This window comes from Phyllopteryx taeniolatus, chromosome 1 (assembly GCF_024500385.1).
Source record: "Phyllopteryx taeniolatus isolate TA_2022b chromosome 1, UOR_Ptae_1.2, whole genome shotgun sequence".
In the NCBI taxonomy this organism is placed as follows: Eukaryota; Metazoa; Chordata; class Actinopteri; order Syngnathiformes; family Syngnathidae; genus Phyllopteryx; species Phyllopteryx taeniolatus.
This window is the reverse complement of record NC_084502.1, coordinates 23,186,466-23,258,024: the sequence shown is the minus strand read 5'-3', so window position 1 is coordinate 23,258,024 and position 71,559 is coordinate 23,186,466. Positions and strand designations below refer to the sequence as shown.

The window sequence follows — 71,559 nt, the reverse complement described above, 5'->3', positions numbered from 1 at the left end:
TCTCTTCTTTTGGAGTACAAAGGCAGTGGAATGTTTTATTTCTTTGCTTAGCAGCACAAGTCATGTCACACGTTGCATTATTACGTTTGACACATAATTGATTGCCACAAAATCTGAATATATAGATTCACTTAGAGGCAATTCAACAGGCTGCAAACACAGCGCCGATTGGCATTATCATCATGATGCATATGATGATTGTTCGACAAACATTTAATGTCTATAATTTTGAACTCATTATGGAACATTCACCTATTTGGGTTGACATATTAAGCGATGTAGACTAAATTGTGCACATTTGTCATTAGGTCAACAACGTATGATATAGTGGCTTTCCACATGCGGTATACATATTACAAATTACACAAATTACAAGACTTGTAGACTATAGGTTGAAAAAGGAACACAGGGGCCTTACTGAAATTCTTAGCTGATACTGGCATACAGTCAGCAAAGACACATTTTAACTGTCGTCTGAAAATTTTAATTTCTAAATTTCAATCCCAAAACTTCCGATTAAAAATCTAATAACAGTACAGATGTTACGTTTGGGCATGGCAAATTATTGCAGGTCCTGGATCAGTAATTCTGATTAACTGACCGTGTCATTGGCATCCCTTGGACAAAAAATGCTGAGGCAGATTTTATCCAACAGAAGAAAGTCCTTCAATTGTCAGACTACTCAAATCCCTTCACTTGTTATTTACATGACACAGACACAGGCTTTTGGGGGAAAGGAAAAGTACCTAGCTGGAGATTTTATTCCACCCAAATTTTTGTGATGTGTCTTGAGCACTTCTTATGTATTTACATTTAATAATGTTTTGATTATCACTCTCAAAGCTAATGGTAATATACAAATAATTATGTTAGTATAAAGTTGATAATGGATACTGGGTTGGACAATATTGACGCTATACTGATAATTTATATAATGAAATAACGATCGATGCACTTACAAAATACTGTCTAGATATGGTAGACATGTTTAAGTAAGACTTAAAGTAAGTGGTAGTAGCACAATTAACCAAAATGACTCTCAGAATCCTATTACAATTCTTTGAAAGGTTTCCTCTGACAACAGCTTTTTGACAGATTTCAATTTGACCTCAGAACACATGATAGCTACCACCCGCAAATAAATAATGGGAAGTCAATTAAATTAGGTCCCGTAATTTGTATTCAATTCAATATAGGTTGAACATGATTCGCAAATCATTGTATTCTGTTTTTATTTATGTTTAACAAAACGTCCCAACTTCATTGGAATTGGGGTTGGAATAAAAACCCACAAAGACAATATTGCTTCCTTACTTATTCTGTCAGAAAAAGATTTGCCAAAACAGAATGCTCACTGAGCAGAAGTCTCATTAGATTTATGAAGTTGTGCGTTGTTTTTGGAGGCCTGTTTTCCCAGAAAATGTTGTTTTGACTTCTGAGATTCCATTGCATATGACCTGTCTGTGAATATTGTCATTCATCCTGGCCATTGCATTCTCAGGGCATTGAATTGCTCGCAACTAGACTGTTCGGGTTGTCTCAGAACACATTTCACCTTCCTTCCGAGCAGGCTTCCTCTGTTGCTGCTCAAAGACCAGATAGGAGAGCTCTAGTCTGAGGGGATGGTGTAGGGCACAAGTATTTATCCTCAAAGGTAGAGGCATGCCCCAACCAAGAATGGTTTCGCTCTTTTGGAATGCAAAACAACAGTCATTAAATACAGTGAAGAGAGGCCTCTGCCAGCCAAGGACAGTCATTTGACTCGGATCACGCTCATTAATATTCCTTTCAGTTGTAAGAATGGTCATTGAGCCTGTGTATGACAAAAAATAAGTCATTTTTCCAGATAGTTTTGGTTCGACTTTTGGGATTCCACTTAATATGACAAAAAAAGTATCATAATTGTTGGATCAGTAAGGTTTTGGTACAACAATAGTTCACGTTAAAGTGTTGGTAACTTGCTCATTTAAATCCACATTTACTGTATAATTCAACATGTGTATTAGATCAATGTTTGTTTCTTAAATGTAATCATAACAATTATGCATGCATGTGGTATTACAAGTTCATGTTTAGGCTTACTTACAGACCAATACTGTATCAATGTTGAACTAACAAAAGAATATCTGTGACCATGTGCTTTAAATAATGATAGTGATCCATGGAAGAAATCAACTCGATCAATGCAAAACATGACATGAAAAGAAGCATTGTGAGATACTGCAACAGATGACCTGTTGAAAAAAAAGAACTACATTTCCTGTCTCATCTGGAGTGTGAGGACAAAGTCCTGGCAAACACGTGTGGAGGAAATGGAAACTCAACTAAGGCAGGAGGAGGAGAAGAAGAAGAAGAAGTGTTGTGACTCATTTTTGGTTCTGTTTTATGTTGACATGGTTGTTGTTCTGTTTCCTGTGTTGCCTCTGTCTTTTTGTTTCAGGGCTGGCCGTGGCCAGGTGTGCTGAGCTCCTCACACAGCTGTCCCCCATGACTTATCACCCTGTGCATTTAACTTCCAGTCTCTCTTCTTCTCCTCGCCAGAACGTCCTCGTTACCTGCATGGTATTGGTCAGCTTTGCCTCCCATTAACAGTTGTTCAAATTGCTTGTTTGAGTTTTATTACCTCCCTTAGTTGAATTTTTGGTCTGACTCCTCGTGATTTTCATTGCATTACCTTGTTGGAATTTTGAGATTTTTTTTTTCCCCCCTTGCTTTTTTCCAGTGACTTTTGTTGGGACTGATTGCTTTTTGTTCTTTTTCAGCCCCCCTGTGAAGAGAGCTCAGTCGCTGCCACGCCCGGTTATTTTTATAATTTGTTTCTTTGTTTAATTAAAGATTTTCTACTTTGGGGTCAGTGTCAGCTTTTGGGTCTAATTCCTGCCTCAAATGTTTCAAGAAGAAGAAGAAGAAAGTTCCAGGTAGATTTGCAACCAAATTTAAAGAAGAAAGAAAAAATAATTTTGAAAATTGATACATCATCCTTCGGATCAGTTGAACCATTTGTAGGCTACTTAAAGAAATACAACCCTCACTGCAAACGTAAACAACTACAGTATGTCTGTGTGGCATTACCATGTTCTCACCTTGCTTGTGTGGATTTTTTTTCCAGCAAGATGTTTTCAGTGTAACACATTCATTTTACAACCAAATATTTTGCCGGAAAATTAATTCCGGAGAGTCTGTAGGGTTTTTGTGTTACACCGGTGTTCCCTCTTTTCATTTCCCTGCCTCAGTTCTATTATGCCATGCTCCACCTGAGAAATTGAATCATAAAAGACAGTCAGCCTAAATGAAAAAGGCCATCGTAAAGGCACATTACGCTGGAGTACATTTCTCGGCACCTTCCATTCTTATCAATATCACACTTTGTCCCCTTGTGCCTCCCCTGCCCCCCCCTTCAGGGGTCCTTGAAACATCGCTTAAAAGCTTTAGAAAGAGATGCAATTTGTCATTCGGCTAACGCAAGATAAAATAAAAGTCGTTTAAAGCTAAAGCTGTGCATTGTTTTTCTTTCACCTCTCTTAAGACGCCAGTCTTTTACAGTCTAACATACATTATTTGAAGAAGAGCTTAGTGAGCAGAGTGTAACACAAATAAGTCCATTTCCATACATGCATTTTCTTATTACTGTCAATATGCAAAAATGGTACGCACTATAGCAGGAGAGGCATATTATACGAGAAGCAGGGGCATCAATAACTGAGCTGCACAGGAGCACGCAAAAAGGTAGCGCATGAAGATATGCTATATAAAACATGTACAACACGTTAAACACAAAAACGTCAAAAATATCTAGCTTGCACTTTGCTGGGGAGACAGCTGCTCATTCATCTGTGAGGAGGAGCAAATAAAAAAAGAGCCCATCCCTGAGCTATGTGTATTTCACTTCACTTACAATAGCAAACTTGTAATACCTGCTTACAGACGGACCTTTTCCTCCTGCCAGACCTGCAACACACACACACACTACTTAGCATTGTTTCAAGCAATATGTGTAAAAGTGTCTCTAAAAAACGACTTCAAAATCATTATATCGCCTTCTAATAAGGAGAAGAGAACCTCTGTCATTGCCATGGCAACCCAGGACAACAGCCTTTGCTGGTCTGTAATGTTAGTGGACCAGCCAGGACAATTCTCATTTTGTCTGTGCTGAAGTTACTGTTGTCAGTTCCACAATAACCCGCTCTGACCTCTTCAAGCTTTGATTTTGATACTCCCAGTTACCAGCATTTGAATTTGTATATTATTTAAATATTTATAGTTTCACACAAAACATTTGGGGATTACCAATAGTTAACATTTAGATTCTGATTCATCATTTAGAGTTAATATTTAGAGTATGAAACAACTATTTAACATCTCTAAGCTGACAAATGTTGTAAATTTGACAAAGGGGGCTCTCAAAATTCACAACGTTTTTTTTAATCATTGTTTGGAGCTAAATGTGACAAAATATTGCTGTGAATTTCAGCGTGAGCCGCTTTACAAATGGCCCCCCGTACTGCTTGTCATTCTGAGTTGAGTCTCTCTGAAAAAGATCACTTGGCAGTGTGCATTCACAAAGACAAAAATGCGGAGAGAAAAAAAAAAAAGCTAGAAGATGCTCATGGAGCTGAAGTCTTGTGCAACTTGATGCACAACAGCAGATTCTGTGCAACTTTGAAAAGTGCATCTCCCCAAAAATTGGGATTAATAATTCCAAAAGGTATGTTTTGGTGTAAAAAAAAAAAAAAAAGTAGACATAGTAGTAGTAGTAATAGTAGTCAAAGTTTAGCAGTAGTAAGAGTTTAGCCCACTGGCACACCACATAACACATCTTCCTCCCTGCTGGCAGCCTGGGAGAGCAGAGGAGGTCGAGTAGATTTGTGGTGAGGTGTTCTGTTGCTTCTGTTACATTTTCTCCCACTGATTTGACATTCAAGATTGCTCAATTATGTATGAACGCCAAGCAATATCCTTTACCATCAGGCCCAAATGTAACATATTTCATTTTCAAGGGCTGCACAGCACAGTCCTTTGCGTAATGATGACTTATTAAAAAGTAAAATTATCAGTGGATCTGTGGACTTGTGTCCGTGTCCAGATAGAGGCGTGTATTCGTGACATCGCTTTCTTTAGAAAACAGGAAAGATCCCTTTTGTTCGACTATCACATTGTATTTAGGGGGCGGGGAGGAGGGGGGTAATAATGGCCATCTTTAGACTTGAATGCTTATCTTTTTTAAGCACAAGCCACGTTTTTTTTCTCGCACCTTCGTCTATCCACTTATCCAATCTCAATACAGTCCATTTCCATAACCTGTTAAGCTGGAGTCTGTCCCAGCTGACTTCGGCCAAAAGACGGAATACACCTTTTTAAGCAACTTTCAGGAATAATCATCAAGACTTGTTACAATACACTTTAAGCACTTTTGTGACTAGTTTTTGCTCCCAACACACAGTCTCATAATGAGAAAACACAGTTCAACAGAGAAAAGACATCTCAAACAACATGTTTACCCTTCACACAACATGGTGGAATTAAAAATGGATGAGCACTCCATCCATTATTTCAGCCTCCAAATGGCAAAATCTGTATAAATCTCTGAGTATCCGTCTGGGTAAAAATAAATAAATCACACATGCACTTCAGCTTTTCCTGCTCTTTTTCTGCGCGGGATATGGTGTCGTGTTTGTGGAAGAGGCGTCCTGCTCCTGAAAACACAAGCAGCTTCCTTAACATATATAAATAAACCAAGAGTTTTCAATTAATGTTCACGTCTTTTCTGTTAATTCAAATGATTTTGTCACATTTGCAGGGCACTGCATATAATATTTAGTCCACTTTCAGACCTCCAAGTGCCAGAATTCCCAGATGAATTTTCCATATCTGAAGTATTTTAATTTATGAACACTGTGGTGTCAGAAACAATTTTGCTGTAAACTCAGTAATTATATGCAACATCAATGCGTTATGGAGGAGAAAACGTTAAAAATTTAGCATCACAAGACAAATGGAAGAAATGCGTGCTGAAACAAGGAAAAGGAGCACTAACATTTGCAGCTTTTCCATGAATAATGCATGACTTTCCCTCCTTCGCCAGGACACTCTCAGACGGGCGCCGGTGTCACTCGTGTTTTTATCCCAAATATGTGTTTATGACTTTCAACATGCGCCACTGCTGTTTGCATCCGCTCATTAAAGGAACTGTTGACTGCACACGGCAATGTTCAGTGAGCTGATTTCATTAGCATTGTGCGTGTACATTGCTGGGAAAACAAGTAGAGGCACAAAAATAAGTCACAATTGAGCAAGAGCATATTTTGTATGATTACAAATGTAAAAAATCTACCTTCCCTTTTTATGTCACCCTCAGTAATAAAATAAGTATCCTTCCAGTCGAATTGACCCATTTTTAAACTCTAAATACATGAAACTTTTGCTAGACATAATACGTGTAATCAACACATACCATTTATTCAACATACTGTATTTGAAAGTTGTGTTAATAAGGATATACAATCCATTTTTACTAGGATAATTAATCATCTCCTGGGTCAAATTGACCCAAGAACATTATTGCTGCTCCTGAGAAACACATCACAGGGGGATCAAACGAAGAGTGGACAGAATTTTTATTTATCATACTGTTCATTGTTCACTGTAACATCTGTTGCTTGTACAGTAGTGCCTTGAGATACAAATTCAATTCGTTCCGTGACCATGCTGGTCACTCAAAATTCTCAAATTGCAAATCAACTTTGCCCATTGAAATGAATCGAAAGGCCATTGATCCCTTTCCAGCCTCCCCAGAAAACAAAACAAAAATGTTTGGCATGTGTTTTTAACACAAAAATAGCACTCTATAGTAGTCTACTTTATAGAAACATGAATTAATATAATAATTAAATAGAATGTAAAGAATTATACTGTTAGTGCTTTACGAGTAATTCATTGCAGCTCCTTCTGGTGTGTATGACTTGACCTCCGGGGGAGCAGTAATAATGCAGACACAAACCAAGAAAAATTTCACAACTCAGTAATGTTGCAGTTATATTGGTCGTTCTTCACCTTTTGTGTTCAAATATCAATTGCTTAAAGATGCACCAAAGAGGCCAAACACAAAGGTTTCGCAAATTTGACACACCACAGCGAAGAGTGTTATTACAAAGCCTGCCGAATTTGAATGAATAATTGAAAAAAAAAACTTGTATGTAAATAAGGCTCTGAAATCATGAAAAATGAGGCTTGCCCTCGAGCTGCAGGGATGCCCAAATAACATAAAACACCTCATGAAGATGCAGTTTTCGTTTTTTGTAGGCAGAGCTTAATGGCTAACTTCACTATGGAGTGGTGCTAGAAATATGCCAAGCTATTATTATTACTAGGTAACTCGCAATTCCGGCTAATTGCCATAGACGGCACTCGTTAGCTTAATAAGTAGCCTCGCCCAAAAACTCAACATCTGAGATGGTGACAAACAGTTTTAAGCTACTATATTTCAACAATTCAGTACTAACTTGTTCTAAGTCTTTGCACAAGTTTTTAGTACTTATCTTCAAACATATTTAACGTATTTCCAAACAAAACACAAATAAGACTTTAGTACCTCTTTAAAGTGTTGTAACATGGCCACCAAGTGTCGGGAAGATTACTTTGGAAAGGTAGTTGGTTACAATTACAATTTACCCTGTTGAAAATGTAACAGGCAAGGCAAATTTGTTCACAATTCAGACACAAGGTAAATCAATGTGCTTTACATGATTAAAAGCGTTTAAATCAAAGAGCAAACGACACTGAACAACAAAGTACAGAAATAAAAGACATCTTACTAAAATCAATGAAATAACATACAGTACTTTGCAAGAAAATTATATTTTTAAATGACTTTAAAATGCTTTAAAAGAGCTCAATTGTAAGCATGACCAAAAAAAATAATAGTTTTTAACCTGGATTTAAAAACACTTGGGGCTGACTTCACTTTTGTTGGCAACTTATTCCATTTGTGTGCAGCATAACAGCTAAATGCTGCTTCACCATGTTTGCTTTGGACTCTCCGCTATCTGACCTGAGTGTGTAGATGTCAGAGCCGTACTGGGTTTTTATCCATCCATCCATTTTCTGAGCCGCTTATCCTCACAAGGGTCGCGGGAGTGTTAGAGCCTATCCCAGCTATCTTCGGGCAGGAGGCGGGGTACACCCTGAACTGGTTGCCAGCCAATCACAGCTGGCTTTTTATGTCATTAGCATTTCTTTAATGTATTTAGTACTAAGTCATTCGGTGATTTATAGACAGTAGAGCAGTAGCAGAACTTTAAAGTATTTTCTATAGCTGACTGGGAGCCAGTGCAGAGACTTAAGAATTGGAGCAATATGCTCTGATCTCTTAGTTCTGGTCGGAACCCGAGCTGCAGCATTGTGAAGGAGCGGCAGCTGTGGAGGGGTCCAGTCAGAAGGCCATTACAATAGTCATGCTCTTTGAGATAAAAACAGCCATTAGCTTCTCCTGGTCTGCTTGGCACATGCAAAGCCTTCCCTCTGGATATGTTCTGCAGCTGGTAGAAGGCTGTTTTAGTGATTGATTCGATATAACTGTTGAAAGTCTGCGGCACGGTGGACGACTGGTTAGAGCGTCAGCCTCACAGTTCTGAGGACCCGGGTTCAATCCCCGGCCCCGCCTGTGTGGAGTTTGCATGTTCTCCCCGTGCCTGCATGGGTTTTCTCCGGGCACTCCGGTTTCCTCCCACATCCCAAAAACATGCATTAATTGGGGACTCTAAATTGCCCGTAGGCATGACTGTGAGTGCGAATGGTTGTTTGTTTCTATGTGCCCTGCGATTGGCTGGCAACCAGTTCAGGGTGTACCCCGCCTCCTGCCCGATGACAGCTGGGATAGGCTCCAGCACGCCCGCGACCCTAGTGAGGAGAAGCGGCTCAGAAAATGGATGGATGGATGGATGTTGAAAGTCTATCAGCACACCAAGGTTTCGGACTTAGTCCATGGTTTTTAAAGAGAGTGACTCCAAGTATTTACTCCCAGCAATCCTCTTTTCTTTTTTGACCAAAAATAATAGTTTAATTATTTCAATTTATTTTTCTAATTAATAAACTAATTACATTTGACTACATTTTGATTACTTTTCTTAATTTCGAGTGAACGCATCAACACGACCCTTGGATGTTTCCTTTAAAAAAAATGGAAACCTTATATTTTTGTTTTGGAATTAACCACATTTTTGTTCTTTATTCAAATAATAAACTGCTAACATAACATGATGAAATGTAAATACATAGTAAAACGTGTTTGGATTTTATTATGGATATATATATATATATATATATATATATATATATATATATATATATATATATATATATATATATATACACACTACAGGAAGTCTTCGATTTAATGTAACGATTTACAAACGAGTTACGTTCCTACGCTGGCGACGTAACACGAATTTCCGCGTAAGTCGGATATCACCGTTAAAGTCGAAATTTACGGCGAAATACTTCTGTTACGGGTATTGTCCCACGTGATTGTGACAACAAGCTCAGTGTGTGTGGGCGTGTGCGTCAATGTGCGAGTGAGACGGGACTGCGCAGGCGCCGTCCGGCAGGACTGTGAAGGAGGAAGGAGTGCGCGCCGGTGCGAGGGTGTACAGTGGCAAGCGTAGTGACAGCGACCGGGGAAGAGTAGCGATTAGCGCAGGACCCGTTGACGTTGAATGTGCAGAGGAGCTAATAAAGCCATTAAAGCAGCAAATCGGTGCTTCGTGCCTTTATTCTTGCCGCCACCAAGCTCAGCTGTGCAACGAGAGAAGGGAGTTAACCCCTGCGTCTCCAAACCACGGCCAGGTGATCGTAGCGGGAAAGGTTAACACTTCGTATAAAGAAACTAAAATACATTAAAATAAAAAAATAAGATGCTGTACTTACCATTACTGCTGAGAGTGTGAAAAAAGGAGGGCTAAAAAGGCAAAGATACTCCTGCCACACAAACAGACAAGCACTATGCACTCGCTAAGCAGAAACACTATGGTGCTGGGGACAAAATGGCGGACGAGGCACGGGCGTCGTAAAGTCTAAACGTCGTAGGTCGAGTGCGTCGTAACTTGAGGACGTCCTGTATATAGAGCATGTTGAAAAGATACCATGTTGCCCTAATGATAAATGTGCGCAAATTATACAATATTCTTTGATATGACTGCCCAGATAAGTGGTTGATCCATAAAAGAGTTCAAATGAAGATGAAACTGTTCAAAAGTCGATGTTCTTTTCTGTGTTAAAAAAGTGTGAGTGTAACCTAAACAAACGAATAGATTTCACCCATAGGTGGCGCTTCAAGGTCATATTTGGAAAACTGTCATGTTTGAGACGAGCAGAATGGGACAATTAGAAGCGTCGGCTTGAGAAGGAGGAAGTGAAATGAAAAAAAATCTGAGCTTTACCTAAAATTAGAATCATGTAGGTTTCCAAAAGCAACTGTAATGTAATTACACATTTTCTCCCAGCAATGTAATGGATTATGGTACATACATTTTGTAATTAAATTACATATTCTCGTTACATGTAATTAGTTACTCCCCAACACTAACTGCCACACAGATGCCATTTGTTAGTCCGTTTTTGGCATTTCCCATTATGTGTTAGCATTATGTTAGCAGACTTTAAGCTAAGTTATGTGGTTGTTTTAAATACACGTGTAATTCTCTTGTTTTATGTTTAGTTAGATAGCCAACTTCAAGTGGCATTAAAAAAGCTTGAAGCGTTGTTCACTATCTGCCAAACTGCTTCTTCTTGAGAAAGTGAGTTGAGTTCACTGCCACCATACAGTGTTCGTGTCAAAGCAAAAAATCAGCTGAAAGACAGCTTGTATCTTAAAAAAACTCATTAGTCGGGACACCCGTAGCTCAAGTCACCTCTGTATTTAGAAAAATCTCTTATTAGCTTTATTCATGTTTTTAATTTGTTTACCTAGATCTCAATATTCATTGTTTTTTATTTACTATGACCATTTAATATAGTTATACATTTTTTTATAGAATAGCTTTACTAAACATTGTTAGAAAATAAACGCAACCTGTAGTTTCACGGGCTTGCCAAATGGCAGCTATCACACACTTCCTGTATTAATGTGCAAAGGAGGTTGATAAACTTGGGAGCATCAAGTTGACAGCCACCAACATGACCCACCCTCCTCACTCTGTTAACCAAGACTGACACACTAGGTCATCACCTCCCCAACAAACAAGTTTGCTTCTTTTCCGAGCGATTCTTTATGGCTCCTTTTAAACTGTAATTGTGTTCCTAATCATTAGGTGTTGTAAAGTCTATTGAACCCTGGTAAACCTACATTTACCAACCTGGAACAGTTCATGAAATTGTCTTTTAATTAGCTCTCCTGTTGAAGGTGAGGCTGAAACTGAAGCGGTCCCGGATATGTTTTGGCTTTGTGGTTGACTGAAGGGTGCACATCCAGTGTTGTGAGGTAAAACTGAAATCTCTTAATTAAGACAAACCCCACCCATCCATGTCAGGAACTGTGCCTGCAATATAGTAATAATAACCACAATACAAATATGTATCTGAGTACAGAATATATATAGTAGTTGTAGTTTAAGCTTGACTGATTGAAAGTGGTCCTAGTACTTTATAACTGCAGAGGGGGTGAAGAGGTGAAGGTGTGTGTATGTGTGTGTGGGTGTATCTGGGTGTGTGTGTCTGTGTGAGTGTGTGCACGCTCATGTGTGTGTGTGGAGGCGGTGTTCTCGTACTGTATAATGTAGTCTTTGCCAGGCTCTCTCTTTGTATTAGAAACATTGGTACGTAAATGTGCACCAAGTTAAAAATGCTCATATGAAAAAACACGGAATGTATTAAATTAATGGTCTCTTTTGCCTCAGGGCAGTAATGAAAAGGGACCCCCAATGAGCACGGCTTTGGTTATGCATTCAACACTCTAATTGAATTTCAATGTAAGTTTTACAAAGTCTTTATTACCCTGACGCTTGATGTAAATTACATGTGATATATCGTGGGACTTTCAGCCATTAAGTAATTTAATTGTGACACGCACTTACCACACACCTTGTGCTTTTATGCAGATTCCTCGTCGTCTAAAGTGTCACTTTCTTCTATGGGAAGAAACAGAGTTGCACTATGAGGACTGAGGACAGTAGAAAAGATGAGCTCCGAAAAATGAATAATAATTGCTCTTGGAGGTGGGGGAGGCGGGGAGGGTGGAAGGATACAGTGTTTTCCTAGAGCATAGACACAACGATGTTTGCAAATGATAACACTGAGCATAAATGGATTTAACAGATTAATCCTTTGAAGAAGCAACTCACATATCTTCCAGCAAATATAATGTCAAAAGCAAGCCTTTGCACAAATTACAGCAGAAGAATGGGGGACTTGGATGACCCGTAAATAACACAAACTACTCTCATACAAGATGTGAGATGAGTCCATTTTCTGTCTCCATCTCATGTTTCTGTTTCACACATCCTGAGAATAAACACAAAAGCATCACTTCCCTTTTCCTTTAACATTAAGGCCACTTGAAGAACAAAAAGGTCTTTAAAAAACACACACAGTAAAGACATAAATCTCCATTTCTGACTAATACAATAAGTGTGTATGGAAAAAAGCTGTTTGAATGGTAAGGCTGATTTGACCTGATCATTAGCGAGGGGAAGGAGGCTTGACCTGATATTTCCTCTGTTGTTTGGTCAGGAAAACGGGGCGTTGTGGTAAAAGGGCCGTTAAGATAAATAACCCCGCTGTTTCCATGGCAAAGACACAAACACTGACCGCTGAAGACAAAAGAGCTGAAGACAATAAATCCAAAACTGTCACTTTTGTTTGGTTTTTTGAGTGTCTTTTTTTTTAGGGGAGTATGCCTGCAAAACAAGAGGTCATTTTTCCACTGAACATGAAATGTGAGCTTTTTGTCTTTCTGGACAGGACATGTTACTTATTATTTTCCAGTGCCCGCCGTGATAATAGGAATAACTGACACCACATTTTGCCTTAGGATCAGGAAACTCCTTGTACAGCTGTATACATGTTTTTATAGCCTCCCAAAGAAAGGCTATTGTCTTTAAATTCCAAAGAATGTTTTGTCCGGCCTTGAAATTTAAGTGAAAATCCATCCCAGTCTCTTTTTTTTCCAGGCTGCACAATTGAAGCGAACATGTCCTTTACCTTATTCATGAGGTCACCAAAGGTTCAGCTCATTACAACAACTCTGGGTACAAAATGTCATTAAGATTTAATACCATACATGTGTACATTAACATAAAAAGGAAATCAGGATGAATTAAATGTAAGGAAAAAAAAGCTTCAGGTTTTCATCAGTGTGAGAAATGTGTCCCTCCAACCCTGCTGCTGCATGTTCTCCTCGTCAGTGGAGACGAGCCTCATCAGCGACGAGGATGAGGAGCGGCCTTATCATCGGCGTACAAGAGCAAACATGGGAGTCTTTACAGTGCCTCATCTAAGCCACCCAGATTACTGGAGTTTAGGAAGCCTGAAGACACCGCCAATCCCAAGTAGCGCTTTAGCTTGACAGTTTGCACCACTTTGTTTGCCTTTTCTGTGAAGCCGGACAATGAAAGAGTCGCCCCTGCGAGTTGTGTGTTATTACCATCCAGTTGTTCATATTCACTGGGTCTTTGCGTTTACTTCTTTTTGCCAGCTTCTGTGTGGAGAGGCCACATAGAGAGGCCTAAGGAGTCTCTCCTTGCTGCTAGAGTGTTTCCACTGAAGTACAAGTTAGCACAGAGCTCGTTGACATCATCATCATCATCATCAACATCAACAACAACAACATCAACAAACAGGAATTGATGGCGAGGGTTTATTATAGAGTTTAATTGCTCCTCTTCTAGAGTATCTGACAGTTGCGGTTAATGAGAGAAGGAAAGGAGGCACATGCTGTTGGCAGCCACTTTCACAGCACAAGACAGAACTCTGTGCGTGTGCGTGTGTGTGTGTGATAAATTCAGTATTGTGTATGCCAGGTATTCTGCACTATTTATTTTGTCCATTTTCTTATCATTTTGATTTGTCTAGGATATGACCAACAATCATAAGCCAAAGCATACCATATTACCTCTCAATCTGTCTGCCTCTCTTTACTGAATCTGTCTTTCTGCTTGTCTGCCTTTCTATCCACCTATATTACAGATTTTCTAAAGGTAGCGCTGCACAATTATGGCCCGAAAAATGATCATGATTATTTTGATCAATATGGTAATCACGATTATTAATCACAATTATTCCTCATGTTAGGTAAAAATATTTATTTTTAATGCAGTACTTTTGAACAAAAGCTGTGAAGCTGGCTGCCAAGAGCACATAACACAATCGGCGCAGCTGTAGATGACTAAAGGGCCACAAGTTCAATTCCCTGGGCCTGCAGCATACTGTATTAAGATCTGTGGACTGTTGTCATTGCAGTTCAGTTGTACACACTACAACCAGATTAATAAACATACTATTACTAGCCAGCAGTGTCAAACAATCTCTGCCAGGACATCATATTGGATACAGTTCCTGGATTGGTTGTCATGAGAATGTGCATGTTGGTGCATGTACAAAATAGTGTCTGCAACTGCCAGAAACTTTTTCTTTGTCTCTTTAATACTTGATTATTAATTGTCAACAAATTGGACATCTGCATTAAACCCATCCCAGTAGCAGCAACTGGGGTGTAGGATGTACCAGGTAATTGCCCCTAGTGCCCCACCCGTGAGTGTGGTTTCACATGGAAACACGCAATGACAGGCCATGTACAGTTGTCCAAAGTCAAGCAAAGACAGGATAACAGGACAGGATCCTTAATTTTATTTTTTCATGTGGACTGCAGCAGGCCTGGCTCAGGTCCAACCAGAGACCTCCCTGACATTTTCACACACACACACACACACACACATCCAAGGTTTAGCAGGGGAAAACTGGGCGCAGGAGGACTTTTGTGGAGATGGTTTAGTGGGACAGACAGCAGGAAAAAAAGCAAAATTGTTCATGATGATATTGTTTTTTCAGTAATAGTCCTCAAGTCCAGAATCACACATAAACGTGCATCGAAACACACACCACCACAACCACCATCAGACGCTTGCTGCCCCATTCATAAATTTCTCCAGGGGTATTTCTGAAATGGAGGCCCCACCCGCCCCTTTTACTACTCTGGCTCAGCGGGCCCATGTGGGAACAATTAGGCTTGGAGGCAAGTTTGGCAAAGGACCGTAGCAACAGCTGCAGATGTTTTTATTTACCTTTTGCTCTGCTGCTGGATAATGTCATGAGCACATCTGCTACTGTGCAACGTAACTGCGGTTACATGCGTGGTTGACCCATAATTCTGTAATTACCCACCAAGCGAGATGAAGAGGCCCAGCAACCACTCAAAGCCACACGGAGCCTTCCTCATCGTGGCCCTCCAGTGGAGTGAAGTGCTGTCTGCTGTGCCAAAAGCCCGGCACTGAGAGATATGTGCGCGAGAGCAGAGGAGGCTGGAGATGCCGAAACTTGTCCTCAACACCAGTTGACTGCATTTTGTTGTTGTTAGGTGTCAGTACCTGCTTAACTGCATATACAATCAATTGGCTTTGATTTGGAATGAGCTGGGATAATAAGTTATCCGATTATATTCAGTGTTTGTAGTTGCAATGAGCTGTCCGAAGGTTTGCAGGGGAATTTAAGTTAAAGAATATAGTAAATAAGTCAATTTATAGAGCACTTTAAAAAGAAACAATCACAGCTGAAACAAAGGGAAAACAAAATTGAAAGTAAAACAAAAAGCAATAACAAAATAATAATAATGAATAAATTATCCATCTTCTATACCATTTATCCTCACTCGGGTGGCAGGCGTGCTGGAGCCTATCCCAGCTGACTCCGGGCGAGAGGCGGGCTACACCCTGAACTGGTCGCCAGCCAATCGCAGGCCACATATAAACAAACAACCATTCACACCTACGTGGAATTTAGAGTCTTCAATTTACCTATTATGCATTTTTTGGGATGTGGGAGGAAACAGGAGTACCCGGAGAAAACCCATGCAGGCGTGGGGAGGACATGCAAACTCCTCACAGGCGAGGCCAGATTTGAACCCGGGTCCTCAGAACTGTGAGGCAGATTTCCTCACCAGTCAGCCACATGCACCACGTAGCCATTATTTTTTAAATAAAAATAGACCTCTTTAAAAACATTAAACCAGTCAGTGACACGTAACCCCTCCAGCGCCTCCCCTTGTGTCTTTAGACCAAACTGTCACAGTGCTTATGTTGGTTGCCTGCTGTTCCGCCAGCAGCCTTTTGGTTGTCTAATAGTGTATAGAGTGGATTCCCCAGAGGAAAAGGGAACCAATTTTATTCCTGCTCGTTGCATGCTCTACATTTTGTGCAAAGTTTTGAGTAGATGAGCAAGAAGAACATGGTTGAAGTTTCCACTGAGCAGTATAAGGGCACCAAGTCATATATGATGTCACATAAGAAGATGCATGAAGTTGTGTTTGAGATATTAATTAATCTGCAGTTTTCACTTTTTTTTTTTTTTTTTTTTACATTTTGAAAATTATTAATATACCTGATCTTATCTCTCTTTTTTTGCAACAGTATTCCAATCAACTATACATTTAAAAGATTGGATTCTCCAGAATTGAGTACGGGTATTCCTCATTTTGGACAAAATGAAAAAACGAAAATTTATTTTTTTTCCTAAATAAAATTGCAAAGTGTGCGTGTGTGTGAGTGTCCACGCGCGCGTGTTCGTACGCGCGTGCGTGTGTGTGAATGTGATGGAAATGCTGATAGTTTGCGCTGTTAAAGCATCCTTCTAAAGCAAACCTCAAAGCAGACAACGAAAAAAGGAGTTGTTTGTAATAATGATGAGTAATTATCAGCATTGACAATGAAGACCATACATGGATCACTTCACAGGAGCAGTGTGTGTGTGTGTGTGTGTGTGTGTGTGTGTGTGTGTGTTCACCACGCTTAGCATCTCCCAGATGTGCAAACCATATGTTGTGACTGAAATTAAAACAAAATAGGAACACTGGAACATGAAAGGGATTTTTAACTTTGTAAAGAAAGTTAACAGTCACTGCAGATAGGGTGATGGCCGAGAAGACGCCACATGAAAGAGGCTCGGATGTTGCCGTGCTTTTTGAACCTCTTATTCCTGTTTCCTGCTCATAAGTTCACCGAGCAGATGGGGAACAAAGACACAAGGAAGTTTAGATTTTCTGCCCCACGGCTCATTGTATATGATGCATGTAAGTACGTAACACTGCAGTGTTATCATTTACAGATGCTTGAGTGCACACCAGGAGGTCACAACAACAATGGGGGAAAAGGGCCTCACAAGGATGGAGCTTCCGCCATTCCGGCATTAATTCCTGACATTTCGTGGATAATACCTTTATTTATCAAGAGAAAAGAAGAAAAAAACCTCACTGGTTGCAAGAAAGCAAATATTCCTCTCTACCGCATTTGTGCCTTCCAAGGTAGACTACATGGCTAATCATGAAATGTGAGTTGATTATAAGCGAGTGAGTGACGTATTTAAAGAGAATACGTGTTAAACTGGTAAAGTGGGTTCCAACAAATTGTGGCGGAATGCTGCCGACCAATCCAGGTTGCTCAAAACAAATACAATAGTGCCCTCTGTTGTTGTTTTAGTATATTGCAGGGATCTTTCACTGTGCTGTGCTTCCACCAAACCGCTGTCATTTGCTTGCTGTAAATCTCTCAAAAATAAACTTACTGTCTTTATTCAGCTCTAAATCTTATAAGACACGTGTATTGGCCCGTCTCGGGCAACTATTTTTTTTATGTCTTTGTTTTATTGTAGGCGGCACGGTGGACGACTGGTTAGAGCGTCTGCCTCACAGTTCTGAGGACCGGGGTTCAATCCCCGGCCCCGCCTGTGTGGAGTTTGCATGTTCTCCCCGTGCCTGCGTGGGTTTTCTCCAGGTACTACGGTTTCCTCCCACATCCCCAAAACATGCATGGTAGGTTAATTGAAGACTCTAAATTGCTCGTAGGTGTGAATGTGAGTGCGGATGGTTGTTTGTTTGTATGTGCCCTGTGATTGGCTGGCGACCAGTTCAGGGTGCACGAGCACCTTACAGTGATTCATATACCGTCAAAATAAACAAATAACATCAACAAAATCATTTTGGAAACCCCCCTCAGTCATTGTTGAAACATCCTCAGATGTAGAGAAAGAAAAATTATATATTTTTGGCCTTCCCATGGCCTGCAAAGAAGCTGAATGATGCAACTGCTTGTGGGGCATGTAATGTAAAATATTCCTCATTTTGTTAGAGGCGGTCAAAGGTGGGTAGTATCGTGCTACATTTACTCCATTACATTTACTCAAGTAACATTTTTGATCAATTGTACTTGTCAGAGTAGTTTGAATCTTCTTCTTTTCCTTTCGGCTTGTCCCGTTAGGGGTCGCCACAGCGCGTCATCCTTTTCCATGAGAGCCTATCTCCTGCATCCTCCTCTCGAACACCAACTGCCATCATGTCTTCCCTCACGACATCCATCAACCTTCTCTTTGGTCTTCCTCTAGCTCTCTTGCCTGGCAGCTCCATCCTCATCATCCTTCTACCAATATACTCACTATTTCTCCTCTGGACGTGTCCAAACCATTGAAGTCTGCTCTCTCTAACTTTGTCTCCAAAACATCGAACCTTGGCTGTCCCTCTGATGAGCTCATTTCTAATTTTATCCAACCTGGTCACTCCGAGAGCGAACCTCAACATCTTCATTTCCGCCACCTCCAGCTCTGCTTCCTGTTTTCTCTTCAGTGCCACTGTCTCTAATCCATACATCATGGCTGGCCTCACCACTGTTTTATAAACTTTGCCCTTCATCCTAGCAGAGACTCTTCTGTCACATAACACACCTGACACCTTCCTCCACCCGTTCCAACCTGCTTGGACCCGTTTCTTCACTTCCTGACCACACTCAACATTGCTCTGGACGGTTGACCCCAAGTATTTAAAGTCCTCTACCCTTGCCATCTCTTCTCCCTGTAGCCTCATTCTTCCCCCACCACCCCTCTCATTCATGCACATATATTCTGTTTTACTTCGGCTAATCTTCATTCCTCTTCTTTCCAGTGCATGCCTCCATCTTTCTAACTGTCCCTCCAGCTGCTCCCTGCTTTCACTGCAGATCACAATGTCATCTGCAAACATCATGGTCCACGGGGATTCCAGTCTAACATCATCTGTCAGCCTATCCATCACCACTGCAAAAAGGAAGGGGCTCAGGGCTGATCCCTGATGCAGTCCCACGTCCACCTTAAATTCTTCTGTCACACCGACAGCACACCTCACCGCTGTTGTGCTACCCTCGTACATGTCCTGTATTATTCTAACATACTTCTCTGCCACTCCAGACTTCCGCATGCAGTACCACAGTTCCTCTCTGGGTACTCTGTCATAGGCTTTCTCTAGATCTACAAAGACACAATGTAGCTCCTTCTGACCTTCTCTGTACTTTTCCATCAACATCCTCAAGGCAAATAATGCATCTGTGGTACTCTTTCTAGGCATGAAACCATACTGTTGCTCGCAAATACTCACTTCTGTCCTGAGTCTAGCCTCCACTACTCTTTCCCATAACTTCATTGTGTGGCTCATCAACTTTATTCCTCTATAGTTGCCACAGCTCTGCACATCACCTTTGTTCTTAAAAATGGGCACCAGTACACTTTTCCTCCATTCCTCAGGCATCTTCTCACGCACTAGAATTCTATTGAACAAGCTGGTCAAAAACTCCACAGCCACCTCTCCTAGATGCTTCCATACCTCCACAGGAATGTCATCAGGACCAACTGCCTTTCCATTTTTCATTCTCTTTAATGCCTTTCTAACTTCCCCCTTACTAATCATTGCCACTTCCTGGTCCACCACACTTGCCTCTTCTACTCTCCCTTCTCTATCATTTTCCTCATTCATCAACTCCTCGAAGTATTCTTTCCATCTACCTAGCACACTGCTGGCACCAGTCAACATATTTCCATCTGTATCTTTAATCACCCTAACCTGCTGCACATCCTTCCCATCTCTATCCCTCTGTCTGGCCAGCCTGTATAGATCCTTTTCTCCTTCTTTAGTGTCCAACCTGCCATACATGTCATCATATGCCTCTTGTTTTGCCTTTGCCACCTCTACCTTTGCCCTGTGTCGCATCTCAATGTATTCCTTTCGCCTCTCCTCGGTCCTCTCAGTGTCCCACTTCTTCTTAGCTAACCGTTTTCCTTGTATGATTTCCTGTACTGTGAGGTTCCACCACCAAGTCTCCTTCTCTCCTTTCCTGCCAGAAGATACACCAAGTACTCTCCTGCCTGCTTCTCTGATCACCTTGGCTGCAGTGGTCCAGTCTTCTGGAAGCTCTTCCCGTCCACCGAGAGCCTGTATCACCTCTTCCCGAAAAGCTGCACAACACTCGTCCTGTCTCAGCTTCCACCACATGGTTCTCTTCTCTGCCTTTGTCTTCCTAATTTTCCTCCCCACCACCAGAGTCATCTTACACACCACCATCCTATGCTGTCTAGCCACACTCTCCCCTACCACTACCTTACAGTTGGTAACCTCCTTCAGATTACATCGTCTGCACAAGATGTAATCCACCTGTGTGCTTCTACCTCCGCTCTTGTAGGTCACCCTATGTTCGTGCCTCTTCTGGAAAAAAGTGTTCACTACAGCCATTTGCATCCTTGTTGCAAAGTCTACCACCATCTGTCCCTCCAAGTTCCTTTCCTGGATACCGTACTTACCCATCACTTCTTCATCACCCTTATTACCTTCACCAACATGTCCATTACAATCTGCACCAATTACGACTCTCTCTCTGTCTGGGATGCTCAGAACTACATCATCTAGCTCCTTCCAGAATTTCTCTTTCACCTCTAGGTCACATCCTACCTGTGGGGCATAGCCACTAATCACATTACACATAACACCCTCAATTTCAAATTTCAGCCTCATCACTCGATCTGATACTCTTTTCACCTCCAAGACATTCTTAGCCAACTCTTCTTTTAAAATAACCCCGACTCCATTTCTCTTCCCATCTACACCATGGTAAAATAATTTAAACCCTGCCCCTAAACTTCTAGCCTTACTGCCTTTCCACCTGGTCTCCTGGACACACAATATATCAACCTTTCTCCTAATCATCATGTCAACCAACTCCCGAGATTTTCCTGTCATAGTCCCAACATTCAAAGTCCCCACATTCAGTTCTAGGCTCTGTGTTTTCCTCTTCTCTTTCTGCCAAAGAACCCGCTTTCCACCTCTTCTTCTTCTTCTTCTTCTTTGACTTCGACTTCGACCCACAGTAGCTGAATTTCCAACAGCGCCCTGCAGGTTGACGGCGCCGGTGGCGGACGTTGTTAACCCGGGCCACGACCGATCCGGTATGGAATTCTTTGGATGAACGCTCATATTTGTTTGGCAAGGTTTTAAGCCGGATGCCCTTCCTGACGCAACCCTCTGCATTTATCCGGGCTTGGGACCGGCCTACAGTTTGCACTGACTTGTGCCCCCCATAGGGCTGCATTCAGAGTAGTTTGAATGCACCATACTTTTTACTTTTACTTGAGTATTTAAGTTAAGAATCAATACTTTTACTCAATAATGATTTCAATGATCAACATGCCCCTCTATTCATTGATCCATTATTGTGTGCATGATTTATTTTTAGACTTCATCTTCGACTTCCGCATAAGGCGCCGGCCGCTGTGCCAATCCAACGTGATGACGAGTGTCATCTGACTTCAATTCCCCAATCGGATGGCACGGACGCTTCAGCTGCCCCCTGCTCCAGTGTGTTCCACTAACACGTGTATGTGTTCACTGTGATGGGTAAAATGCAGAGAACAAATTTCGTGTGCATGATTCTTCTTCTTCTTCGGCTTCTTCAAGGCAGTCACATAACCGCACACAAAGCCTTCGCAGGCCAATCAAAGTGACTTATTTTTTGGGGGGGTAAAAAAAAAACAGCCATGCAATGTTTGCTTTACAGACTCTGAAAATCTACAGCTTTATGATACTTGTGTAGTCTTGCATATGTTCAAACATGCATATTTCAGCCCACTTCTAACTTGAAAAAACACCTTGCAGTCAGTTGCAGATTTGTTTCGATTGTTGTTTTGGCAGTGCATCTGGCAACATTAGCCCTATTTTATGGTCATAAAATAATGAGAAAATGGGACGTCACATTGTCATTTAAAAGATGAATTGCTCTGTTGGCCACTTTGCTGCACTTTTTTTTAAATCGTATTGATCTTTTTTTTTTTTTTTTTTTATTGACTTGCTCATGCAATCACCAGCGAGCACTTTCTCATTTTTTTCAGTCTAATTAAGAGCAACAAAAAAAATCAACAACGATACAGTGCCTACCTTGCATGACGCACATTCAATGACAGTTGCACAAGTGCTTCCTAACAAGTTTCCCTTTTTGTCTTGGGTGCCATTTATCACTTTTTTTAGAAAATAAAAAGTTAAAAAAATGATATATATATATATATATATATTTTCTGAGCCGCTTCTCCTCACTTGGGTCGCGGGCGTGCTGGAGCCTATCCCAGCTGTCATCGGGCAGGAGGCGGGGTACACCCTGAACTGGTTGCCATCCAATCGCAGGGCACATAGAAACAAACAACCATCCGCACTCACATTCACACCTACGGGCAATTTAGAGTCTCCAATTAATGCATGTTTTTGGGATGTGGGAGGAAACCGGAGTGCCCGGAAAAAACCCACGCAGGCACGGGGAGAACATGCAAACTCCACACAGGCGGGGCCGGGAATAGAACAGGCCACCGTGCCGCCTATATATATATATATGAGTGTGTGTGCGTGCTTATTTGAGTTCACTCACAAGTGTGGCAAGAAAAACGCAGGCCAACTCAGAATTTGTAGATTCATTACCAGAGGGGTACCAACAATTTTATCCACGTGTGTATTACAAGTATATGTGCCCGCCGACTGGTTGGCGACCAGTTCAGAGTATAGTCCGCCTTTCGCCCGAAGGCAGCTGGGATAGGCTCCAGTGTGCCGCTACCCTGAACAGGATAAGTGGCATTGAAAATGGATGGATAGATGAATAAATAAAATTATTCATTTATTTCAAAACTTGGGATTTATTAAACCAACAAAACTTTCCCTACCGCTTATCCTCACTATCCCAGCTATCTTCGGTCGGGAGGCGGGGTACTCCCTGAACTGGTCGCCAGCCAATTGCAGGGCACATAGAAACAAACAACCATTCGCACAGTCTCACAGTCTCAAATTCACACCTACGGGATTTAGAGTCTTCAATTTACCTACCATGCATGTTTTTTGGGAGGTGGGAGGAAACCGGAGTACCCGGAGAAAACCCACGCAGGCACGGGGAGAACATGCAAACTCCACACAGGCGAGCCCGCATTTGAACCCGGGTCCTCAGAACTGTGAGGCAGATATGCTAACCAGTCATACACCGTGCCGCCACCAACATAGCTCATCTTTAAATATTAAGAAAGTAAATTAAAAGTATAATAATAATATATTAAAATAATAGAACTTGAAAAAACAAACAATAAATAAAAATAAATACAGTCCATTCATGGCTGAAAACGTGTCAACGCTTTTAGACATGACTGTCTTGTCTTTGTCTATTTTAGTTGTCTAAAAAAAATACTCTCATTATTCCAGGATTCAGCAAGTAGAAATAATTTTGGTAGTCCTAATAGACCTAAAACAGGATGATTAAATGTCACAGTCAGGAAAAAAGCGTGTCTTTTTATACAGTCAAAGACTGTATCTGCTGTTCCTACTGTGTGCGCCTTGACCTCGTAGGACCACTGTGTTGCGATGCATGCATGGAGCTACTTTAATTTAAGCCAACAAAAGAGTAGAAGAAGAAAGTCGCGATATAACGTTAATATTAGGAAGAATATATTCCCGATAGTATTGTTATATTAGCTGTCTGTATGTGTTACTATGGCGTTTGTGTGTGAATATTAGTTATTTGACAGTAAATCCCTTCCGTGACCAAATGCTAATATTAGCTAGCCCGTCAATAGGGTTTTCCATTGAATGTTAGGATCAAGCTGACGATTTCTAAAGCGATGTGTCATGAATTTAAATATAAAATGAGGGTAATTATCTGTGTTATGTGCTTAGTTTTACAGTAAACCTCAACTTGTGTGTCAGTAAACAGCTTGAAGCACGCTCAGGGAGGACAGAATAACATTCTCCAGGTAGCAAAGTACGAGCTGCTGTATGAAGTAAGCGGCGTTAGCTTCGGCTCGGCTATCGTCTTGAGGCTAACCCGAATGCGTGCCCGTTTAACCAGTCAGGCGGTGCTGCTCACGGTTTCTCCTTGCATCAATCACAACACCCTGTCTTGGACGGGATGTTTTGGTGATAAAAGAATTTCAGATTGACACTGAAAATGCGGTTTTAGGCCATTTTCAGTGGGCAAAAATTTACGGTGACTTAGAAATTTGTATTGGCCCGAGAGGGCCAGTGTCTATCCGTTAGGTGGTAGCCTGACACAGCGGCGTAGTGACCCCGAGCCATCGTTAATGTCGGACCCTGTTATACAGTATATAATGTATGTGTGTGTGAGTATTTTATATATATATATATATATATATATATATATATATATACACACACACACACACACACACACACACACACAGTGCATCCGGAAAGTATTCACACCATTTCAATTTTTCACATTTTGTTATGTTACAGCCTCATCCCAAAATTGAATAAATTCATTTTTTTCTTCAAAATTCTACACACAAGTCCCCATAATGACGATTAAAAAAAAAATTGGGGGAAATTGTTGCTCATTATTAAAAATAAAAAACTGAGATAAGTATTCGCAGCCTTTGCTCAATACTTTGTTGATGCACCTTTGGCAGTAATTACAGCCTCAAGTCTTTGTGAATATGATCCCACACCCTTGGCACACCTATATTTTGGCAGTTTCTTGAGTTTGACACGTTACATTACAAACATGGGTCAGTAAAGTTTTGCTGTGATACAATATCTTCCCTACTCAAATTGACATGTAATGTGTATTATTATTATTATTTATTTTGGAAAGATGCTAGTCTTCTTCCTGATGACTGTCTAGGTGCCTTTGTGCCGACCCCACTCACTTCGTGTTGTGGGGAATTTTTTGGGGGTGCACTACTCGTCAAATATATGTAAAGCAATTAACTTTTAACCAGGCCTACTGTGATTCTGTTTTTATTCGCCGTGGAACAAATCATTTCAGCATAAGTTAATATTGCAGATAAACGACACAGTTGATCTCTGCTGTCATTGGAGACAGACAGACTTGCTAGAAAAGCTTTCTCTTCTGACTGCTTCCTCAGCCCGAAGAAACCTATATCGTTTGAAAATATTAGGTAAGCAACTAACAAAAATCAGAGTAGTTGATTTGAAAAGACTATCAATTAAAGGTAGAGTATGCAGTTTTCAAACTGCTAGGAAGATTTGAATGTAGCCGCAATTCAATCCCTGCTCCCGCCCCCTTACGTCTGTCCAAAGAAAGGCCCTCAGCTCCCTATGTTACCGTGCACGGCAGCTACTTTGCTAGCATGACTCAATCGTGATGGCATATCGCCAAACATGAAATTTTACCATTTTGATGTTGTAATTTTTGGAATGTGGAATAAATTAAAAATATAAGATGTGATCAACTTACCTGACAACCCGGTGAGAATGGTGACGTGACATTTGCGGTGGTTTTTCAAGCCTAGTCACATGTAGCCGTCCACATATAGCACACCACCGTTATATATGTTTACCCTTGATTTGTCTCGCAAGCTCTCCAACTCATTCTTTTCTAACTTTTGTTGCTAACAGGAGTGACATAATCCAGCCAAGGAACTATAATATTAATAGTGTCCCTCTGAGGCCGTGTGCGTGGTGGTGCACGTGAGCAAATGATTGACACACTCGTTTGTCATGCCTTCTATCTCTGCAGTCTCTCATTAGCTATTCTTGTCGTGCCATGATGAGTTCCAAATTAAAAATTAGAATTAAATTACAAGCATAAAATGGGCCAGAGAGGGACGTTTTTTCCAAATATAATTTTAATAATATCCTATTTTCAGGTTGTGAATTCACCCGCAGGCATGACAAACAAGTTTTCTAGGAACTGGTTTAATGAAGCCATCCAGTCGCCATCATACCATGAAAACTAAATAAAGTACAAACAGCAAAATTGTGTTATGATGAACCAATACAATATAGAGCCATTGTTTAGCACTAAAGTCCTCCATACAAATCGAATAAACTGCCAACAGAAGTGAAGTCAGCTCCAAGATTGAATGTTTTTAAGTCCAGGTAATTTTTTTCCCCCTCATTCGTATGATTGAGCACTTTAGAGCATTGCCAATGTTTCAATGATCTTTCTTGCACTGAACGTTTTAGTAATTTTAGTAAGCTGTCATATTTTCACTACTTTATTTTTAAGTCTTTTGCTCTTTGTTTGTAAATGCTTTAAAATATTGTAAATCACATTGAGTTACCTTGTTTATAAAATGCGCTATATAAAAATTTGCCTTGCCTTGCCTAATACCATGAGAGCTCACTTTGAGTGCAAAAACGATGGGTACATCTTCAAGCAGTTAAAAAAAAAAAGAGGGATCGTCGAATTTGCCACATCTAATATGGCGTCGCCGCCGCCGCCGCACATATTAACCCATAAGGCGGAATTTACAAATACAAATCTATGTTACCCCTGTAAAATTCCAGCGTTCTCATTGGGATGACGTCAATCCTGAATGTGAGCAGCCATTTTGTTAGCTAACTGGAGGTAGCCGCTGGCGCGTGTCGTTGCTAATTGCGTGCGTTGTGCGTAGCACAGCTCGGACTTTCCATTTCACCGTCGTATTTCGAAATTTTACTTGTACCTTTCGCACAACCATTCGGCCGTAAGACCGTAGGTAAGAAGACGGCGTTTGTATTTGTTAACTGCGAGTCCACAGCGAAAGTGGATGCTCATTCATTTCTCAAACGCTCTTCCGTTTGCTAGCTAGCTAGCTAACTTGTTTGCCGTCGACAAAGGAGCTAAGTGACGCATTTCGTGCACCCCCCACCGCAATAAAATCAAACGTTCGAGCATTCACACTCGTAAGGGTGTCGACGTTTCGGAATTTTTGCATTTCAATTTGCTTTAGGGGGAGCAAATAAGAGTTGCGTGTGTAGCTCCCTCGTAGTGAGGTAGCACCCAGAGGCTTCAAGCTGGCTACCGGCCTTTCAGAGAACATGTCCGAGTTGTACGTTCGGGTGGCCGAGGACGAGAGCGAGGAGCCGATGGAGATTCCATCGGAAGACGACGGCACCGTTCTGCTTTCGTCGGTGGCGGCCCAGTTTCCAGGGGCGTGCGGGCTCCGCTACAGAAACCCCGAGTCCCAGTGCATGCGCGGAGTCCGGCTTGTGGAGGGCGTCCTGCATGCGCCAGAGAGCGACTGGGGAAACCTGGTTTACGTGGTCAACTACCCCAAAGGTGAGGCCACTGCAATTACTTAAGAGTATTGGCTTTAGTTTAAAAACAATAAATGGCAATTTCCAAGCCATTTCCTGAAAAACTAACCTATTTGCTGCTCTCATTCACACACAGACGCTAACCTATTTGGGTAATGGTCATGTAAAACAAGGTATTTAACCTCTAATCTGATGAGTAAACAGGTTTGATCTTAATTTATTTGCTATAGGTAAGTATTATTGCTGTCTTTGTGCTCAGGCCAAAGCCATGACTAATGTAAAAATATTGCTTTGCTGCCAAGTAACTATGTCGACCCGAGAGGAGGATCTATAGATAAAGACGAGATACGCCAGCGCGCGGTAGCTGCCCGGCTAACCGACGTGCCTACATAGTGGCCATACTTGGGAGGTTGATGTTCCCATCACAGGCAATGGACATTGAAATTAAGCCGTACCGTGCTCTGTTCTCAACCGATTTTCACGGTTTACTTTTTCATCAAAGGCAAAGCGCGTGTTATCGATACATATTTGCGTAACCCCCCCCCCCCCCCCAAAAAAATACATTTTTACCCGTGAAGGGTTACTCCCACTTCCCTTGTCGTAATTGTCCGGCATTGTACACTACAGTATGGAGCGTAATGTTCCGGCATCCTTGGTCGTTTGGGTTTCTTTCTCTCCACACACATGGAAGCCGCTGACGACTATTACCCTTTAGAGTAGCCGTAAGCATGCAGCTCAAAAGGGGTGTGTCATATCTACCGATTCATATCTGTGGGAGGAGCTTCATTTAGCCTTGCCTAGCCTTGTCTAATGGAATACAAAAAAGGGCTTCACTGTCATCTTGGAGTATTTTTAAGCAATTGAAAATCTCTGTGAGTGTGTGTCAATTACTAGCAGATTTCTCAGTTCCTATCCTATTCCTATTAATAAATATATTAATATATAATACCGATGGTAACAGGTTACAAGGGGGATAGTATACTCGGTTAATTGTATCTTCTGCCATCCAGTGGAAGAGCATTTAATTGTTCTGCCTTTCACTATACATCACTGCCATAGATGAGCAAAGATACAATATTTGTAGTGAATACTTTTCGGACCAAGTAAAATTGGATAATTTTTCACGGCACACCTGAGGATCCCCCATGACACACTGTGCTGCAGCACAGTGGTTGGGAATCACTGGTCGATATACAGCCACAGCATCAGTGCACCTGTCGTAAGGTGTCTACAGTGGGGCAAAAAAGTATTTAGTCACCCACCAATTGCGCAAGTTCTCCCACTTAAAAAGGAGAGAGGCCTGTAATTTTCATCATAGGTATACCTCACCTATGAGAGACAAAATGAATGGGGCGATCTCTTTGGGGAAAGTCCCTTACACCTATGTTATGTCGGAACTTTATATGGTCCAGTGGCCTACTGAATACAAAATAAATTTACAAATAAATTTACTGCTCCACACCACACAACCACTGCAAACAGTACATTTTGTTACATTAATACCTCTGACAGCTACAACAAACTGAGCATTATCTCCATCAACGCAAAATTGGTGATACACGTCATGTACTATATATTGCAGGTTTGGCTAATGTAATGTAATTTATGGGTCCACCAAGCAGAACTTTTTATTTTTTTTTCTCCATCCTCAAAGTGACATATCTTCTGCAGATAACAAAAGAAAGATGGAGGAAATCGACGCTGCCTCAGCTGTGAAAGTCAAAAGGGGTTATCAGAAGACGTCAGACCTTATTGTCCTTGGTCTGCCCTGGAAAACCACAGAACAAGACCTGAAAGATTATTTCACCACCTTTGGTGAGGTCATCATGGTACAGGTAGAGGAGCCCTTCCTATTTTATGCAGTACATACAGCGCTGTGCAAAAGTCTTAAGTCACTACTAGTATTTGGTGGTGTCATGATGCTTTGCCCCTTAACAAAAAAACAACAAAAAGAAAAGAAAAAAATATATAAATAAATTTAAAAAAATCGGAATAGGTGTATCCCATACGTGCAAATCAGTCTCCTTTCGTTGAAATTCGCCATTTTTGAACACAAACTTACGTAAATTGTATAGATCTGAAGAGTTTTTCCTGGGGGGGCGTCGCCGTCACTGAGGTCAGAGGCTATTTTGTACTCTTTGAACATGGGCCGCTAGAGCCATTCCACACACCCAACATCAACACACAGATGTAATTGTGAATTTTACTCCGGCGGCGGACTAATATGCGGCCTGAGGTTCCGCCTGTGCGCTCGGAGTCACAGGAGTTGACCCGCCGCTTCTGCTGTTAATAAGTCACAGTACTTTTACTCCGTTACGATGATCTAAAAGTTGCTCGTTACTTTTATTTATCAAGTATTGCTTATTTATCAATTATTTCGTGCGCAAGACTACGACTTCGACTCCCGTATTGGGCACTGTTTGCGTCATCCAATTTAAGCGCTAGTGACATTTAAGTCTAGTTCACCGATCAAATGACACAAGAAAGTCACATGACCTCACACAACATCTTCCATTAGGCTTCCCAGACATAGGTAGTCACACTAGGTAAGCCTGCCCCGCTGATTGTCGGGCGTACGTGGCAGTCATGTTGGGAAGGTTGTCGTTACCCTGAAGGCAACGGCGTGCTACTCGTTTACATTTAGACGAACAAAAACAGCTTTCATGTATTCTAGTATTTGTCTGGCACAGTCTGCCCAAACGTGGATATTTCAGATCACTTATAACTTGAGAAAACACTGTGCAGTAAATTGCAGGTTTTTTTTTTTGTAGTTTTGACTGTGCATACACACACAGCAACATATTTACTCAGTACTTGAGTAATAATTTCAGTGTGTAATTTTTGCTCTTAAGTAAATTTTTGGAGGACTATTTACTTTTGCTTGAGTCACATTATTGTCAAGTAACAGTACTCTTACTTGAGGACAATCTTTGGCTACTCTACCCACCTCTGGAGCGGACATCCTCTATTGCTACTCTTACCTTTTAAGCTCATCAGATCATTTTTGCTCATCAGATCAGCCAGTGTCGTATTTGTTGCGCTGGTCTTTTGTATTTTCGCGTCGAGGTGCTTTGGGTCGGGGCCCTGGTTGTGGTCCCAAGTGGAACCGCAAAGCACATGTAACATCGGTAACGAGCTGATCCGCTAGTACATTTTGTATTAATTAGGAAACGTGGCTACAATTATCAAATTATTTTACTGATGTTAATGTTAAACGTATTAAGCGACGGAGTGCTGTTAAGAATTATGTCGCAACACAGAATGAACTAACTTCAAATTCAGAAATGGCCAATAAAAACAGAAAAATATTGTAATTCATATTTTGCTGGAGGATACATTTGGGATTAGCCTTTGAAGTTGGTAATAGTGAAAAATGAAGTGAAACAGATGATGATTTTAGTCAATTATTTTCCAGAATGAGAGTGCTTAAAGAGAAGGATGCTATTCATGTGGCACAGCTTGAAGCAGGCATCAGGTGCAGGTGGAGATGGGACTGGCTCAAGTTGGAGGCCAGAACAAAAAAGCAAAGAAATGAGGCAAATTTTATTTTAATCTTACATTTGTACATCAATATGTACTTGAGCGGTGTAAATAAGGTTTTCTGCGTGAATAATTTTTTAATTTTTTTGGCCTTATTGTACTCTTTAAGAGTCTTCCAGATTTCTTAATTTATGTTAAAATCAAAGAAATTATCTGCGGGGGCTCTGGGGATCCCCCCCAGACCCCTCCATAAAATGTTTTTTGGGGTCACCTTTTTCATGCCTTTGGTGTTTGCATGTCTGGTATCCTCTGGTGCCAAACTGCAAATATGGGAGGGTCCACTGTAGTAACCCAGGCTGCGGTCCAAGGAAGAGCACATTTACATTTCGGCAAAAGGAGCGGACACAGGAATGTGTTTTTACCATTGGAGTCATTATGGCAATATTGGAACGGTCCATCTCTTAGCATCATAATGGCCCCTATCTTATGGTTGTTATCCTCCACAAACCAGGAAGTCAGTTGCCTGCTAACAGACACACCTAAATATGCCATTCCCCAATTTTAAGTGACAAACAAGTGGGCACCCCAAGACCTTTGCTCTGTAATGTACTATTATTTTGGCAGATTGTGAATTCTGGTTGAAACAAATCATTACCAATCAGCAATTGTTTTTCCCCCCCTAGATCAAGAGGGATGCAAACACAGGCAACTCCAAAGGATTTGGCTTTGTACGCTTCACTGAATATGAAACCCAGGTTAAAGTCATTTCTCAGAGACACATGATAGACGGACGATGGTGCGACTGCAAGCTCCCCAACTCAAAGGTATCTTTACTTGATTTGGTGTAACACTTAAAAGAAAGCACTAACAATAGTAACTTTTACACCGATTGTCTGGATGTAATGTGAATGGACACAGTTATCATCCGATCAGCCAGTGTATTTGAATGGCCAGGCAGGTGTTTTCGTGCCGTATCTCTGTGAAACGACGGGTAGTTGTTGAGATTGTGTGTGAGAATGATCAGATGTGATCATATTGTAATTAAGTGGACGGACAGGTGTTTACCTTGTGTACACAGTGGCGGGGAAAAGTATGTGAACCCTTTGGAATTTCATACATTTCCACATGTATCATACATCTAAATCATGAGAATAAATGGTCTGGTTAAACTAATACCACGCAAACTATTGTTTTCCATATTTTTATAGAGCATAACATGTCAACATTCACAGGACAAGGATTAAAAAGTGAACCCTTGGATTTAATAACTGGTTGTTTCATTTGGCAGTAATAACCTCAAACGTTTCCTGTAGTCGCAGCTCAGATATGCACAACAATTAAGATGAATTTTGGACCGTTCCTCTTGACAAAGCTGTAGCAGTTCGGCAAGATTCCTGGGCTGTCTGGTGTGAATAACTCTATTGAGGTCAGACCACAGCATCTCAATTGGGTCGAGGTCAGGACTTTGACTCGGCCACGCCAAAACACCTTTTTTTCTTCTGAAGCCATGGTTGTTGATTGACGTCTTTGTTTTGGATCATTGTCCTTTTGCGCCGCGTATCCTTTTAAGCGTCAACTGTTGGACAGATGGCCTCGGAAAGCACGCCCATACCATGATGCTTCCTTGACTGTGCTTCACATTTGGAATAAGGTTTCAATGTTGGTGTGCTGTGCCATTGTTTTCCTCCACACTTGGTGCTGTGTGTTCCTCCTAAGAAATGTATGACTAATTTATGCATAAGTGTAAGAAATTGTAAAAGGTTCACATTCTTTTTCCACCTACTGTATGTGAATGGGCACATGGTTGTTTACATTGTGTACAAGTGTGGGAATAGACAGGTGTCCATGTTGCATGAATGGACAGAAGGGTATTTACATTGTGTATGCAATTGGAGCACATGACTGATGTAGCGTTTGTGGATTTTCCTGGTCAGGCATTCCCCGATGAGCCCATGCGGAGTCGCAAAATCTTCGTGGGCCGCTGCACAGAGGACATGACCCCCGATGAGCTGCGACAGTACTTCATGCAGTACGGAGAAGTCACAGATGTCTTCATCCCAAAACCCTTCCGGGCGTTCGCATTCGTCACATTCGCCGACGACCAGGTATAACCTTCCGACCGTCCCGCCCGAGTGAGCTTTTTCCGAAAGCCGGCCGTGACTTGATTTGCTGTCTTCAGGTGGCCCAGGCCCTGTGCGGAGAGGACCTGATCATCAAGGGCGTCAGTGTGCACATCTCCAACGCCGAGCCCAAACACAACAATAGTAGGCAAATGATGGAGAGAGGGCGCTTTGGGGCGGGCGGCTTCGGTCAGGCGTACGGCACTAGTCGCGGCGGGCTGGGCACGGGCGGGGGGGGGAAGGGCGGGGTCAACTTTAGCGCCCTGGGCCTTAATCCGGCAATGGTGGCGGCCGCCCAGGCGGCGCTGCAGAGCAGCTGGGGCATGATGGGCATGCTGGCCAACCAGCAGGGGATGACCACGGCGGCGGGGGGCACGGCCGCCACCACCCGGGATCAGTCGTACAGCTCCACCAGCACCAGTTACAGCAGCCCCACCACGGCCAGTCTGGGCTGGCCCGCGGGCACTAACTCGGCCTCTGGCAGCGGCTTCAGCTCGGGCTTTGGCGCCTCCATGGAGACCAAGTCTTCCAACTGGGGCATGTAGATAAGTAGGCGGCAGTTCAGTTGAGATCCTCGGCCAGGGCTCGGGTCCCACTGTTAAATTAGTTAAGTGTTAAGTTAAGTGTTCAAAAAAGCCCAAAGCATTAGTTGGATGTTTTCATCAGTTTAGCGTGGCCCTCAGAGACTACACAAATGTCCAAGTTCCCCAGCCCTGGTCTAGGCTAATCTGGTAAGTACTATTAAAAAAAAAAAAAAAAAACACACACCAAAAAAACAAAAAACACTGCCTTTTTTTCTGTTAACAAGGAAGTTGAAATATGTGTGACAGTAGTCATGAGTGGGTTTAGTTAGCTGCTTTTCAGAAAGTGACGTGCATGCAGCGTTGTTTGTAAACGTGCGTGAGTACCACCAGACCGCCAGTTCCTCTCAGTGGGCTTGAGATCGTTGTGTTGTGTATGCAGTGCATTTCTATTTCATTTCCCCCCCCCCTTCTGACCTGATCTGATGGAAACGCCTTGCCAACCATCTCTCCTACAGTTAACCAACTGTTTCGCTCGCTCCCGGGAGGAAGCGCCTCACTGGCAGCAATGTTCTACAGATCTCAGTATCACGTGTAAACGCTTTGCCATCAGCACCACACAAGCTTCACTCTGCATTTACTGTGCTCCACGGTGGGTGTCACCTTCTAATTCCTCTCCCTTTGTCGTGGACTACATGTCTGAGATCGATGAGTGGGATTTGGTGTGGAGCGAGCGAACGAGTGCAACATGAACGAAAGCACGAGTGAGCAGAGACTGCTTGGTTTTTGTTGGCTTTTTTTTTCTTTTTGGGACGGGACAAATGACAAATGCCTGCGAGAGTTGGAAGACGCTGTGGCTTTGTGCGAGTGTGCGTGTGTCATCCCGAGGACATCATTTCCCAGCCCAAGTAGTTGTTTTAGAACACGGTGAAAGCGCTAAGACTATTTGTATCCTTCCAAAGCTTTCCTCTTGATGTCCAATTCAATGTGAATTGTGTGTCTGTGTGCTTTTCTTTTCTTTTCTTTTCTCTGTGTTACCTAGCACCCTCCATGTGTGGAAATTAGACTGCTGCTGTTTGAGAGTTTGGAAGTGTGCTGACATGACAAATGTTTGTCCAATTGAAAGTTTGAGTTTTGAATGAGGGTCCCCCCTATGTTTTGTGAATTGAAACTGAAATAAAAGGAGAATTTGACTAGGTATGATGCACTCTTCACGGTGACTTCTTTTCCCCGGTCCATTAATTGAAATGCCAACGCTTTAATTCACATGTATAGGGGGCCGCGGACAAGGAACACCGCAACCAGGAGTCACTCACGGGGGGAGTTGAAGACCGCGGGAGAGCCCAAAATGGAATTTCTACACGAATGCCTTAAATTCAGAAATGGATCATCTTCATCCTGCCCGTGAGGAACCTTGGACCTTCCCATGTTTAGTGTGCCCCAAATCAATGACATCTTGGAAAACCTGTCTGCTCCATTCTAATGACAGGTTGTCTGTTTCTCTCTGTTTCATTATAAAGTACATTTTTGTTCACACAAGCTGAGCGTGTGAAGAGATAATATGGACAACTGACATAATTTAGTCTTGTGGCAAAATAAAAGCTTTGAGTTATTCACCTGTTGTCTGTCATTGGAGATGAAAATCAGATTTGAACACTTGCAAAATTTATTCTGAGCAAGTTTGTCCTCTTCCATTGTTATTTTGATATCTGTCTACTTTTATTTGCTAGTGATGCTTGTGTGTGTTAGGTGAGCTTTAGTCTGCTTGATGCTGACTGCATTGTAAACTTTTTTGTTTTTTTTAAACAGATTGCTTGATGTTTGTGAAAATTTAAGTTTCAAAATGGAAATGTTCCCTTTCAGGAGATTAAAATTCAAACCGATAATACTTGCTTTTTTCATCATTTGGCGTCCACCTTAAAGGTATCGCATCCCTACATTAAAATGGGAATGGGTTGTAGATTACTACTATTTCGATGGCTGTAACGCTTACTTTTGACGTCTTAATTGCAATCGTTCTCTTCAAAAAGAGCAGTGAACAAGCTTGGGGGCAGAAAACGACGGCATTACGACACCCAATGGACAATCATGAGACTTGCACCTGTTTTAAATGCGCAGTTTTATGAGCCGGCAAATATGGCGTGATGTATATTTGAAGAAAAACGTTAAATTACTCAAAACTTTTGAAGTCAGACTTGTACCTAATGAAGTGTGGGTTTTTAAACACCAACTGCTGCTGCTTATTGTATAGTGCAGTAGCAAAGTGTGAAATGTGGCCACCCTTTATTGACATTATCAAGAGCCCTGTATTGTATTAGTTTAGCAGCTTTCATCCATCCATTTTCCGTAGCGCTTCTCCTCACTAGGGTCGCGGGCGGGCTGGAGCCTATCCCAGCTGACTTCGGGCGGGAGGCGGGGTACACCCTGAAATGGTCACCAGCCAATCGCAGGGCACATAGAAACAAACAACCATTCACACCTACGGGCAATTTAGTCTTAAATTAACCTATCGTGCATGTTTTTGGGATGTGGCAGGAAACCGGAGTGCCCTGAGAATTGTGAGGTAGATGTGCTAACATGTTGTCCACCTTGTTGCGAGTTTAGCCTGTCCCCCCCTCCCCCTGAAATTAGTTAAAATGTAATATTCTAAATTATTAAATGAGGTTAGTTGGTTCATTGTAATTTAAATGGTAAAACTCATTTTTACTCATTATAAATATACATTGAATGATTAAAATATCTCCATATTTGGAAAACCAGCAATTGTACACATTTAGTTTTTCACCTCATCTAAATGAACTTGTCCTTCTGTCTTAAAAGTCAAAGTGGTCATTAAAGACAGAAGTTTGCTCACCCACACCGTACACTATAGCCAAATCTATCTTGAGCAGCCATGATAGCAATGTGCTAAAAAAAAAAAAAAAAAAAATGGAGGCCATTTCTTGAATTAGTAAGCATTTCATAGTCCCGCTTGGTCACTGCAGTCTGCTGACTGCCTTTTACTATGTCCCTCAAATAAGATTAATTAACAAGCATGAGACAGTTTTCAAATGCAGTTAAAAACACATTTGCATTCCAGCGAGACTTTTTTCCCCTTGAATTAACCTTATGCTTGAAACTGTACTTTAACCACGTAAAGCACTTTGTGAGTCCACCCAGAGAGAAGTGCAGGAGGTCATTTGCAATAGAGGAGCATTCTGTTAGTCGTCACCTAATTTAGAACTACACACAAACACTCGTGAATCCGGTGAGTGAGGAGCATACAAGCTAATTATAAAGGGATTGAAATCTTTATTTAGCCTAGTACAGTACAGTGCAACACTTCAGCTTAAATCCAGTGTTAACACTGTGGACCCTGGCATTAACCAAAACAGTGTAAGGACACAAATTATACAATTCTACGGTTGTAAAATGTGCCACCACACATTGTTGATTTTAGCTAAAATGCTGCGGTTATAGTGGCGGAATGTGTAATATCCTCTTTTGCACTCGTGTGTATGCTGTGTTTTTGTTTGAAGCGTACGCCGCCGTACTCCTCGTTACGCGTTGTAGGAGGAAGACGAGACGTTTCCACCGTGGCCTGTCCAGTTGGTGTGGACAAAGCGGCCCGGCTGGGACAGCAGCTCGTATGTGTGAGCCCCGAAGTAATCTCTCTGAGCCTGAACACAACAACAACAACAACAACACTGAGACAGGACACAGATGGACACAGAGGCTTTTCAACTCTAAAGCATCCATGCATCCATCCTTTCATTTTCTGTAGGATTTGGCCTCATTAGGGTCATGGGTGAAAAAATTCCACCTACAAAGCTTCAACAATTAGTCTCCTCAGTTCCCAAACGTTTATTGAATATTGTTAAACGAAAAGGCGATGTAACACAGTGGCAAACCTGACCCTGTCCCAGCTTTTTTGGAACATGTTGCAGCCATAAAATTCTAAGTTAATGATTATTTGCTAAAAACAATGACGTTGATCAGTTTGAACATTAAATATCTTGTATTTGTAGTGTTCAATTAAATATAGGTTGCACGTGATTTGCAAATCACTGTATTCTGTTTTTATTTATGTTTGACACAACGTCCCAACTTCATTGGAATTGGGGTTGTAGATTAAAATGGAAGTTGATAAATAATCCATGAACAATGTTAACTGGTATTTTTCTTTTACAATTTTTGGATAATTAAACCAGCCCCAGGTCAAACTGACCCATGGAAAATTACTGCCGTTCTTCAGAAATGAATGCAATAGTATGGTTAAAAAAGGGGAGGAATTAGAACACAGCAACTGTGTGGAGTTTGTATGTGCTTGTCTAGGTTTTTTTCCCCCCCAGATACTCCAGTTCCCTCCCACATTCAAAACACATGCATGTAAACATGCATGGTTTATTGAAGACACTAAATTGTCCATAGTTGTGAATGTGTGTTACTCTAAACTGTGTGTACCCTGAAAACTGACTGACCAGTCTAGTCAATTGGGGTAGACTCCAGCTCACCCATGACAGTAATGAGAATAAGTGAGAATATTGAAAGGATCAGTTGTTGTTGTTTTTAAGTTGCGCAGTAGAGGTGTTACCTGGAGGAGGTTGGCAGGCAGCATCTTGTGCCTGTAGCCGTCGTAGAAGGACAGGGCGGTGGTGAAGCACGGCATGGGGATGCCGTGCTGTACGCCTGTGCTGACTGCTCGACGCCACGACTCCTTTATAAAAATAAAAGAAATCTCTGTGTGATTGATTATGGACTCAGACCTGAATTTAAAAGTTGTGACCAAGTCTGCTCATCACAACCTGAAGAACATCTCTACAATCAAATATCTTCAGAACGTTCTCGTGCAGAGAGGTTTCTTGTCTCAAGAGAAGGAAATAGTTCCAAGAGGATAGTCTCGTCCCGAGATAAGGTTTTCGTTTTTGCCGAAGAGATTTCAGTACCGAGAGAAGATGCTAGTTCCCAGAAACTGTTCTAGTCTTGACAGAAGGTTGTAGTTCCAAAAGAAAGCTTAGCACGAGAGTTTTAGTCACAAGAGAAGGTTTAAGTCTACAGCTCGTAAAGGTGAAAAGTAAAATAATGAATAGAGTATACAATATGGTATATAACATTTCTATTCCACTGGGTAAAATAATGCTATGTTGCGGTCATCTCATGTATAAAAATCTAATGTAATGCATCTACAAAGCCAATTCCAATGAAGTCGGGACGTTGTCCATCCATCCATCCATCTATTTTCTGAGCCGCTTCTCCTCACTAGGGTCGCAGGCGTGCTGGAGCCTATCCCAGCTATCATCGGGCAGGAGGCGGGGTACACCCTGAACTGGTTGCCAGCCAATCGCAGGGCACATACAAACAAACAACCATTCACACCTACGGGCAATTTAGAGTCTCCAATTAACGCATGTTTTTGGGATGTGGGAGGAAACCGGAGTGTCCGAAGAAAACCCACGCAGGCACGGGGAGAACATGCAAACTCCACACAGGCGGGACCGGGGATTGAACCCGGGTCCTCAGAACTGTGAGGCTGACTCTCTAATCAGTCGTCCACCGTGCCGCCGTCGGGACGTTGTGTTAAACATAAATAAAAACAGAATACAATGATTTGCAAATCATGTTCAACCTATATTTAATTGGATACACTAGAAAGACAAGATATTTAATGTTCAAACTGATGAACTTGATTGTTTTTAGAAAATAATCATTAACTTGGAATTTTATGGCTGCAACACGTTCCCAAAAAGCTGGGACAGATGGTAAAAAAAGACTAAGAAAGTTGAGGAATGCTCATCAAACACCTGTTTGAAAGCAAAGATGGGGCGAGGTTCACCTCTTTGTGAACAAGTGCGTGAGAAAATAGTCGAACAGTTTAAGGACAATGTTCCTCAACGTACAATTGCAAGGAATTTAGGGATTTCATCATCTACGGTCCATAATATCATCAAAAGGTTCAGAGAATCTGGACAAATCACTGCATGTGAGCGGCAAGGCCGAAAACCAACATTGAATGCCCGTGACCTTTGATCCCTCAGGCGGCACTGCATCAAAAACCAACATCAATGTGTAAAAAATATCACCACATGGGCTCAGGAACACTTCAGAAAACCAATGTCAGTAAATACAGTTCGGCACTACATCTGTAAGTGCAACTTGAAACTCTACTATGCAAAGCAAAAGCCATTTATCAACAACACCCAGAAACGCCGCCGGTTTCTCTGGGCCCGAGCTCATCTAAGATGGACTGATACAAAGTGGAAAGGTGTTCCGTGGTCCGACAAGTCCACATTTCAAATTGTTTTTGGAAATTGTGGACGTCGTGTCCTCCGGGCCAAAGAGGAAAAAAAACATCCGGACTGTTATGGACGCATAGTTCAAAAGCCAGCATCTGTGATGGTATGGGGCTGTGTTAGTGCCAATGGCATGGGTAACTTACACATCTGTGAAGGCACCATTAATGCTGAAAGGTACATACAGGTTTTGGAGAAACATATGCTGCCATCCAAGCAACGTCTTTTTCATGGACGACCCTGCTTATTTCAGCAAGACAATGCCAAACCACATTCTGCACGTGTTACAACAGCGTGGCTTCGTAGTAAAAGAGTGCGGGTACTGGACTGGCCTGCCTGCAGTCCAGACCTGTCTCCCATTGAAAATGTGTGGCGCATTATGAAGCGTAAAATACGACAACGGAGACCCCGGACTGTTGAACAGCTGAAGCTGTACCTCAAGCAAGAATGGGAAAGAATCCCAACTACAAAGCTTCAACAATTAGTGTCCTCACTTCCCAAACGTTTATTGAATGTTGTGAAAAGAAAAGGTGATGTAACGCAGTGGTAAATATGACCCTGTGTCAGCTTTTTTGGAACGTGTTACAGCCATAAAATTCTAAGTTAATGATTATTTTATCATTTTTATTATTTTTATCAGTTTGAACATTAAATATCTTGTCTTTGTAGTGTATTCAATTAAATATAGGTTAAACATGATTTGCAAATAATTGTATTCCGTTGTTATTTATGTTTAACACAATGTCCTAACGTCATTGGAATTGGGTTTGTAATATGCTCCAATGGACGCTAAAACCTACTTACGAACTGTGGCGCTAAGTTCACAATGCCATCAACAGGGTGGGCCAGAATTCAAAACTCACTTGTGATTCATATTTCTGAATATGCTTATTTGATTGCTATTAGAATATATTTTTTAATATGCTTATATCCTATTTTAGTTATTTTTTCCCCCAGATTAGCATGATTAGCTATGGGACATCATGGTTTGCTAACCTTGAAGAGATGTATTCAGTGCCGGGCATTGTTTGCTAAAACAGACGTCACGGACATTTGCAGAGTAATAGGTGCATTTTGTCTTGACAACTACCTACAGTAAGTGTGAGTCATGAATTCCAGCCCAGGTTTGAATAGGCTTTTAGATTATTGATTTGGTAAGATCGTAACAGCAAATAGAGCCAGAACGCCAGAGTTGCTTCACTACGGAACTTTTCGTAACCAAGGAAATTGCTGTAGTGCCGAGTGAGTCTTTGTCAATGCAGCTATTGCGGCGTGTCGCTTCCTCCTACTTGACACTTCTGCACAGCGTCGCTGAAGAATGAGTCCAACAACAAGCTCTGCAGCTCCGAGTCCCTGTCGAACGCCTCCTTGATTTTGCCCAGGAACACACTGGAGGGAAGGAAACTGGTCAAGCACGTTGGTCATCACCACTATTCTTGTGGGGAGCGGGCGGGCAACATGTACCTGCGGATGATGCAGCCTCCTCGCCACATCAGAGCGATGGCGCCATAGTTGAGGGACCAGCCGAACTCTTTGGCGGCCTGGCGAAGCAGCATGAAGCCCTGCGCGTAGGAGATGATCTTGGAGGCATACAGAGCCTGGGAATACATGACTTTGGTTAATAATAGATTAGTTCATATCTTTGTATACACACATTATGATTGATGTATTAGACCAGTAATACCACAGCCGATTACAGTTTCATGAGAGCTCATTAGGTGTACCGTGAGAAATTATCCAATTTTACTGAACTGGTTTGAAAAGTACCATTTATTGATGACAAAAAAAAAAAATCTTTGTTGAGCAAGCAACACAAGCAGAACAATTAAATGCTCTTTCACTAGATGGCAAAATGTACAATTAATCTGGGTGCACCTGTTGCCATTCATACAACTAAATTATCATTACCAATTACTATTTCAGGCGGCACGGTGGGCGACTGGTTAGGACATTTTCCCCAAGAGTTCTGAGGACCTGGGTTCAAATTCGGCCTCGTCTGTGTGGAGTTTGCATGTTCTCCCTGTACCTGCGTGGGTTTTTTCCGGGTCCTCCGGTTTCCTCCCACATCCCAAGAACTTGCATGGTAGGTTAATTAAAGACTCTAAATTGCCCGTAGGTGTAAATGTGAGTGTGAATGTTTGTCTGTTTCTAGGCTTAGTAATAAATTAGTAATCTAGTTCGTTTCGTGGGGTGCACTGATAGAACAGTGTGTGCTTTGTAGGGTTGGGCATCAAGAATCGAATGGAACCAGGACAAGCGTTCCGGTTCTCCCGGAATCGTTCAAATGTAAAAAATGTGGTTCCCAGTTTGGATGCCGAGTCCGCCGACGCCAAAGAAAAAGTGGCGAAAACCAATGAAGTCGAAGACGAAGCACAAAGACGTGCTTGTGCCCAAAACGGCTGCGAACAAGTACGTCATAACTTTGTTAAAATGAATGACCAGTCACCTCAGTGCAACACTTGGAATAAGATTATATTGTGCAAAGGAGGCTTTCACAAGTCTGATGCGCTGCAAGCCTCAGCCTACACCACGCGGAGCTTCAGTGAAAACTGGTTGAGTTAAACAATAAAATACGTCAATGCCAATATTGAGAAAGCTAACAAGGTAAACGGTTGGTTGCACTTGTGCACTGATGGTTTTCAGCGTTTATTTTAGTCTTGAAATCAACGTAAGAGCCAATGACAGAAGAAAAAAAAAAAGGTTAACATTGAGCTAAAACTTTACTGTAGCAACTTCACATCACAATGAAATGGGACAAAATTCATATAAACGTCTCACAGTATCACAAAGACTAATTTTGTGCCTCATCGCCATTCCTTTCCTTACCCACATAAGGAAAGGAATCAACGTTTTATAGCATTTGGTTCCATCCATTAAAAATGAAAAAAAACAGGCGCCGTGTGAAGTTACTTTTCGTGCCAAAATGCTGAGTTCCGCTGCGTAGCCTTCAATATAAAAATGCTACAATCGTAAAACAGGAAGTCAAGTTAAAACTTGCACATATAAATCATTTGATGTGATTAAACTGCCCCAAATAACGATTTTTACAGTGCTACATTTAACTTTTAGTTGAAACATTAATTAATAAATATATAATATATTAAGTCAATTGGATTAGTTCCACACACATTGCCTTTTAGTTCATAGGTTTGATGTTGATACTGGTTGTAAAGAACCCTGAGTCAAATGACCATTTTAGTCTATGCTGCGGGCTGCTAAGAAAATGGATGTTCATAATTTGGACACCCTTTATTTAAACCATGCGAACTTTTTTGACCCAACAGAATCGAGAATCGTTTGAAACCAGAATCGAAAAGAGGAAAATGAATCGGGACCGGAATCGCTCAAATTCAAACGATGCCCAACCATAGTGCTTTGTGCTTGGTTGTACCTTCCTAATGTCCTCCAGGAAGGCAGCCTTGTCACCACTGAACGTGACTCCTGCTGGCCCCGTCAGGCTGCGGCTGGCCTCCACCCTCTCGGCTTTTAGGGAGGACAGACATCGGGCAAAGACAGCCTCTCCTGAGAAGATCGGAATATAAGACAGTTGGGTCTGTATACATAACACAGCACACACAAGGAGAGTCAATCAGTCAATAACCTGTTTCACAAGTTGACAATTTCTCGTCAACGTGAAACAGGTTATTGAGGAAGCAGGATATGGAGGAAGAAAGTGTGCCGTAACAGCATTGTTGACATCAATTTCAAATCACTTCTGTCTAACAGAAAGCGGTTGAAGTAGCTTTAATGCTTAAAGAACAAATAAAAAAATTAAAAATAAAAAAACAGCACCCTCCTCCCCTCTGGTAGGTAAGCAGGACTTGCTAAAAAGTGCACAGCCAGCAGGTGTGGACACAGAATGTGGCCATGTCCAGACAAAAGGCCCAAAATGATTCTTATCCGAGACAAATTATCCAGTTAAAGGGTATTTGTATTTGAAGAAAGGGTATCTTATAGTTGCAAATGATAAAAAGTGACATTTATAAAGCATAAATTAAAAATGTGTCCTTTTCATTGTTATAAATTTTGAAAAGGATTCATACACCTGATCTTGTTAGTCACTTTTGAGGAAATGCAGTCTTTGCACCATTTTAAAGGATCCTAGTAACACAATGTGGTGCAGTGATTCTCAAAGTATGCGACGAGTACCACTTGTGTTATGCAAGAGAATCACTGCCGAAGTACAGTTCAGTGATATTTCATTTTTAAATTCAAAACATTTGCATTTAATCTTAAAGAATTTGTTTATATTACTATGGTTAAGTGCAGTGATGATGTTAAAACCGCATGTTACAGTCGCTTAATAAAACCTGTCTAGTTTTTGATGAACACTTTATTGTAATGTACTACTGTATTTTAATGTTAGTCATTTTGGTGGTAGACTGAGAGCCAAGTGTTTTTTGGGTTGTTTTTTTTTTAGGTGGTACATGGTGTAAAATGTTTCCGAACAACAAGTATTCTCATAAACTACAATATACTTTTACAATACTGTATAAACAGCTACCTATTGTACCCTTGTATTGCGAAAGGGTATGAATAATATTTTCAAAATGTGACCAATGAAAATGGAAATGATTACATTAATACTTTTGTGTGTCAAAACTTTGACAAGGGGACGAATAATGTTAGGATCAATTTAAAAAATTTGTTATGGATCTTTGTTCACACACAAGCTAGAACTAAAAACAGACGTTTGGGGGAGGGGGGGGGGGGCAACTCTGGCTAGGGTGAAGACATTATAGAACTACAGATTTTGCGCCATTTAAAACAAAAAATGTATCTGTTGATCAAATTGATAGTAAGGGGAAAACCCTCCTATCTGCTAGATTTCACTTTGGTTAATCAACAGCAAGCAATAGTAACAAGGAAGCCTGCCCATATGCTGTACAGTTAACACATAATAGAAAAACAGACCAAAAACTATATTAGATCTAGGCTTTCAGACAGGAGGTGACACTGAGGAGTAACTCAACTATGACTCCATAGACAGCCCGCAAATGCATTTAAAGGAGCTATGGGGGTCTTCATGGTCCATATTTCAAAGTTGATTTTATGTATTTTCCGCTGAAGAAAATGAAACTTCAACGTAATTCCGATAATATCGAATCATTCTGAATGTAGTCTACGTACACTGTGTAGTCCCTGGACACCAGTGGGGCAAAAAGCCACCCGTGCACACTGGCCAGCAGCTCAGCTCTCACACAGTAAGACATTGTTGTACTGCTGCTGCTAAATCAAACAGGGATGTGTATGGCTGAATGTCAAGCGACAGTGTTGCTTTTGTAGTACGGTACGCCCTGAAATTGTCGATAGTGAAAGGAAACTGAATGTTTTTCTCTCAACAAACCTGTTGGGACACACTCATCAACATAACCCCAATTCCAATGAAGTTGGGACGTTGTGTCAAACATAAATAAAAACAGAATACAATGATTTGCAAATCACGTGCAACCTATATTTAATTGAATACACTACAAAGACAAGATATTTAATGTTAAAACTGATAAACTTGATTGTTTTTAGTAAATAATCATTAACTTAGAATTTTATGGCTGCAACACGTTCCAAAAAAGCTGGGACAAGTGGCAAAAAAGTTGAGGAATGCTCATCAAACACCTGTTTGGAACAGGTAGGTGCCATGATTGGGTATAAAAGGAGCTTCCCTGAATTGCTCAGTCATTCACAAGCAAAGATGGGGCAAGGTTCACCGACCGCTTTGTGAACAAGTGCGTGAGAAAATAGTCGAACAATTTAAGGACAATGTTCTTCAACGTGCAATTGCAAGGAATTTAGGGATTTCATCATCTACGGTCCATATCATCATCAAAAGGTTCAGAGAATCTTGATAAATCACTGCATGTAAGCGGCAAGGCCGAAAACCAACATTGAATGCCCGTGACCTTCGATCCCTCAGGCGGCACTGCATCAAAAACCAACATCAATGTGTAAAAAATATCACCACATGGGCTCAGGAACACTTCAGAAAACCAATGTCAGTAAATACAGTTCGGCGCTACATCCGTAAGTGCAACTTGAAACTCTACTATGCAAAGCAAAAGCCATTTATCAACAACACCCAGAAACGCCACCGGCTTCTTTGGGCCCGAGCTCATGTAAGATGGACTGATGCAAAGTTGAAAAGTGTTCGATGGTCCGACGAGTACACATTTAAAATTGTTTTTGGAAATTGTGGACGTTGTGTCCTCCGGGCCAAAGAAGAAAAGAACCATCTGGACTGTTAGGACGCAAAGTTCAAAAGCCAGCATCTGTGATGGTATGGGACTGTGTTTGTGCCAATGGCATGGGTAACTTAGACATTTGTGAAGGCACCATTAATGCTGAAAGGTACATACAGGTTTTGGAGAAAGATATGCTGCCATCCAAGCAACGTCTTTTTCATGGACGCCCCTGCTTATTTCAGCAAGACAATGCCAAACCACATTCTGCACGTGTTACAACAGCGGCACTTCGTAGTAAAAGAGTGCGGGTACTAGACTGGCCTGCCTGCAGTCCAGACCTGTGTCACATTGAAAATGTGTGGCGCATTAGGAAGCGTAAAATACGACAGCAGAGACCCCAGACTGTTGAACAGCTGAAGCTGTACATCAAGCAAGAATGGGAAAGAATTCCACCTACAAGGCTTCAACAATTAGTGTCCTTAGTTCCCAAACATTTATTGACTGTGGTTAAAAGAAAAGGTGATGCAACAGTGGTAAACATGACACTGTCCCAGGTTTTTTGGAACGTGTTGCAACCATAAAATTCTAAGTTAATGATTATTTGCTAAAAACAATCAAGTTTATCAGTTTGAACATTAAATATATTGTCTCTGTAGTGTATTCAATTAAATATAGGTTGAACATGATTTTCAAATCATTGTATTCTGTTTTTATTTATGTTTAACACAACGTCCCAACTTCTTTGGAATTGGGGTTGTACATTAATATACATACATAAACAAACATACATACATAACACATAAATCCTCAACACCTCAATCCTTCTGCTTCCTGACCTCCACGTATAACCTTGGCCGTTTATGAAAGACACCATGAGTCACATGGATGGCCGACAAATCCCCCTTATGTCACCTGGGATGAGCAGACTGCTAGAGAAGCCTTCAATCTTCTTAAGGGCAGACACAAATCAAGCACGTTCCCTGGAAATGGCTCAATAACCTCCTCTAAAGCCAGGTGCACACAGAACTACATGACCGACCGCCACTGCGGGTTTCTGCGGCCCGGGTAATCCACTTTTTCCTTGACAATTGCCCTATGTCGTTTGTGTTTGAATAAAAAAAAATATATAGGCGCCGCATCAAAATGAGGGGTTGCATTATTTTTGTTGCAGTCGGTAGGGTTCGAGGGTCAGTCACCCCCTGTAATTTTTCTGCGATTGTCCAGTTCAGTCTAGTTACGTCACTCGATGTGCGGATGGCTTAACCTTCCCCCTTCCTGATTTTTTTTTGGGCTACATGTTGAAACAGGTGTGACATGACACATTTGGCAATGACTCAACAGCAAGATGAATAAGGAAAGAAACGACTTCCTTACCGATTAAAGTCACAGGAGTGCCGTATTCCAAGGCTGAAATAGCAGTCCACTTCCCCGTGCCTTTCTGTCCTGCACTGTCGCGGATCTTGGGCAACAGATGTATACCGTCGGTGTCTCGGTACTTAAGGATGTTGGCGGTGATCTCAATTAGAAATGAGTCTAGCTCTGTCTTGTTCCAGTTGTCAAAAGCCTGAGGGGTTCAAACGCAAAACGGGTGGCTAAGGGCGACCGGTGATGACAAAAAGCACTGCCATAATATGAGAAAGCTCACCTCGGCCATCTCGTCATGGTCCATCCCGAGCACATCCTTCATCAGGTGATAAGCCTCACAAATCAGCTGCATGTCGCCGTATTCGATGCCATTGTGAACCATTTTGACAAAATGACCCGCGCCCTCATCTCCTACCTGCACGGGGAAGAACAGTCAAATCACGGCAAAGGTAGCCACACACACACGCCACATCCCAAAAGTCAAGTGAAGAGACTCACCCAATCAGAGCACGGCTCTCCTGTTCCCACCTTGGCAGCGATGCTCTGGAAGATGTCTTTGATGTGAGGCCTTTGAAATGGAACGGCAGCGAGTGAGGATGGAACGGGTGCGAATGGATTGCAACTCACAAGATATCGTCAGGTGTTCCGTTGCAATGCAGTATTCAAATACTTTTTGACCTCGAATTAGACTTTTTGTTCCTCACTGGCACCTTTCTATCAAGTTTCTATTCCGCTTGTCCTCAGAGTGAGCTACAGTTTATCCCAGCTGAGTTTGGATGAGAGATTGGGTACACCCTGGACTGGTCACCAGCCAATTTGGTTGGACAAACAACCATTCGCATTCACAGCTTTGGACAATTTAGTCTTCAAACCGCTCAATGCGGAACGCCACATGACCAAACCCAGAAAACGGGATCGCTGACTTGTAGTGTATGCTACGCTAATGAGCATGACTACGGTCTGACTACATGACCGTTTGAAGCTGAACTTGCAAACATTTTTGTTTCTTGTTTTCCACTGTTCTGCTGTACTCTGTTGAAGTAGAAAACCAAAAGCTCGAAGCAGAGGCAAGTAGCGTGTGTGTGTGCGGTGGGAAAAAGGCATCCATTTGCGGAAGTGGGTGAACGCAAAATCCCAAAGAATCCGTTGCCCCTGTTCTTAACGGACAATTAAAAATGTTAAAAACTGCCACCAGCATCGTGCACGTAAAGCAAAGCATTCCAGTCGTACCGATAACCCAAGGACCCTCTGTCTCCAGTGGAATCCATTCAATGTATGTCTCACCAGGCCTCTGGATGTCCTCCCGGCATGAGTGAGGGTCCATAGCGTGCCCCCTCCTCGCCACCGCTGACGCCGCTGCCCACAAACAGCAAGTTCTTCTCTTTTAGACTCTTACAGCGCCGCTGTGTGACACAAAAGCAAAGAGGCGCTTGGAGAAAGTCCTCAACAGAAGGTGCACGACAACGCTGTGTCTGCCTCCTTACTGTCGTGTCACTGTATTCAGAGTTGCCACCGTCAATGATGATATCTCCAGCCTCAAGGAGGGGAACCTGAGGCAAGACAAACATATGATGAAATCAACAATAAGCGGAGTTCAGACACCATTAAAATATTGCAGACACCAACCAGCTTGTCGATAAAGTCATCCACCGCCTGTCCGGCCTTGACCAACAGGATGATTCTCCTGGGCTTCTTTAGCTTAGAAACCATGTCCTCAAGTGACTCAGCGCCAATCACCTTGGAACCCTTTGCCTCGTTCTGCAAGAAGTCGTGCACCTTGGACACAGTGCGGTTGTAGGCACACACCTATTCAACAGACATCAGGAGCCATTATTTCCAGTTGTGGGGAAGTATTCATTACTGTACATTAGTTGATTTTTCATATAGCTTTACTTTACTTGAGTATTTATGTTTCTAAAGTCGTCTTATGTTGAGTCCCGACATTATCCTTAACACAGATATCTATACATTCTTCTCCTTATTTGTCCGAATAGGCTTGTTACTTTTTTTTTTTAACCTTTGCTGATCAAGACACGACATAAAAAAGTCAGAGAGGTAAAGTCATCCACATTTGAGATCTTGATTGAGATCATGTGGGCTAATAAGGTAAAAAAAAAAAAACAGAGACATAAGCGACTTGGAATTAACAGCAATGTCGCAACAGATTCAATGATGCAAGATATCCCGTGTCCACACCCTTACTTAAGAAAATGGTTTGCTTTTGTCAGCTCCAAAAATGATAACTAGCCAAATCGCTGAAAAAAACAAAAACATAATCTTCTGCCATTCAAAAATTCTCTAATCTAAAAAAAACACAGTTTTCACTAATTTTGCATTTTTAGTTCATCAGTTCACAAGGTTAGCAAAGCTATGGCAACGTGTTGAAAACCTCCTGAGCTAATAATACTCCTGAGCTTTTTCATTCTTCTCAGTATGAGCATGGCGGCATTTTCCCATTGTGCTTTTTACATTTGTACTTAAGCACATTTCAGTATTTGCACCTTTTAATTTTACTTTAGTAAAAGGAGTTGAATTGGAACTTCTACTTTTACCAGAGCCTTTATTTAGTATCTGTACTTCTATTTAAGTAGAGTGTGAATACTTTTGCCCTCTCTAATGATTTCATTTTAAGTAGTAGGCATTTCCTGTATGTTGAGAAACACTTGACAATGACAACTCACAACAAAGCCATGGTCATTCATGTTCATGATGAGGTTCTGGCCCATGACAGCCAAACCGATGAGTGCGATGTCTGCTCTGTGAGAATAAAAACAATCACATGCACAATACATTAAACTTTTTTTAAAAATCATTTATTGTCAGACTCGCACCACAACAACTACTCTGTATATATATATATATATATATATATATATATATATATATATACACACAAATGAAATGCAAGGTGTGAGCTCCTAAATGAATTTTAAGGAAGTGAATTTCCGAACTCTCATCTCACATGTACTCCGACACTGACTAGCAGACAAGCTAACAGTCCCCTTTCGAGCTTCATTATTTAAAGTTAAACCAGAAAAGCCTTGAAAGTCACTGAAAATATAGATCAGTACAGCATGACTAGTTTTCTATTGAATGGTGAAAGGACAGTAGAGAACTTACTCAGGCATTGTGGTCAGTCGCGATGTTACCGTGAGATTTCCAAATGACAGACGCTCTTCTTCCTCGTTCTCCGCTCTGCTAGGTTGCTCCTCCCTACCCAGACTATCAGCCAATCAAAGCCCCTCAAACCGCTCCTGTGAGCGGAGACGATAATTATCATTGGTACAAAATACTGAGCAGAGGTATCCGTTTTGCTATTGGCCAATTCAGCCGTCACTCATTACGTAACTGGACATGGGAGGAAACCCGCGTCCTTGGATATAACCTACGCAGGCACGGGGAGAACATGCATGCAAACTCCACTCACGCGACGCCGGATTTGAACCCGGGACCTCAGAACTGCGAGGCAGATGTGGCAACCAGTCACTCACCGTGCCGCCTTTTTTTTATTTCAAGGTAGTCATATTTTTTTAGTTTTGATTGAGGCGGGGGGTATTTTTAAGCCATTGTGTTAGGTAATTTCAAAAGCAAATCGATACGCAAAAAAAAAAACTTTCTTCAGAACTATAAGAACTTTCGCGATGTAATACGGCATCAACATCACAATGCTGTATTTCAATAGTGTACACATTGTCTATCTCTCTTTAAGCCTTGAGTTACTTTAATTACTTTGTCCCACACAATTCCATAACATTTCCACTAAATAGTAATCTTGTTCCACAAGAAGAAAAAGAAACAGTTTGGATGGTCGATGCAACCCATGACTGTACTTTAGGGCCCAAATTGTCTGGAGGTCAGTGTTCCTCGCGTTACGAAAACTTTAAGGGTTGTGTTAAGTGTTTTGAACGTGTAAAGAATGCTTGAACTAGTCCGACTCCAGTCTTTCTATTTTGTCACAAATTAAAGTACAGTATATTCTACTTAGAACAGGCAGCATTTGTGAACGCAACCGTGTGCAAGCCTAAATGCCAAGGGATTTTTTTTCAATAAATCTAAATATTCATGACTTGTTTAATAGGAACTTAACCACATTAAATTGTTTTAAATCCTATTTGTATCCATCGTCACTAGCTGTTGTGTCGTGAACTGCTTCCACTAATAAGACTGTGAACAGAGAGGAGGTACTTCACAAAAGCAGTTACATTGTTGCCAGCTTTTCCAACCACTCTAGCGATTTAAAAAAAAAAAAAAAAATCGACCAGCAAATTCAATTCCAATCTGTTTCAATTAAGAAACAGACAACATGAGCAGAACCATTTTCATATTGGGTTTAATAGGAGGAGCTTGGTAGAAGGCAATCATGGAGTCAAGACAAACAGGCATGACCAGTTTGCACTTTTATTGTTTCCTCATTCACTAGACAGACCAATGGTGCAGGGTTACCGTACAGTTATTAGAATATCTGCATGACACATCTATGCTATACAGCGAATGGATTATAATTATTACAAATACAGTAAACATATTTACATTTTTATTCAAGCTCCATACAACACAGATATTTACAAAGTAAGTATGGAAACAAAAACAAATGTACAGTGTCAATGTTTGCTTTTTCTATTTGGAACTTTTGGTGAATCCAAAGGGTTAACTGATAATTGTCAGAGGGGAAGCTTGTTCTGTTTAAAAGGCATCGACGGAAACATGTTTAGGTGAAGACAGAAGCACAACCAATAACGTATTAGTCATCTTAGATATAATTAGCTACTTCATATTATAATCCCTGATATAAGAAAAAATGAAACTCTAACATGGTTAGAATTCACATGGCTGGCTAGTATGAGTAGTGCGTGGATATGCTTGCTATCACAGGCAGACTTTCACTCTCATCACTTTCTAACGGAAAAAAAAAAAAAAAAAGAAAGCAGCTACGCAACCAACTGTCCCCAACAAGGAACAATGAAATTATTGTGGTTCTATTTGTCCCTTATAAGTGACCTGGAAACACATCCATCTTCACGGTACATTCCACTGCCACGCCACATCATTTGGTTTAAGAGCAACTAAACTGTGCAGATTTTGATCAGTTAATTGAAGGTTTTCATTAATATGTGCAAAGAGCTGCAAACTAATATGTACTTTGCAAACAATAAATACACACTCCAAAGTTAGAGAACTCAGCAAATTAGCCACACAGGTGGAAAATAGCTACCCTGGCATTAAATATAGGGAACACAAAAACATCTCTCTAAGAAGTGACAGAGAATGCATAAAAATCACAAAAGTCATCAGACTTAATTTGTTGACTAGCAGGTTGGCTGACCTGAGGAATAAAAAAACATTTCTGATGATGTGCGAGATTTCTTCAGTCTATTGAAAATAAATAAAAGCAGTATCGGTGCCTCCGTTCACCTTCATTTCTTACCAATGTATTGATATTGTACAAAGGGACACTACTGGTTGGTTGGCCAGAGTTTAAAATCACCTATCTGTACCAATCCCACCATACTCACATGTCAAGACAGAGGCGGCAAAATGAGTTGAGCAGGAGCTCAACGTAGCCAATAATGCACAGATCAATTATTTTCCGACAACAATCGCATGATTAAAGTATTAAAGTATATTTTGCCCCTTGAATATATCTTCTTTTTAAAGAACCCTTTTGTGTAACAGCAGTCCGAGTGTCGCCTTGATATGTGCATTTTGGCCCTTGTCTTGTTATAGTGTACACGTGCAAAAACAAACAAACAAACAAACAAAAAATGGTTAAATCACAAAATGCAGCTGGTTCAAGAACAGAAACAATGCCCTGTCATATAAAACACCCTTATTAAATTATTAAAACCAGAAAACAAAAAATGTTAATAGCAACTGAAAATAGCAAATACTAGACTGTGAAGAGAAAATGAATGGAACACATGGTGTTGACACAGTGACGTCGAGTGGATGTGTTAATGCAAGCAGCTTACACGCAGCTTCATCTATTTAATGCCGACTCTTTCTTTGTTTGACAAACGTGGGGAGCCAAAAGTGCTCCAGTCTGTGTGTGGGTGCGTGTATCAGGAGTGGGGAACCATTGTCCAATCAGGAGCCATTTTGAGTGTAAATAACGAAACATGGCGGCACGGTGGACGACTGGTTAGAGCGTCTGCCTCACAGTTCTGAGGACTTGGGCTCAATCCCCGGCCCCGCCTGTGTGGAGTTTGCAAGTTCTCCCCGTGCCTGCGTGGGTTTTCTCCGGGCAATCCGGTTTCCTCCCACATCCCAAAAACATGCATTAATTGGAGACTCTAAATTGCCCGTAGGTGTGAATGTGAGTGTGAATGGTTGTTTGTTTGTATGTGCCCTGCGATTGGCTGGCAACCAGTTCAGGGTGTACCCCGCCTCCTGCCCGATGATAGCTGGGATAGGCTCCAGCACTCCCGCGACCCTTGTGAGGATAAGCGGCTCAGAAAATGGATGGATGGATGGATAATGAAACATTTTTAGCATAGTATATTATAAGCAGTTGTGTGTTACATGTTATATATACTATATATATGTATATATTTTATACAGTTCCTTTGAGGTCTTGTTTGCATTTTTTAGAATTGCATGGCGGTTAAATGCTCTCACGGGCCTTATTGGTTTCCCACCCCTGGATTACACGTTCAAATGTCATAAAATCATCTCCCTGATTATTATTGTGTCCCACTCATGTGAGAGAACAAATATGTACCCAGCCTTACCTTCACTGAGTTATTTCTTGCACAAAGGTGGGCCCAACAGCAGGGTTATGTATGTACACGAGATCTGGCTATAACATGGAAAATGTCCATTCCTGTCTTCACTAAGATGAGATCCTAAATAAACTGTTTGTTAATATGTAGGTTTGTTTTCCAAAGGCCATTCGGAAGCAGGAAAAGGGCCTGACGTCTTACGTTAGACGAGGCAGAAACCTGAAGCAACTCTTATGAAAAAGACTACATTAGCAACATTTTTTTCTTCAACACGTTGCTTTGCAGAGAGCAGATGCATCCCTTGGAGATACAGTATAATCTATAGTTTCCCTTCATGATTGAATCCATTGTTTGTTGGTTTTTCAGTAAGCGAATTGGGTGTTCTCCTGAGGACTGCTGCAGTTATCATGCAATAAAAAAAACCAAAAAAAAACCGAATAACAGCTAGATGACAAGTAACACGGGGAGACATTTTCACAGATGATCGGTAAACGGAAAATATCGTCTGCACAATCGTGCACACGAGTAGACTATCACGACATGCTACTAGTTAGGGACTTGGCATGGGGGGGAATGACGGCAAAGCAGAAATTTTTTTTGACATTGTCGTGAATAAAAGAAAACAAAAAGCTGAGGAGGAAGGGCGACAGAAATCGCAAGAAAGGAGACGTAAGCCACAAGTCTACTTACAAGAGAAAACTGTCAAGAATCACAAAGATTAATAGGTATTAACACTTGGTATGTTCAAAGGCGTTTGGAAAGAATAGAGCTTGTGGTATCCACTTCAGTTCTTGACGAGGCCACTACGCCTCCTTGCCAGCTTGGACCTGCGGGGAAAGGCGGTGAAGAAAACAGACTGTGAGCAGTCGAGTTTTCATTTGAAAGTCCAGTGTGAGAGAAGCGAGCGTACCTTATCGTTCCAGCGAGCAGAGGGTTGAACGCGTAAAGCCAGTCGTTCATGTCTTTCTCATTGTTGGCCTGCAGGAGGATTCCTCTGTGCTTTGTGCACACAGCAAAGGTGTTGGGCGTCTGATAAGAAAAGAACATTCTTTTTAAACTCTTGCATTGAAATCATGACTAATTCTGTCCTATAGCTGTTTAAATTCAATAAATAGTGTGTGTAGACAATATTCAGTGTCAAAATCTATGTTGTTTTTGGAGTACAGCGACTGGCACGTGTCTTTTATTAAGGATACCTAAGTATTAGAAAATAAAATTTAAGATGTGGATCCAAGCATAAATTGTGCCATCAACAAACATGAAAGTGAGCAGAAAAAAAAATATTCCAAGCAATTGTGTTCATCTACCCAGCTCTATCTCTCCAACAAACCCACCACCACTCTTCCTCCCTCCTCCCTGACTACTTCTCTGAACTCAAACACTGGTTCTCATCCAACTTTCTACAAATCCTACTCATAGGTACCAAGTCCAAAAGTGACAGTTTTTCCATTTGACTTGATAATTCCTCTGTTTCCCCCTTCCCTCAGGTTAAGAGTCTGGGTGTCATCCTTGACAGGACACGCTCCTTCCAAGCACACATAAACAATATCACCCAGTCCACATACTTTCACTTACGAAACGTCAATGGCCTCCATCCATCGCTCACTCCCCACACTGCTGCTGTTCTTGTTCATAGCCTCGTCAATTCCCGCCTGGATTATTGCAACTCTCTCCTGTTTGGTCTCCTCCACAATTGACTACAAAAACTACAGCTTCTCCAGAACTCTGCCACCCGTATTATCACAAGGACTCCCTCACCTCAACTCACCACATCACTATATATATATATATATATATATATATATATATAAACTCTACCTTTTTAACGTCCATATGTATCTTAGTTTTTAAATTCTTATTAACTAGTGTTAACATGTGTACGTTGTACAGCAGGGTTCACCAACATGATGCCCAAGGGCACCAGGTTGCCCCTAAGGACGTGATGGGACATTGTGATTTCATAGAAATGTTGTAAAAGTGATCATTTGGTCGCTTTCTGCATTAACCAGTACCCAAGAAGTAGCTCTTAGTTTCAAAAAGGTTGGTGACGCCTGTTGTAAAGTATCTAAATGTATTTATTTAGTCAGCGATTTATTTTATTTTGTTCTGTTTTGGCTTTTTTTTTTCTTTTTCCCCTTTTACAGTTACTATTCTATATTAGATTATAATATTGAATACCGTATTTTCACGACCACAAGGCGCACCGCATTAAAGGCGCAGTCTCAGTTACGGGGTCTATTTCTGTATTTAACACATACATAAGGCGCACCGTATTATTGGACGCAGGCATGGTAAAACATACGCTAGCTTAAAACATACGGTAGCATGCATGGACGCTAAAACTGTTTTTAAAAAGGCAACGGGAGCAAAACTGAGTTCGGTTGTACTTTATTGAAGTATTTAACAATGTACTCGTTATTTTTTTATCAATCCTCATCCACAAATCCATCAAAGTCCTCATGTTCTGTATCCGAAATGAACAGCTGGGCAAGTTCTCAATCAAACACGCCAGGTTCCCTGTTTATACCGATGTCCAGCGGTTGGAGTTCCTTCGTCAAGCCTCGCGGAATGATGGCAAGCTCCGAGTTATTGCCCTCAGTCGAATGGTGACTGTAGAGACGCTTCTCGCGGCTGTTCTTTGCTCATTAATCCATTGCTCGAGTTGTTCTTCCAACTCGGGCCACCTCGCCTTGTTTCCGCGGAAACTCAGTTTAGTCTTCTTGACTTTGCGAAGCTCGTTTTCCTGCTTCCTCCACTTGCGAACCATGGATTCGTTGATCTAGAATTCTCTCGTGGCTGCTCGATTTCCATGTTCCTCCACGTAACTAATAGCTTGCAGTTTAAACTGTGCTTCGTAAGCGTGTCTCTTCGTAGGTGCCATTTTTGGTGGTCCTTAGCCAAACCGATGCACATACCGGAACTATATACCTACTGGGGACGTGTCTTTAGCGTCCTCTATCACGTGCACCCTTCCCTCTTTACGTCCGCATCCTGTCCTCAGTCACGTCCGCCTTCCTCTATATAAGCAGCGTGTCGGCAGGAAATGCTCCCAGTCAGTCAAGCGGAGCGCTCATCGAAGTCACACATTTACAGATTTTGGAACTCGGTGCACACATAAGGCTCCCCGTCCATCTTGGAGAAAATTTAAGACTTTTAAGTGTGCCTTATGGTCGTGAAAATACGATATATAGACCCCTTGATATTTATTTTTTTAATTTTACCTATCCATATTCCATTATTCTTCTTCCTCTGTTCCCTCTGTCTTTCAGTCAATTAGAACATTCCTCACCACTTGTTGTATGCGGGAACAATCACTGCTTGAGTACAGTTCAGTCGTATTTAACTTTGAAATTACATATTTATAATATCCATCCATCCATCCATTTTCTGAGCTGCTTATCCACACAAGGGTCGCGGGAGTGCTGGAGCCTATCCCAGCTATCTGTGGGCAGGAGGCGGAGTACACACTGAAGTGGATGCCAGCCAATCGCAGGGCACATATAAACAAACAACCATTTGCACTCACATTCACACCTACGGGCAATTTAGAGTCCTCAATTAACCTACCATGCATGTTTTTGGGATGTGGGAGGAAACCGGAGTGCCCGGAGAAAACCCACGCAGGCACGGGGAGAACATGCAAACTCCACACAGGCGGGGCCAGGTTATGAACCCCGGTCCTCAGAACTGTGAGGCAGACGCTCTAACCAGTTGTCCACCGTGCTGCCATATTGATAATAATAATATCAATATTAAATGTATTTGGGAATAAAAAACTTTGTCTTGCTTTTTTTTTTTTCCATTAACACTTACGCCTACTATGCTCCTGTATTTTCATGTTGGTCAAGATGGTGGTACTATTAAAAGGTTGAGAACCACTGCTCTAGTGTTTCCTCATGAATGGCATACCTTGAGCATGGCCTGCTGGTCTTCACTGTATTCCACCTGCGCCGTGGAAAGGTTGAGGACCCCCCGCTCCACCGGGTCCTTGTCACTGTTGTAGATGAAGACATAAGGCCGGCGCACGACCACAAAGTGCTTCACCCATGAGTTGGAGCGTGGCTCCATGAAGCTTAGGAAACCCTTCTTGGACACGACAGATCTAATAGGGAGTGAAAGTAGGAGTTGAAGATATGATTTTGTGCGTGAGTGATTTTGTGATTCATCCTTCAGTGGATATCGTGAATCACTTAACATTAACATTGCATATTTAGTCAAGGATGTGGGAGTTCTCACCCCGGCCTCATTTCTTCAATATCAGGCACCAAGTTGAGGAATTCGTTTTTCCCAGCACGTGCAAGGTACGACACCTCCAGGGTGGGAACCATGGGGAAGTTTTCATAGTCTGAGCAGGATGGGCTGGACGCACGGGAACAATTCTCTGGAGTCCTTGGGTAAAAATACAAAAGTTTTAAAAGGCTTGCGGTGTTATTATGACCATAAACATGACCCTGACCTTACTGGAGGCTTGTCTAATGATTAAAAAAAGGTTAGTTAGGTGCAGACTGAATGACAGATTTACTTCTGTTCTACGGAGCCACAGCGGGAGTCTGAGAGAGAAGGACAGGTGGAGGAAGGAGTGAGCGTGGCGCTGCTGAAGCTGGTCACCGACAGGTCACGTCCGATGGGAGAGATGTCGGAGAGCTGAGAGGAGAGACGGATGTTGATGACAGCGTATACAGTGTGACGGTTGCGACATGACGGTGACACCTTGGTCTCACCTTGCAGTCGCTGATGCTGTTCACCAACTGGTTGTATTCGCTGTTGAATGTATGAGTCAGGAGGCGGAGGCACTGCACAAGAAGCAAAGTGACAGTCATCAGCTCACAGGACAGGAACAGAGGGAGGCAGCCGCTTGCTACGGAACACACTTTCTTAAAATGGGCATTATTGATTACCAAGTGTATTGTCAAGTAGGCGGCCGAGCCACATGAAGCTATGGATGTAATGGAACAAAGATAGTAATTGGCTTATGTAGCTGGGATCATATGGTTGAGCTTAGCCCCAGTTTGCAATTTCTAGTTTAACCACCAAGGGTCGCCAAACCAAATTGAGATCATGAATAAGTGTCAGCCCCAGTTTGCAATCCCTGGTTTAACCACCAGAGGTAGCCAAACCAAAGTAGAATTATGAGTCGCCAGTTCAAGCAAAGAAGTTAAAAGTCCTAATCCTATTAAACACCGTATTATGGTAAACAAACACATACTAAAGTCAACCACTTATAACCATTGTTTGATTTTATATCCTTGAGATGATTTTGATGTTCTCTTTGATGTTATAAACTTGGATGTACAATTAGGAATCATTGATAAAATGTACATCAGGCCTGGATAGGCAGTTATTTACTATTCTTACTTTTGATATACTAAAGGAATAATGCTTTGTAACGGCTTTTGTGTAAGAACTGTAACCTGTGTGGAGTTGTCTCTCTCAGACAAAAATAACACATGATATATCACATAAGGATGATTGAACCTGTTGAATGCATGAGAGAATTGTATTCACATGGAAGTATATACATGTATTTGAACTTTACAATATACTCATGTACTGCTGAATTGCTTAGAAATCAAGACATATGAAATATGCTTGGAAATTGATCTATTTACCAAAAAGAAGCCTATTTGAGTGAGCAAATAAGAGGTCAGGTCAGGATAACGCTGACGCCACTTTGAGGGAAAAACAGGTGCTTCCTGCTCAGGTCAGAATCAGGACACGCTGAGAGTAAAAATAGGAGGTCAGGTCAGGACAACGCTGATGTCATTCTGAGTGGTAAACGGGAAACAGGTGTTTCAGGACAGCGCAAGCAAAAGGAGTATTTTTAGAAAAAGGGAGTTTCTGGAGAAAACCAAGGTTTTAAAAGCCTCATGCGAGGGAAGAGCGGGGCTTCCTACCCTGACCAGGACGGGGAGACACACGCTCTTTTCTTTCGCAATACTAAGGGACACGCTGGCCGGAGGGATTTATCAAGCTACTTGGATAGTGACTCATTTTTGAATATTCCTCCTTAATTGGGTAAGACTACAATATTATTATAATAAGGTAACTAATAGAACCGCTATTGGTATTGCGTGAATAAGGGAAGAGAGCTAGTCAGCTGTCCAGGGTTTCTTATATTCCAAATTATCTTATTATTAATTGGCATCACGGCTCTGTAGGACTTGATCACTCCTTAAGGCTCACTCAAAAGGCAATACTTGTTTTATGATATATTATTTTTAACTACTTCTATTTCTTTCTATTTTTGTTATTATTATCATTATTGATTTTTTATATTATAAACCCTTTCTGTCATATTATCATTTTAACCTTAATTAATCACTGAAATAAATACCTTGCTTTAATTCTATTCTATCTTTGTCATTCTTATAATGAGAGGTTATCTCGTTTTTAACACTCAACCTCTTATAAGTGATTGAACGTCGACGATACCAATAACATCGGGTAGTAACACCATCCCAAGAATTAACTCATTTATATTACTTCGGCTTAACAATAAAACAAATCCGTACGGTTCTAACAAGGACTGTTAAACTTACTAGGTCTTTAACAAATGCAATCGATTTTTTAGAGATGAAACTGCTGTAAAAACGGAGTATTTACGATATTACCCTTTCACTCGGTGTGGTTACTCATCAAGGGGTGATACGTGAAGGCAGACCGGATTGGCTCTGTAAAACTAAAGGCAGTTAGCACACCTAGGCGAATTCATCTCGACACCGGCTTAACAGCTCCTCATCTCCTTGCTCATACGGCGTTAGAGCCGGTAAAGGAAAAAGGGGGGAGTTTGACCCTTTAAACGGAGAGTCGGTCAGGACATTTCTCCCGATTAGTCCTGCGGATAAGCGAAATCTGACAGTATGCATCATTTGGATTTTGACAGATTTATTGTTGAACTTGAAGCAATAGAGGCCTCGTAGCGTTCACTACTTGGCAGGAATCAGCAGACGGTGCCATTAATTCAGGCCCAACTACTTTGCTGCTTTAAGAGACTGCAAAGAGAAGGACATAAATCAGGATTTCTACAAGTACATTTTTTAAAGTACACCAGTAGTTTCTTTCTTTTTCAGGAAATTCCAAATTGTTGTATGGGTTATGCTCTGATTGATTTTACCTCTTCTGTCAGTTTCAAAATGGTTTGCTTTTCCCCCATAGACAGCCCTCTGGTCTTCATGTTTGGTTAACAGCAAATGCAATTTTCACAGGTGAAACCCAAAGCCAAAAACAAGGACTATCTAATGTTTAGGCAATCAATATAAAAGGGAACACCTGAGCAAACACCCATCAGTCACATGGTCCAATACCTTTGCTCACTTGAAAACTGGGTGGGTTCAAACAAAAAGTGCTCTGTCCTGAGTTGTTTAACACAGCAAGATGTAAATACCATGAAATAAAAGCTGGAATTCTGAACTTTTATTTTATATTCATATTTTGATCTGAAACCCATATGTCTTCAAAGGAATTGACCTTGCCCTTCTAATACTTTTGGAGGGTACTGTATATTAATGCAAGCTGTCTAAATTTGCTAAGTGGCATGCGTAAAACTAGATCTCAATCGACCAACCGAATATGATTCCGCATATTCCAGTCTCTATTATGCTAAAATGCTCATTGAAAATTGTTCAAATTCTTAAGAAAGAGTTCCTCAGAAATGTTTATTTTTTGTGGCATTTTTAAGACCTCTGAACACTGGATTTAAGAATCAATTTAGAAAAATTATGCATGTGAAAATAAAATCAAAGCCAAAGTTCACCCTTAAACCGGTTCCGAACTTATATTGGAAAAGCAAAGCAAAGCAAATTTATTTATATAGCTCATTTCATACACAATGTAACTCGATGTGCTTTACATGATTAAAATCATTTAAAAACAAAGAAAAAAAACAGCTCATAACCATTTAAAAGAGAAAAATAAAAATATATTAAAGGGAGTACAGCGCAAGAATAATAATTTAAAAGTGGAAATCCTCTAAAAAGCATGAGAAAGAAGACTATTTTTTAACATTCACACTTGGGGCTGACGTCACTTCTGTTGGCAACTTATTCCATCTGTGTGCAGCATAACGGCTAAACGCTGCTTCACCACGTTTCCTTTGGACTCTGTGCGCCAGTATTTGACCTGAGTGTATAGATCTCAGCGCCCTACTGGGTTTATATTCCATTAGCATTTCTTTCATGTATTCATTGAGTGATTTAAGGACCAGTAGCAGAACTCTAAAATCTATTCTAAACCTGACTGGGAGCCAGTGTAGAGACTTCAGAATTGGAGTAATACAACCCCAATTCGAATGAAGTTGGGACGTTGTGTTAAACATAAAGAATACGATTTGCAAATCATGTTCAACCTATATTTAATTGAATACACTACAAAGACGCCTTACGGCCATACTACCCTGAGAGTGCCCGATCTTGGAAGCTAAGCAGGGGCGGGCCTGGTTAGTACTTGGATGGGAGACCGCCTGGGAATACCAGGTGCTGTAAACTATGGCGGCACGGTGGACTACTGGTTAGAGTGTCTGCCTCACAGTTCTGAGGACCGGGGTTCATTCCCCGCCCCCGCCTGTGTGGAGTTTGCATGTTCTCCCCGTGCCTGCGTGGGTTTTCTCCGGGCACTCCGGTTTCCGCCCACATCCCAAAAACATGCATGGTAGGTTAAACGACAACTCTAAATTGTCCGTCGGTGTGAATGTTTGTTTGTATGTGCCCTGGCTGGCAACCAGTTCAGGGTGTACCCCGCCTCCTGCCCGATGATTGCTGGGATAGGCTCCAGCACGCCTAGTGAGGAGAAGCGGCTCAGAAAATGGATGGACACTACAAAGACAAGCTATTTAATTTTCAAACTTGATTGTTTTTAGCAACGAATCATTAACTTGGAATTTTATGGCTGCGACACATTCCAAAAAAGCTGGGTCAGGGTCACGTTTCTGGGTGTTGTTGATAAATGTCTTTTGCTTTCCATAGTAGAGTTTCAATTTGCACTTACGGATGTTGCGCCGAGCTGTATTTACTGACATTGGTTTTCTGAAGTGTACTTGAGCCCATGTGGTGATATCCTTTACACATTGATGTCAGTTTTTAATGCAGTGCCGCCTGAGGGATCGAAGGTCACGGGCATTCAATGTTGGTTTTCGGCCTTGCCCCTTACATGCAGTGATTTCTCCAGATTCTCTGAAACTTTTGATGATATGATGGGCTGTAGATGTTGAAATCCCTAAATCCCTTGCAATTGTACGTTGAGGAACATTGTCCTTAAACTGTTTGACTATTTTCTCACGCACTTGTTCACAAAGAGGTGAACCTCTCCCCATCTTTGCTTGTGAATGACTGAGCAATTCAGGGAAGCTCCTTTTATACCCAATCATGGCACCCACCTGTTCCCAATTAGCCCGTTCACCTGTGGGATGTTCCAAACAGGTATTTGATGAGCATTCCTCAACTTTCTCAGTCTTTTTTGCCACATCCATCCATCCATTTTCTACCGCTTTTCCGGGTCGGGTCGCGGGGGCAGTAGCTTTAGCAGGGACGCCCAGACTTCCCTCTCCCCAGCCACTTCATCCAGCTCTTCCGGGGGGAATCCCGAGGCGTTCCCAGGCCAGCGGAAGGACGTAGCGTGTCCTGGGTCGTCCCCAGGGTCTCCTCTCGGTGGGACATGCCCGGAACACCTCACCAGGGAGGCATTCGAATCAGATGCCCCAGCCACCTCATCTGGCTCCTCTCGATGTGGAGGAGCAGCGACTCTACTCTGAGATCCTCCCAGATGACCGAGCTTCTTACCACCTGTCCCAGCTTTTTTGGAACGTGTTGCAGCCATAAAATTCTAAGTTAATGATTATTTGCTAAAAACAATAACGTTTATCAGTTTGAACATTAAATATATTGTCTTTGTAGTGTATTCAATTAAATATAGGTTGATTTGCAAATCATTGTATTCTGTTTTTATTTATGTTTAACACAACGTCCCAACTTCATTGGAATTGGGGTTCTATGTTCTGACCATTGACAGTATGATGACTTGCTCATATTTCAAGTTTGATTAGTGTTATTTTAGATTTTTAAGGTAATTGTTAGGAATGTCACTGATGGTGTAGTGGTACACTCGCCTGACTTTGGTGCAGGCAGCGTGGGTTCAGTTCCCACTCAGTGACGGTGTGAATGTGAGTGCGAATGGTTGTCCGTGTCTATATGCGACTGCGACCGACTGGCGACCAGTTCAGGGTGTTGTCCGCCTTTTGCCCGAAGTCAGCTGGAATAGGCTCCAGCGTCCCGCGACCCTAACCAGGATAAGCGGCGTTGAAAATGGATGGATGGATGGATGGAATTATTAGGAATGTAATAATTATTGGAATAAAGATGGCATTGTAGAAAATCCATCCATCCATTTTCTGAGCCGCTTCTCCTCACTAGGGTCGCGGGCGTACTGGAGCCTATCCCAACTATCATCGGGCAGGAGGCGGGCTACACCCTGAACTGGTTGCCAGCCAATCGCAGGGCACATAGAAACAAACAACCATTTGCACTCACATTCACACCTACGGGCAATTTAGAGTTGTCAATTAACCTACCATGCATGTTTTTGGGATGTGGGAGGAAACCGGAGTTCCCGGAAAAAAACCCACGCAGGCACGGGGAGAACATGCAAACTCCACACAGGCGGGGCCGGGGATTGAACCCCAGTCCTCAGAACTGTGAGGCGGACGCTCTAACCAGTCACACACCATGCCGCCTGTAGAAAATCCAAAGTCTATAAATACTTTCTGCTTTCAAAAATTAATGTAAAAAATAAACAAATGAAAGCAATTTCCTCAAATCCTCATTGTAAACCTTCTCACAGTAAGTATTGCATACTTTCCCATGTTGAGGAATTTTCTGTTACCTTAGTGGCCAGCTCCTTCTCACGATCCACCAGGCTCTCAATGTCAGCAGAGTCATAGCCACTGCTCTCACTGGGTGTAATGGCGCTCTCAAAGGTGGTGCTAGAGATCTGCGAGGAGATGGAGGTGGAGGTGGACAAGGTGCCTGAGCTCATGCTTGGAGAGAGCAACTCGCTTAGTGACTTGGTGGTTGGCGCCGATCCCACGGGAGCTGATTCTCCCAGTTTGTCTCTCAGCAGGAGGAGGTGGCGGGTCTTCTCCACCTAGACAAGTAAAAGGAAGACTCAAGTGTGTTTCAAACACCATGAAAACATCCATCCATTCATTTTCTGAACTGGTTATCCTCACTAGGGTCGCGGGCGTGCTGCAGCCTATCCCAGCTGAATTTGAGCGAGAGGCGGGGTATACCCTGAACTAGTCGCCAGCCAATCACAGGCCAACCATTCGCACTCACATTTACACCTACAGGCAATTTAGAGTCTTCAATTAACCTGCCATGCATGTTTCTGGCATGAGGGAGGATAAAACCCACACAGGCATGGGGGAGAACATGCAAACTCCACACAGGTGGGGCCGGATTTGAACCCAGGTCCTCAGAACTGTGAGGCAGATGTCCTAACCAGTCACCCACCGTGCCGCCCATGAAAAGTATTTATTTTCTCAGCTTTCAGGTGACTGTGTTTTATAAAGCATGTACAGTACCTCATGCAGCTGCTCCATTTTCTCCAGCTCCCATTGATGTTCCAGGATGAGGCTATCTCCTCTGGGCCTCCACCCAGCCAGATTCTCCTCACCACGCACATATGCCACTGATGTGTCTAAGACCTTTCTCCTCCGGCGTTGCATGCCTGCAAACCATGGCCAAGATACTCCATGAGCGGATATCCTTGATAGAATTGGAGGCTATTGTACAAGACTTCAACATCATCATGTCACAAAGCTCACCTGGACTTCCAGAATCAGACATCTTGCACAAACTCAACTCGTAGATTCCGGTGACACGGTTGCTGTGAACAAGCAGAGCAGATAAAGCATAAGTCTGAATGTAACATGACCATGTAGTTTGCGGTTTCTCGAACTTTTTGGGTTGAGGGACCCCATACAGGGGAGAAATCTTTCCAAGCACCTCCTCATAATCCCTACAACAATTACCATAACTACTGTGTGCATCCCAAATACCATTGGAATAATTTTTTATTTTTATTTTTACGTTTAAACCTAAACAGTCATGATCTGTTTAACAGATAGGAACTTAACCAAATTAAACTAAATTAAATTAAAAAAAATTCCAACGTCGCTAGCTGACGTGCTGCTTTTACTAACAACAGGGCTGCGAACTGAGCTATTACAAAAGCACAGTTAGTGTTACTAATTTAGCAATTTTGTCACTATATTTAGTAACTTTTTCCAAATGCAACTGTAAACAACCGTTTTAAAAAAACTAGACTACCTACTTTAATTCCTGCTAAGAAACAAACAACATGAGCACAATCTTTTTCAAATTGGGTTCTGTATGACAAGAAAGGAGCCGGGTGTAAATCAATCATGGAGTCATGTAAGTGTATCCCCGCCCAAGCGCATGTCGTCGGTGTGTCCCTGGGGAAGACATTTAACCCACATTGACTATGAATGTGGCTGGATGTTTGGAGGTGGTCGGAGGGTCCGTACGCGTGGAATGGCAGCCACCCTTCCGTCAGACTGCCCCAAGGCAGCTGTGGCTACACAAGTATCTTACCACCACTAGAGTGTGACTGTAGAATGAATGGTGTGTGTGTAATTGTAAAGTGCTTTGACTTCCTTGAAAAAGCGCTATATAAGTGTAATACATTATGAACAATGCCAAAGACCCATTTATATGTTCCAAAAGCAGTGATTTATCAACATGTTGGAAACGTTTGACCTGAGGTATGTGCTTCCATGCCGCAAATATTTTGTTGAGCTCGCCTTCCCTCACCTGTACAACTCTACATGAGAAGAGCGTGAAAGAGCTAGAAATGCTCTACGGTTGCAGAGATGTCAGATTTTTGTGATACATCACAATCAGAGCAAAGCTTTTAATTGGCCCAAAGCTAAAGTAGGGATAGATGATTAGTTTAGTATGTGTGCCTTTCTCCATATGTAGCTTGTAAATTATTTTGCAGACTCCCAAGTTACCTTGTGGGTCTCCAGATTCCAATTTGAGCACCACTGGTTAAGTTAACAGTAAAGTGTCCTGCAGCCTTACCAGTCTGGGGCTTTCGAATACCCACTCCCGAAGAGGTTCCTGAGAGAACGGGGAGGTGAGATCTTTGCATCTCGGGAGTAGAAGACCATGCAGACGTCTTTGGTGATAATAGCAGGCTGGATGCAATGGTCAAGCTACGAAGAGGAGACATGTGGCACATTTAAAAACAATCAAATATACAGATAATCTCATGGTGATACAAGACGGAGGCTCGGCAGCAGACCTCCAGATATGCCGACAGCGTCATGTAGATCTTCTCTCCATAAGGAGTAACGCGGTTCAGCAGGAGGGAGTTGTGTAGTGAGCTGTCCCACACTGCCTCGAAGCGGTAGAAGGTCCTGCAGGAGAACAAAACCAAAACAATTAGACAGAAGGCAAGGACAACTCTCCTTCATTTTGTCAGTACGTTACAAAGAGGTGATGAGGTACGGTAGCTAACGCTTGAAAATAAAGGTCAAAGACAGCTATGAGGAAAGTCATGTTGGGAGTTGCAACCTAAAGAACTTGAAATTGACTGTGCAGAATAGTGGCACTCACATGTTTCTCTAGTCACAATATGATGTGGGAAACGCATGAGCTGAGAGCTCGGCAACACAATACGACATAGCAATACAGTGCTAGAAAGTGTAGCAAGTTTTCTGAGTGACTGATGGCACAATGCAGTCTGAAGGGATACAGTTTTTTACGTTTCGCGTGTTGTGCATGTCAATAAGGTGATTCCAATTTTAAAACACTTCACAGATAACACAACCAAACTGTCTTTGTTTTAACGTTAGCAGTTTTGAGGCTGATTTGTCATGATTAGCAGCAGGGGGTGCTGTCATTCACAGTTATCTGTCCTCCACATTATAGCGGCTGATTTGACTCTACACAACTTTACTTATAAGGCAAAGGTTGTAGATTGAAACTACACGACAGGCTGTCTGACAAAAAAATCTTTACCTCAAAACTATCAGAGAACAGACAAGATGTCATAATGTGCCAGTAGGCACACACACGACTGCCTCACTGGTCTTGAATTAGGACTCAGGGTGCCTGACTGGTTAGCACATCTGCCTCACAGTTCTGGGGTCTGAGGTTCAAATACCAGCCCCGCCTGTGTGGAGTTTGCATGTTCTCCCCGTGCCTGCGTGGGTTTTCTCCGGGCACTCTGGTTTCCTCCCACATCCCAAAAACATGCATGGCAGGTTGATTGACAACTCTAAATTGCCCGTAGGTGTGAATGTGAGTGCGAATGGTTGTTTGTTTATATCTGCCCTGCGATTGGCTGGCGACCGGTTCAGGGTATACCCCGCTTCCCGCCCAAAGATAGCTGGGATAGGCTCCAGCAACCCGTGACCCTAGTGAGGATAAGCGCTAAGGAAAATGGATGGATGGAATTATGCCAGGGTGTGTGACTTGACCTTTATGTTCAGCCAGACTGTGTATATTAGGATCGTCTGTCTGTTCAATGAACAGTAATTACAAATCAAGGCAGACCTAATGCAACATACAATCAAGCACACATACTATTTAACAACTGAATTCTATTAACTCTATTGGACTAAAGGGTAGCATAAAGTTCTTTCAGAGAAGGAACCTTATGTTCTCTGGTTAGTAGTACCTATCAATATCCTTATCAATAGACAGCCTGAGCACAATCAACAGTCCAGCAGCAGCGGGAGGGACAAATGCACAGAAATAAAGAGAAGCACAAAGAGTCAGGCAAAAATGGAGCAAATCAATGGTCATGCGGTGACTCCAAAACATAAAGTAGGAGACATTCACTTAGTCATACACACACCGAATCAATGCACAGTAAATACAGAATCACATCTTTATATGTGGTGTGTTGTGAAACAAAAGAACAACCTTTAAAGAGATGCTTTTTTATCAAAGCTGTCTGTATTTAATTTACCTGTTGGAATTTTGGGAAGATTTGATGTTCTTTGCAGAGATGATATTAAGTGACAAAACAGCATCAGCAGCGCCGTCGTCTACTTCAGCCTTGTTCCTGATACGACCTGGTGGGAGACAGAATGGCCCAGCGGATCAAATTCACCGCTATCCCAAGATCTCTGATAGATTCGGTCCAGACAGTACATCAATTTGCAGCCATACTGTAAAATCATCAACTGACGTTGAAATTGTGCATTGATGTTTTGTTTCTCTCATGTTGTATTTTCCCGGACAATTGAATAACTACTGATCTCTAATGCATTGCTCACCCACAACAAGCTCGCGAACATCTTTCCAGTGCAGTTCGCTACCCTTCTCGTGGATTAGAGTCACAGTGATCCGCCGCTGGATACCCTACAGCATAATATGACAGAAGCATAGAATCATTAGCTTTTATTGAAAATCTTTATCATTTGTATGAAAATTTAAATTCATGTCAGTTGAAACTGTGCAATGAGACACTGTAGAGTTGAACGGAAAGAGCACGCATGACGCATCTCTGGTACCTGGTGCAGAAGGTAGGTGCCATGGCAAGGCAGTGCTCCACTGTGATCCACGATAGCTGGAATGTACCTGTACAGAGGTGAACTAGAGCTCAGACACTCATAGCTGTTAAACTTCAAAAATATAGCTAACACTAAAACTAAAAATGTGAATATAATAATGCCTAGTCACACCACTTTGTTCCCTCAGAGGGCACAAATGTCTCAGTGTCACTGCATTGACAGCCTCAGCACATCAACATCTAATGCTAAACAGAATCACACTTCAGAGCAAACTTTCCTCTAAATAAAAAAAGAATGTGACAATGTATCATTTTAAACCATAACTACCTTAAACTATGTGTATAAATGTATCATGTACGTCCAGATACTCACTCTCCTGTGGGCTCCAGCTCGCTGATCTCAAACCAGACAAGAAGATCGTATTTACTGACACACTGGCCCAGGTTGGACTTGGTGATTGTATTCAACTTGGTGGCTGGGACTGATACACATGGACATACACGCACACACACACCACATTAGGTGAATATCAAAACTCTGGAAAAGCAAGTGTGGAAGGAAACTACAGCTGGCCTAACAACCATTTGGGTTGGTATGACAAATGTAGGATACATGTGGTGTCAGCAGACGATACGGAGCCATTATCTTCAAGTCATACAGCTAATATTTAAAGGTCAAAGCAATAAAATACAATATGACATACAGAACATACAAACCGTTAGACTTTCTGTGATGAGCTCAATGAAAGATTATTCCACTACTGACAGGATCCTTATTGGAAGCAAAGCGCTATCACTTCCTATATTTTGTACGGTGGCCGACAGGGGCAAATTCACTGCAAACGGTCAAATGCTGCATAGCAGGAATGCCGCAAGACGAAAAAGACCTAAGCACATAAAACAACTGCAAGAGAGAAATGCTGCAAGTTCACGCCACACAAAGCAAGTCATGCCACGAAGGGGGCGCAACCTACAGGAAGGACCAGCCCTGTGTGACCAGAGGCACCACAGGTACAGTGGCGTGAACAAGTATTGGCCCCCTTCTCCAATACTTATATTTTTCCACACTTTAATGTTCAAGATCATCCAACAAATATAAATATCAGACAAATATAACCCAAGTGAACTTAAAATGCTTTTTAAAAAAATACTTTTTCACGACAATGTATGTATGGTAGATACGGCATGCCCATTTTGAGCTCCATGCCGACGGTGATGCTAAACTAGGGAGATCAAAGTCATCAGTGCATTCCACGTGTGTAGACGGCGAGAAAAGCAAAAGACCAAGGATGGCGGCACATTGTGCTGCAGACGGTTGAACGCCATACAATTACGATAAGGCAATTGAAAGTACGTTTCACATATATATATTTTCTTGTGCTTTTTATCAAATGCTGCTTATTGATAGCATACACTTTGGCGTTAACAGAACAGTAACACTCATGAAAATCAGTTGAGAAATGAGCAAGTTACGACTAATTTCAGTGTCCATGCATTGCCTTCTATTGGAACGACGACATCTCCAATATGGCCGCCACATAGGCACATTGGTTAGTCGGGCTGCTACAGGGCACTGGCGTATCTAGTATCGCTGAAAGGCACCCCGTGGTCTCACAGGATTGGTCCGTCCCAGAGGTTGCGCCCCCTAGCGGCCTGGCAGACTTCCATTGTGTAGTGTGAGCATTTCTCTCGCAGTTGTTTTGGGATTTGTGTTTTTTTTGTGTTTGTTTGCAACATTTTTCTTTGCTGTCTTTTTTTGTGAGTGCAGCATTTTTATCTTGCACCATTTTTATTTTGCTGCTGTTTTCTGTAATTGCAGAATTTTTAAATTGTAGAATTTTTCTTTTGCTGT

General features: G+C 41.8%; 3 protein-coding genes, 1 long non-coding RNA gene and 1 pseudogene across 30 annotated transcripts in view; 3 read left to right on the top strand and 2 right to left on the bottom strand.

Moving 5' to 3' along the window:
• The first annotated feature begins 26,810 nt into the window (after window positions 1-26,810).
• Window positions 26,811-35,526, top strand: tardbpa (TAR DNA binding protein a). 3 transcript variants are annotated; one of them, XR_009789708.1, is made up of 7 exons: window positions 26,815-27,539; window positions 29,189-29,352; window positions 31,681-31,821; window positions 32,932-33,102; window positions 33,177-33,261; window positions 34,157-34,290; window positions 34,914-35,526. XR_009789708.1 is itself a non-coding variant. In XM_061782005.1 (6 exons), the coding sequence occupies exons 1-6, from the start codon at window positions 27,299-27,301 to the stop codon at window positions 34,234-34,236; spliced, it is 882 nt and encodes a 293-aa protein (XP_061637989.1). In that variant the 5' UTR covers window positions 26,814-27,298; the 3' UTR covers window positions 34,237-35,526. The 3 variants fall into 3 exon arrangements, 2 of the variants coding, with proteins under 2 accessions (XP_061637975.1, XP_061637989.1); XM_061782005.1 differs by having other exon boundaries at window positions 26,814-27,539; window positions 34,157-35,526; XM_061781991.1 differs by having other exon boundaries at window positions 26,811-27,539; window positions 33,177-35,526.
• Window positions 35,527-36,909: 1,383 nt separating this feature from the next.
• On the bottom strand, window positions 36,910-50,695 carry pgd (phosphogluconate dehydrogenase). The gene is made up of 13 exons (XM_061781978.1): window positions 50,572-50,695; window positions 50,133-50,208; window positions 49,078-49,257; window positions 48,936-49,001; window positions 48,736-48,854; window positions 47,950-48,019; window positions 47,732-47,866; window positions 47,461-47,650; window positions 43,299-43,429; window positions 41,372-41,505; window positions 41,197-41,296; window positions 38,212-38,334; window positions 36,910-37,297 (listed from the first exon to the last, which is right to left on the bottom strand). Exons 1-13 carry the CDS (start codon window positions 50,577-50,579, stop codon window positions 37,178-37,180), a joined length of 1,452 nt encoding a protein of 483 aa, XP_061637962.1. The 5' UTR covers window positions 50,580-50,695; the 3' UTR covers window positions 36,910-37,177.
• A 1,140-nt stretch (window positions 50,696-51,835) lies between these two features.
• kif1b (kinesin family member 1B) overlaps window positions 51,836-71,559 on the bottom strand; it is an 86,421-nt gene continuing 66,697 nt past the window's right edge. For 16 of the 25 annotated variants that reach the window (XM_061781745.1, XM_061781736.1, XM_061781771.1 and 13 more), the window contains 16 exons: window positions 70,081-70,189; window positions 69,709-69,775; window positions 69,472-69,556; window positions 69,162-69,267; window positions 68,868-68,894; window positions 67,488-67,602; window positions 67,265-67,398; window positions 65,986-66,047; window positions 65,743-65,888; window positions 65,043-65,303; window positions 58,892-58,963; window positions 58,693-58,814; window positions 58,407-58,559; window positions 58,080-58,272; window positions 55,081-55,199; window positions 51,836-54,997 (listed from right to left, as the gene is read on the bottom strand). In XM_061781745.1, coding sequence (XP_061637729.1) covers window positions 54,955-54,997; window positions 55,081-55,199; window positions 58,080-58,272; window positions 58,407-58,559; window positions 58,693-58,814; window positions 58,892-58,963; window positions 65,043-65,303; window positions 65,743-65,888; window positions 65,986-66,047; window positions 67,265-67,398; window positions 67,488-67,602; window positions 68,868-68,894; window positions 69,162-69,267; window positions 69,472-69,556; window positions 69,709-69,775; window positions 70,081-70,189 — 1,814 coding nt within the window. In that variant the 3' untranslated portion in view covers window positions 51,836-54,954. The remainder of the gene's footprint in view (window positions 54,998-55,080; window positions 55,200-58,079; window positions 58,273-58,406; window positions 58,560-58,692; window positions 58,815-58,891; window positions 58,964-65,042; window positions 65,304-65,742; window positions 65,889-65,985; window positions 66,048-67,264; window positions 67,399-67,487; window positions 67,603-68,867; window positions 68,895-69,161; window positions 69,268-69,471; window positions 69,557-69,708; window positions 69,776-70,080; window positions 70,190-71,559) is intronic. The other 9 variants (XM_061781761.1, XM_061781834.1, XM_061781851.1 and 6 more) reach the window with 1 other exon arrangement.
• On the top strand, window positions 59,419-66,089 carry LOC133482191 (uncharacterized). Its single transcript, XR_009789712.1, has 2 exons — window positions 59,419-60,185; window positions 65,770-66,089. It is a non-coding gene; the product is annotated as an uncharacterized LOC133482191 (long non-coding RNA).
• On the top strand, window positions 62,545-62,653 carry LOC133465657 (5S ribosomal RNA; annotated as a pseudogene).

Excerpts from the sequence above, each read along its gene's own strand:
- tardbpa (XM_061781991.1), top strand. The coding sequence starts at position 27,299 with ATGTCCGAGTTGTACGTTCGGGTGGCCGAGGACGAGAGCGAGGAGCCG. Across the intron at positions 27,540-29,188 it reads CGTGGTCAACTACCCCAAAG|ATAACAAAAGAAAGATGGAG; the intron begins GTGAGGCCACTG and ends TATCTTCTGCAG. Across the intron at positions 33,103-33,176 it reads TCACATTCGCCGACGACCAG|GTGGCCCAGGCCCTGTGCGG; the intron begins GTATAACCTTCC and ends TGCTGTCTTCAG.
- pgd (XM_061781978.1), bottom strand. Across the intron at positions 43,430-47,460 it reads CACTCCTGTGACTTTAATCG|GAGAGGCTGTCTTTGCCCGA; the intron begins GTAAGGAAGTCG and ends CGATCTTCTCAG. Across the intron at positions 41,297-41,371 it reads GGAGGCTGCATCATCCGCAG|TGTGTTCCTGGGCAAAATCA; the intron begins GTACATGTTGCC and ends CCTTCCCTCCAG.